This window comes from Pseudochaenichthys georgianus, chromosome 6 (assembly GCF_902827115.2).
Source record: "Pseudochaenichthys georgianus chromosome 6, fPseGeo1.2, whole genome shotgun sequence".
Taxonomy (NCBI): Eukaryota; Metazoa; Chordata; class Actinopteri; order Perciformes; family Channichthyidae; genus Pseudochaenichthys; species Pseudochaenichthys georgianus.
Window position 1 is genome coordinate 18381188 of NC_047508.1, and position 72089 is coordinate 18453276.

Sequence of the window (72089 nt, forward strand, 5' to 3'; positions counted from 1 at the left end):
GGAGCGCCTCCACATTTCGGGCCTGCTTGCACGCCTATCCGGATGCTCTGCTGGTCTGGGAAAATGGCACATATCGGGATTCTGCTGTGCCTGTTAACTGTTTTGGGACTATGAGAAGATCTCTAGTCATTCTGAGAAGGACTACTGGATTCAGGTCTGTTCTTGCCACCTGCAGTGGGCATCCCCTGCAAAGGTTCGGATGTGTTGCTCAAACAATTACCGGTTGCCTTGTCACAGTCAATCTGCTCGACAAAATATGTTTGTCTTTTTATTTTCCTGCGATGATGGTTCTTCAGGACTGCTTCTTAAGCTCTAATCACACTCTCGCAGACTTTTCCGGTGTTTCTAAATTAGATGACAATGTATGTGTGTCATTTAAGAGGAAAAGATGCCTGGTTTTTTTGTTGTTATTACTGTCAGGAAATGTACAACCTAACCCTGGTCCGCCCAGTAGTAATAGTCAGATCGCTACTCCTGCTGATTTAAAGCTAGGTCTGGGTTGGGTTTCATCCACTTGAATGTGCGCAGTCTGTAGGTATAAACTAGATTTTGTCCGTATCTGGGCAAAATCGACTGATGCTGACGTCATTGTTTTATCTGAAACATGGCTAAATAAGTCTATTTGTGGCCTCTGACATTGCCTTAAATGGTTTTAATGTGTATCGTACCGAGCGGCCTAATAAAGGTGGTGGCGTTGCAATTTATGTTAAGAATAAGTTTAGTGTAACCACATTAGTTTCCAAATCGATCAGTAAGTAATTTGAATTGTTAGCCTTAAATATAGAAGTGGCAAAGGGTCAACAGGTCATGGTGGTGGGCTGCTACAGACCCCCCTCAGCTGTCAAAGACTCCTTGTCTTCACTAGCAAATCTTTTATCACGACTAGACTACAAGGAAATAGTGCTACTTGGAGATTTTAACTAGGACTGGTTAACTGCAGTGTCAGAGGATTTTAAAAACCTTTGTATCTCTTTAAATGTTACTCAGATTGTGGACAGTCCTACTCGCCCAAATATTAAGTCCCCTAATAAATCCTCCCTAATTGATCTCATTTTAACTAATGTTCCCCATAAATATTCATCTGTGGGAGTATTTGCAAATGATCTGAGCGATCACTGTGTTGTAGCCACAATTAGGGACACTAAGGTTCAAAAGGTTAAACCTCGCATTATCATCAAGAGAGACATAAAACATTTTGTGGAGCAGGGTTTTGTGCATGATCTGTTTGATTTTGATTGGGGTCAAATCGATCTGTGTGCTGATGTTGAAACCGCATGGTCTTATTTTTATCTTGTTTTATGGAGATCATTGATAGACATGCACCCCTGCGTACATTTAGAGTAAAGGGACGAGACAATCCTTGGTTTTCTGCTGAGCTGTCTAGTCTCCTTCATGAGAGAAACAAGGCCTGGGCAAAGGCTAGGAAATCAGGCTCAGAGGTAGAATGGCTGCGTTTTAGGCAGCTCAGGAATAGCTTCACTTCAAATGTAAAAAGTGCAAAGTCGAAGTACTATTTGTCAGTTACCACAGAAAACCTAAATAATCCTAGGAAATTTTGGAAAGCAATAAAATCGATATCAACCGGTGAGATCCGTAATGAGCTACCTCCGTGCCTTACCACAGCATCTGGCCCTATATCGGACAGGGCCACTATGCTAAATTGCTTTAATGAGCATTTTGTGTCCTGCGGTTCTATGTTTGATTCTGTCACTAACTCTGCTTCTGTAAACACCACAATCTGTGACTCTGAACAACGTGGTCTGGAAAACCCTTTCAGTTTTACCCTTTTACTGTTGATGTTGTTCATGAAGCCTTTGAAGATTTGGATAAATGATTGGAAATGCTAAAAACCCCACTTAAATGGAGTAACATGGCAAAGTCATTACAACTATATCCACCTTCACCAGGTTTGATAAACACATTAATGGTTCAATGAACGTAATCAAAACATAATGTATTTTATTTGGAAAAGGGCCATTCTGCATAATGATTACCTTTACTTGTGGCCCTTTAAGTATATTTACAAGAACATCCAAATGAACATAACACAACTCCTATTCTTCCAGATGATACTGTTGGAGCTATATCTCTTTATATTATGTTGTAATACTTAAACATGTATTTTCTTGCTGTTTATTGTGTTTATTGTAAATGTATTCTTAGTTATTGTCATAAGTTAAAGTAGTTTATATGCTTTTATTTTGAAGGCATGTTTGGGCACTGGGTGATTAGAGCACCTGGTGTAATTGTATTGGACAAATGCCCCATACGTAATGGAGAATATAGCTAGAGCGATTACAAAAGTGGAGAGGTGGTCATATAACTGGGGATTCAAAATGTCATAAAGCAAATCATGCTACATGGTATTTACAAATAAACGCAAGATTGATGGCCAACAGCTAACACTATATGATCGTCCAATGACAAAGGTGAATGAGTTAAAATACCTAGGACTGTGGTTTGATAGCAAATATACATGGAAAATGCATGTTAATCAAGTGGAAACAAAATGCAAAAAAGTATTAAATGCATTGTGAGCTGTAGCTGGATGCAACTGGGGCGCAGACAAACAAGCATTAATAGACATTTACAGATAAATTATGAGGTCCACAATAGACTATGGTTGTATAGTGTATGGAGCAGCAGCAAAAACATTGCTTTTAAAAATGGATAGAATACAATATAAAGCATTGCGGCTGTGTATTGGAGCGATAAAGTCATCCCCTATCAATGCAGTTCTGATAGAAGCAGGAGAGACACCTCTGGAGATCAGAAGAGAGAAACTTGCTCTGTCATGGGTCAGGCAACAAGGAAGTGGAGAAGAAAATTTTACAAACAGAATACTACAGGATTGCTGGGAATATGCAAAGTTCCAGGGGCGTGGGTTTGGCTGGACGAGTAAGGAGAGAACGAAGGCATATGGAGTGGAGACCATCACGTTTGCCAAAGCAACCCCATTTCAAACCGGAGAGACGTGATGTAAGAATTACATATTTATTGTTTACACGTCATATGAATGAAATGATTGCCATGATAATACAACAGGAGAATGTAATGGTGTTTGGCGATTAGGCCCCGGTTTACAGGATAATCATTTAGGAGGAAAAGCACCGCTCCGATGAAATCCCCGGGGTCTAGACACTGGTGGTGGTGCTGAGTAGGTGAGACCGGTCTGAAGAGGGAAGGTTTAGCTTTGTCCTGGAGGAGACTGGAGGCGAGAGGCGTGGAGGCGGGTTGCGGTCATCTGCAAATGACAACTGACAGGGAGGAAGAGCAGGCATTTAAGGAATTTAGCATGTGCAGCCAATGGCTGCTGAAGGGTGACGCCCTCATATTTAATGAGGGGGGAAGGGAGCCATCGAGTGACGTGTAAGTGACTCGTGTTAGGTCTTCCTTATTGAACTTGCGCTAAGCTTCATTTAGCAGTGTTCCCCCATGGCTTTTCCCAGCAGAAGCTAATGTAGATGTGAGTATCGTAGAAAGGAAAAAAAGTGGCAAATAAATGAAGTGGGAATTAAAAGAAGTATTTCTGAACGAAAAGTATACAATTACCTCAACATTACACAGATGGTTCTAAGAACAAGGACGAGTGTGTTGGAGTTGGTATACATCCCAGACTTTAAAATGTCGATCTCAAAAAGAGCGTCTGATCATTTATCAGTGTACACAGCAGAAATGCTGGCAGTAATAATAGGATGACAGTGGGTTGAAGAGGTCAGACCAGACAGGGTGGTGATATGCACAGATTCATTGTCCATATTGAAAAGCATACAGTCAACAACAACTGTCAGAGAAGACATTCTCATATAACTGAATCATAGCCTGTTGAGACTCCACAGAGGCGGTAGATCTGCAGTTCTGCTGGGTGCCTGCACATGAGGGGGTAAAGGGAACGAGTGTGATGAATGAGCAAAAAGTGCACTACAAAAGGAATAACATTACCAGTTCAACTTGGAGAAGGAGAAGGAAAAGCAGTAATTAAGAAAAAAGGGATGGAGATCTGGCAGAAAAGGTGGGAGAAAGGCAAAGCGTATCATCAAGTGCAAAAGACAATTAATATTTATAAAGAAAGAAGCAGAAGGGAGGACATCATGATAGCTGGACTCAGACTGGATCACACAGCATTGAATGGTACGCTGTATGTCATGGGGGAAAGTGACAGTGACAAGTGTAGGAACTGTGGAGTTAAAGAAATGTAGAACATATCTTGTTACATTGTGACATCTATAAAGCTGAAAGAGAAAAACTAAAGGCTAAAGTTAGAGGCAGAGAGGGAATGGAGTGTGGTTGGTATTTTGGGAACAAAAGGAGAGGGAGTAAGAGCTACCAGAAAGGCACTGTTTACCTTTCTGAATGAAACTGGGGTAGGACAAATAATTGAAGATTAGATTAGAACAGATCATAGATTTTTATTTTGTTTCATTTATTTTATGTGTTTTTGTTGATTTATTATTTTTGTTGTTTAGATCATAGATATATACGTCCATGAGTTAAGAGATGGAATGATATGATGATTAACACTCATGTACAGTAGGTGGCGGTATGCACCTTTAAGTTGTTTGCAATTTTACCAGGGTTTTCTTTGAGGAACAAACCATAGAAAACCTGTATCATTACCCAGCGTAAGATTCGCTAACTGGTGCCTCAGCGACAGTGCTATTTTAAGTTAATGATCAGTTTTATTTCTATATGATTTTGGCCGCTACATATACCATAGGGTCTTGTTTGAAACCTTTCCCAGCATTGGAATAGGCCATGTTTTTATTGGCAACAGGAATGCATTTCTAAGAATTCCATTAAACAAATCATGTCACGCTGACCTAATACTTTTGTTCTTCAACTTTAGTAACATTTTAATGCAGGATTTGTACTTGTAACATACTATTCATACACTATGGTATTTCTACTTTTCTTCAGTACAAGATAAGAGTACTTCTTCCACCTTTGCTCATACATTTCAATGTATTTATTTACAGAAAACGCATACATTTGCGCGGAACCTAAATTGTGTGTCCTGTTTCCAGGTGGTCGTCTGAGGTCGGTGGAACTCTTGTCCGACACTATTTTGAATCCGTGTGGAAACAACCAGCTCGTCTCAGTTGGATCGTAACGCAGTGTAAACTGTTTATTTATCTGTCAATATAATAATCTTTTAGAGGTGTCGCTCTTCACGGACACTGTTACCAATACTGTATTACCATCAGCTCTGGGCTAGCATCGCAGCTAATGTTTCTCCAATAAGTTAATGACCATGTTAGGCTTTTTAACGCCACAAACTCGTAATGTTAAAGTATTTATCCAGGTGTTTATACCGACAACTCGACATATATGTTCTTCAGTTAACTGTCAGTCTGAGGAGTATGTCCGCAAGTTTATTTTAGAAAACACGGAGATAGCTGGACAGCAGAGTCTGACCCCACAAGTCAAACTGAGGCTGTTCACTCCTAACTGCAGATTCTGGAGGAGAAAGGCCCGAGCTCTGGCCTTTCGAAGATCCCTACTGGGCCATATACTGGCCAGGAGGACAGGCACTCTCAAGGTAATATTCTATCCAGGCCCATCAATGGCACAGTTGTATGTGCCTGAGTTACAGCGGTGGGAAGTAACTAAGTACAGTACTTGTACAATTTTGAGACACTTGTGCTTTACTTGATTATTTCAATGTTATATTTCTTTGTACTCCTACTCCACTACAATTCAGAGATAAATGGTGTACTTTTACTCCACTACATTTATTTAGTACTTTTTAGTTACTTTAAATATTTGGATTAATGATTTGAAATTAATCAACACTTAAATCAGACTTTAGTCCCACCTGGAGTAAATTCACAAGCTACCCTGCAGTATACAAAGTCATTAAACTACTAGCTGCACCTTTGTTGTGGAGCAACCTCTGAAGTTGGGGCCGGATGTCTTCGAGATATTCACAACACTATGTTAATACTTATTTAACTTTCAAAGAATCAACAGAGTCAAAAGAGTTCCAATAGAATAGAGTTTACTGAAAATTCAACAACGTACAGCAAACACGAGTCGGTCCTTGGAGTGACTGGCCTTTACAATGTTCAGGCTTCTTCATATTAATTTCTTACCAGTTGTTGTGCCTTTCTTTTGCGTAGGTGGGTCTCTGGTACCAGACACCAGGAGGGTCTCAGGCCCTCCTTCTTGACCTTGACATTCTCTATCACGTAGACACCATTGTTTCTTCCACCATCCTGAATTCCCCTACTCAATCATACTTTGTTTGATATTCTGGCCTAGGTCATTTTTAATGGTGTTTTGACCATGCTATCTTTATCTGCCAACTCCCTTCCTAACTAAACAGGTGCAAGGATTCCCAAAATGAGAATTTTCTACAGATGAACAGTTCAGTCAGACAACTCACGTGTTTCTTTAACATGTTTATTAGAAGCAGCATATAGTTGAGTTTGGCATCTAGGCTGGGGTCTTATCACTCCACAGATATACATAGCACGATGAGTGATGATTAAATAACTAACCCCCGAGCCTACAGGTGGAAGCTGGGGTGGTGGTGGGGCAGGCAAGCAGCAGCAACGTAGAAGTAGCTGCAGCAAGAGCAGCAGCAAGCAATGCATAGAGAGATATCTGGCAGGTTAAATAGAGCGGCATATTAAGGAGACTCTGTTTGGTTGGTTGTAGAGTGGCAAGGGGCGTTATGTATGAATGCATGAATGAAGTGCTCGAGTTGACTGCCTGACTATAGCTCGCAGGCTTCGTCCCATTTACCGTGTGCGTTTCTGAGCACGTATGCGTTCAATGATTAGGGTTGTTATATAATATGTCCCATACACACACAAAAATATATCTCACAACTTTACCAGCTCTGATAACACTTGCATAAATAATTATAATCAAAACATATCATATATATATTATTATGAAATGGACCAATCTGCATAATGAGTACATTTGTTACTTTAAGTATGCAGGACTTACTTGTAACAGAGAATCCCTATACTCTTGAGTACTTCCACTTTTACTTAAGTACAAGATCTGAGTACTTCTCCCACCTCTGCAGTTAAGTGTCATGCAGTGCCTCTTCTGTGCAGGTTTCTCCTGGATAACCCTGCGGTGTGTCAGGGGAAGACAGTTCTGGATCTGGGCAGCGGCTGTGGAGCCTCAGCCATCGCTGCAAAACTGAGTGGTGCTGCTCATGTTGTTGCAAATGACATTGACACTGGTATGTATGCTTAGCTGTCTCCGGAGGTTACATTCTTACAATACTTGTTATCTTCTAATATACAAAATGTAAAAGCACACAAGATTAAACAAGTGAATAATAAAATCAAAACTTAAAGGTGGGGTAGGTAAGTTTGGGAAACCGGCTCGAGATACACTTTTTGTTATATTCCATGGAATGCTCTTAACATCCCGATAGCAATGAATATCTGAAGTGCTTTGACAAAAATCTGTGGAAGCCGTAGTACTGTAAAAAGCACCACCAATTATCTGAGCCTGCAAAGTAACTGGATGGCCTACCTGCTGCCTGTCAGCCTTCCATCTGTGCACTAACTTATCTCGTGCCCTCATTGGTCATGTACGCATTTGTGTGTGTTGGAGGAGGGGCTCTGTAAGGAAGTGGCAGATTTTTTCCGGCTGTGTATTTCCAAATTCTAGCGCACTCGAGCTGGTTTCTCCAAAATTACCTACCCCACCTTTAAACAATGTATTAAATGAGAAAAAACACATAATTACATACAATAATTGCATCATGATGACTTAAACTGAATTATCCCTTTTCCAAAAAAAAGTCTTGAATTATAAAGTAATAACGCTCATGGAAATATAGTTCGAATCTATGCTGTCTCAGTGAGTCAGGTGTCAAGCCGATCCAGAAGACTCCTCTTTTCCTGTTCAAAGTTAGGAAACACAATTCATTTCCAGGTTGCACAAGGTAAAGAGTTCAACAGTTCACAGTGGTCAAAGTTGAGTTTCCTGGTAAGCAATTTCCAAGTAGTTCTTTATTTGATTACATCGAATTATAGCCACTTAAATACATTTTTTGATGACTGATAAAACTTCAGAGGGCAAGTATTTAATATCTTTAATTGAAGATGGTTCATCTTTAGGTCATAGACAACACATTCTTAAGTGTGATTTGGGCCACAGGGATCCTTATCTCAACATCTGGTGTTTACCCAGAGACAACATCACTTCCCAGACCTTGAAAAGCAAAAGACAACGGAGCAGTGACAACTATTTTCTTGCAGCTGTGGACAAACTGGTCTGGGAAACCATATGGTTGTGCTTTCAGTTTTATGACAGTCTGAGTTGGCCAGGTGCGAGCCATAACAAGATACTGCAAACCGTGAGCAACTGCCCACTGCAGTGTTTCCTAACTAGATAATAAATGTTTGGGTTCCCTAAAAGGCAGGGATTAGATAAAAAAAATCATAACTGTATTTAGTTTCAATTTTCCTTACATTAAGGTAACTGCTCTATTAAAGTAAGCCTACATTTCTTTCAGATGATTACTTGAAAACCTAAAAAGCGATGTAAGGTCTAATGTGGAATGTCTTAAAAACTAACAAGACTGCAGTCATAATAAGTAGGATTAAGAGTATTTTAAAGTAAAACAGCATGATTGAATAAATACAATACATTTAAAATGAATTCTTACTGGAAATCATGTTGATATAATCTTAAGGAAATAATCACAGCTGACTGTTTTGATGAGTTTGTTTTATCTCAAGATTTGCTTTTATTTTAAAACATCATTAATTTCAATCATGAACATGTTTATTTTTTGTGTATGCCAGATGTATGTGACATTTTAAAGGTTAGAGATACAGTTATGTTTTGACCTTTCGGAATTAAAACCGTTGTCAAAAACTAAAGTAATAACAGCAATCATTTAATATAATACCTGTGTTGTGGTCAGCCGGTGCAATAGAAGCTAAAATGTCTAATATGCCTGCTTGTGTTACAGTTGCAGCCGTTGCCACCCACATGAACTGTGAGTTGAACGGCCTGCCGCCGCCTGTTTGTCTGACCAACAACATGATCGGTTCGCAGCCCGAGGGCTTCGACCTAATCCTCCTGGGGGACATGTTCTACGACGAGGCCCTCGCCACCAGCCTTCACAGCTGGCTGGACCCGCTGCATCAAAACCCACGGCACCAAAGTCCTGATCGGGGATCCTGGAAGAGCCCAGTTCGAGGAACACAGCATCCGACGCCTCATGCATCAGCTGGCTGAGTTTGAGCTGCCCAAGTCTGTCAGAGAGGAGAACTACGGTCTGACCTGCAGCAGCGTTTGGTGCTACCGTCCTGAACTCTAAGGACCGGAGAGGATCCTCTGTGATTTGTGATGTCACATGTTCACACCTCCCAGTACCGTGTGAGGTGTTATGTGATTACTCTGTAGTAGTTTTATACAATCAGGGTCACTTTGTTGTCACTTGGAAATCTGTATGACCATCAGCATCTGAAAGATCTTGATGATTTAGCGTGTCACTGGTGACTTCCTCTACATTCTTGCAGAACACTTTGATATTCAGCAGGACAGACCAGCAGAAACTAAAATGAAAGGAAAGCCAATCTGATTTACGACAAGGGTTTACGATTATAATACTGATAAGGGACCAGACCCCAAGACGCAGTCCTGTCTCAAGAAAGAATAGGTACTGTTGGAAGTTTCACACCTTCAAACCCCCATTTCCACTGTTTTCTTTTCCTTTTGTCCTCATTTCCACATGTCCCTGAAAGTGATCCGTACTGACCGGCTTTGATGATGTGTATTTTACCGATTTACTTTACAAGGAGATATACAAATGCATGTGTAGACATATATACGCACCTATGTACTGGATAAGTGTTTGTCATTGTTAAAATGGTTGACATCTATTCGGTTATGTTATGATTTAATTCCTTTTAATTCAACTGATCAGGTTGTATTGAGTGATTGCTATGAAAACTGTGATACCGTTGTTTAGCTTACATAGTCTCACTTTTAAATATTTCATAATTAAGAATGGGAGAAAGCAACATCAACCTTTAGAAGTCTCTACAGATGGGTGGGTTATCTCTCACATCAGTGACTCTTGACTTCCTGTAGAGAACCTTATAGGACTGCCAGAAAGCCACAGTCGAAGCTCTTAGTTTTATCTTAGTTCCTGCTCTCATTAGGAGCGTTCACACCGGAGTACTTTTCCCGTTTAGTTCCGATAGTTCCTGGGATTTTGCGTTCACACCAAAAAGAGAACTTAGTTCATGAGAACTTTTACCCCTTTTTTGGTGCCTGCTAGAGAGGTGGTATTTTCCTGGGGAGAAAAAAGTTCCAATTTCTGATTGGCTGGGCGTACAACTCTGAAAAGTTTTGAGAAGCTGCCATTGTATTTGCTGGCATTAGCATTATTAGCATTAGCTCCGCGCACCAACAGAGAGAGAATAACTTATGGTAACACAAAAAAAAACATGGGAGAGGTGGAGTGATGAGGAGGTGTCCACGTTCTGGCGATTTACTCGAAAGCTGCTGGGAGTCCCAGCAGCTTCTAATGAAGCCAGTCCCTGGGGACTTCCGGACGGGGATTTCGGATGGCAGTATACGGCGTGAAGTTGTTTGCGGCCTGCCAGTAACGCAGCGTCCACACGGCGGCGTGCGTTGAAGCTTGCCGGTGAGCTTGTCTGAAACTCGACCAACAACCAATCACATGAATCTCCCGCCCCGGACACACAAGCACGCGGTTTGATTGGCTAGAGCTTGTACTGGCATATGATTTGATTGGCTGACGCTTCCGCCGAAGCTTCAAAAGTTGAACATTGCTCAACTTTTGAAGCGAGCAAAGCGAAGCAATGCCTTCACAATGCAGTTCGGCAAAGTGTGACGTCACCCCATTCACAGTGAATGGGCAGAAGCATTGAAGCTTCAATGCACGTCGCCGTGTGGACGGGCCGTAAACCGAAGCAGAAAAAGTGACGTCAGCGGCTTCATTTGCGTAATCTTCCCTCAGGGAACTAATTCCGGTGTGAACGCGATCTGCTCTTAGTTCCATGGGGGTACTAAGTGCTGGGAACTAAGTACGGCTACTTTTTTTTTACACGCCTATTTTCACTCTACACTCGTCGATCAGAGCGAGCGGAGCGCATTTTCGCGAGCAGAGCACAGTTTCTCATCCGCCTCACGGAGTGTGGAAAGTGAGGGGCAGGGCTGCCTCTCTTCCGTCGGCGTGGATAGGAGGTTTACCTGTGGTTTACCTGTGCACCTGTGCTGTTTTTCCCGGGAAGTCGCGGAGAGACGGAGCGGCTGCACGTTGTTGTTTGGGCCCCCTTTTTCCACCTGCCCAGTTGTGCTGTGGCGGGGACCTGCTTCCACTTGTCGTGTGCTGCTGTCCTGGCGAGATTTTACCCCGGGGGGCGTAACGGAGAGACCTGAGCGGCTTCGCGTTCGGGCTGCGGCCTGCTTTACACCTGCTGTAGCGGAGGCCTGTATCCACCTGCTCCACCTGTCGTGCTCTACGGTGCCGAGGACGTTTTACCACGGGGATATCGCTGAGAGACCGGAGCACCTCTACGCCTCGAGCTGGTCCTGCTTCGCCTATCCTGCTGTAGGCCTACTGAGGAGGTTCTGCACCGGGGATATTGCGGGGAGAACGGAGCGCCTCCACATTTCGGGCCTGCTTGCACGCCTATCCGGATGCTCTGCTGGTCTGGGAAAATGGCACATATCGGGATTCTGCTGTGCCTGTTAACTGTTTTGGACTATGAGAAGATCTCTAGTCATTCTGAGAAGACTACTGGATTCAGGTCTGTTCTGCCACCTGCAGTGGGCATCCCCTGCAAAGGTTCGGATGTGTTACACAAACAATTATCGGTTGCCTTGTCACAGACAATCTGCTCGACAAAATATGTTTGTCTTTTTTATTTTCCTGCGATGATGGTTCTTCAGGACTGCTTCTTAAGCTCTAATCACACTCTCGCAGACTTTTCCGGTGTTTCTAAATTAGATGACAATGTATGTGTGTCATTTAAGAGGAAAAGATGCCTGGTTTTTTTGTTGTTATTACTGTCAGGAAATGTACAACCTAACCCTGGTCCGCCCAGTAGTAATAGTCAGATCGCTACTCCTGCTGATTTTAAAGCTAGGTCTGGGTTGGGTTTCATCCACTTGAATGTGCGCAGTCTGTTAGGTAAACTAGATTTTGTCCGTATCTGGGCAAAATCGACTGATGCTGACGTCATTGTTTTATCTGAAACATGGCTAAATAAGTCTATTTTGGCCTCTGACATTGCCTTAAATGGTTTTAATGTGTATCGTACCGACCGGCCTAATAAAGGTGGTGGCGTTGCAATTTATGTTAAGAATAAGTTTAGTGTAACCACATTAGTTTCCAAATCGATCAGTAAGCAATTTGAATTGTTAGCCTTAAATATAGAAGTGGCAAAGGGTCAACAGGTCATGGTGGTGGGCTGCTACAGACCCCCCTCAGCTGTCAAAGACTCCTTGTCTTCACTAGCAAATCTTTTATCACGACTAGACTACAAGGAAATAGTGCTACTTGGAGATTTTAACTAGGACTGGTTAACTGCAGTGTCAGAGGATTTTAAAAACCTTTGTATCTCTTTAAATGTTACTCAGATTGTGGACAGTCCTACTCGCCCAAATATTAAGTCCCCTAATAAATCCTCCCTAATTGATCTCATTTTAACTAATGTTCCCCATAAATATTCATCTGTGGGAGTATTTGCAAATGATCTGAGTGATCACTGTGTTGTAGCCACAATTAGGGACACTAAGGTTCAAAAGGTTAAACCTCGCATTATCATCAAGAGAGACATAAAACATTTTGTGGAGCAGGGTTTTGTGCATGATCTGTTTGATTTTGATTGGGGTCAAATCGATCTGTGTGCTGATGTTGAAACCGCATGGTCTTATTTTTATCTTGTTTTATGGAGATCATTGATAGACATGCACCCCTGCGTACATTTAGAGTAAAGGGACGAGACAATCCTTGGTTTTCTGCTGAGCTGTCTAGTCTCCTTCATGAGAGAAACAAGGCCTGGGCAAAGGCTAGGAAATCAGGCTCAGAGGTAGAATGGCTGCGTTTTAGGCAGCTCAGGAATAGCTTCACTTCAAATGTAAAAAGTGCAAAGTCGAAGTACTATTTGTCAGTTACCACAGAAAACCTAAATAATCCTAGGAAATTTTGGAAAGCAATAAAATCGATATCAACCGGTGAGATCCGTAATGAGCTACCTCCGTGCCTTACCACAGCATCTGGCCCTATATCGGACAGGGCCACTATGCTAAATTGCTTTAATGAGCATTTTGTGTCCTGCGGTTCTATGTTTGATTCTGTCACTAACTCTGCTTCTGTAAACACCACAATCTGTGACTCTGAACAACGTGGTCTGGAAAACCCTTTCAGTTTTACCCCTTTTACTGTTGATGTTGTTCATGAAGCCTTATCTAAGCTAGATCCTAGGAAACCGGCTGGCCCGGACAACTTAGAACCTTTCTTTTTAAAGATAGCTGCAGACTTTATTGCTCCACCTCTTACTTCTCTTTTTAACCTCTCCCTCAGCACAAATACAATTCCAAAAGTATGGAAGTCTGCTTATGTCTTGCCTTTACTGAAAGGAGGGGAGGCAACTATTTTAAATAACTATAGGCCAATCTCTAAATTGTCAGTTCTGGCTAAGGTTCTTGAACGCCTAGTGAGTGAACAGGTAAAGGAGTTTTTATGTACAAATGACATCCTGTCTAAACATCAGTCAGGCTTCAGAAAGCAACATAGCACCATCACTGCCACGATGAAAGTGGTGAATGACATTACTAGTATTTTAGATAATAAGCAGAGTTGTGCAGCTCTGTTTATTGACCTTTCCAAAGCGTTTGACACCGTTGATCATCGCATTTTAAAGCAGAGGCTACTCAGTATTGGCCTATCCAGCCTTGCAGTGGGGTGGTTTGTGAACTACCTCTCTGAAAGGTCCCAATGTGTTCATTTTGATGGACTGTCTTCTGAGTGGTTAAACATTTCTAATGGTGTACCACAAGGTTCTGTTTTAGGACCACTTTTATTCTCCATATATATTAACAGCGTAGGTGATAATGTGAATGAAGCTACTTTACATTTTTATGCGGATGATACTGTGATGTATTGTGCAGGTCCCACCATTAAGGAGGCTGTTTTTAACACTATTCAGACTCAGTTCTCTGAATTAAAGCTTCTTTTAAATGTGTATAAAACCAAGGTAATGCTCTTTTCAAAAGCAAAAAAGACACCAGAGCCTGTTTTAGATATTGTAACTACGCAAGGAACACAACTTGAAGTTGTTGCCTGTTACAAATACCTTGGTATCTGGCTTGATGATTGTCTCTCTTTTAAACTTCATGTCAATAACCTGCTAAAAAAACGGAGGGTTAGGATAGGGTTCTTTTTCAGAAACAAGTCCTGTTTCTCGCTTGAGGCCAGGAAAAGGCTAGTCACTGTGACCTTTTTACCTGTGCTGGACTATGGGGATCTGGTCTATATGAATGCACCTGCCAATTGCCTGGTCAAGTTAGATGCTGCGTATCACAGTGCACTGAGATTTGTGACAAACTGTAAAGCATTAACCCATCACTGTACCCTGTATGCAAGGGCTGGTTTGCTTTCACTAACTGTACGGAGGCTCAGTCACTGGTACATTTTTATATACAAAGCCATGTTAGGGAAACTTCCATCTTATATCTGCTCCCTGATCTCACGGAAAATTGTAAGTGGCTACTGCCTGAGATCGAATGCTGTGGTTTTATTAAATGTGCCAACTGCTAGGACTGTCTTAGGGAAGACAGCTTTTAGATGCGCAGCTCCTCTGTCTTGGAATAGTCTGCAAATTAAATGGAAACTGAACAATCTGGTGCCACTAAATGTTTTTAAAGCTCGGTTGGATGCTAGTCAATCAGAAGCTATTGGTACCTGTTTATGTGAATAATTATGTAAATGATGCTGGATGATGTCCTTTTGTTGTTCTGTTTATGCTTTTATGTTTCATGTGGAACTACTTGAACAGGTCTCCCTTGGAAAAGAGATCAATGATCTCAATGGGATTTTATCTGTGTAAATAAAGGTTTGAAATGAAATGACGGCAAAGTACTTGGTGTGAAAGCCGCTATTATCCTGCTTTAGCCTCTTGGTCTTTTAACCATCTTCGGTCCAGCCCTCGTAATCAGCTGGTCATCTTCCTGTTTGAAACTAAACTGAGTTTTATAAAATGAACTTTACTTTTTTATGACTTCCTATAAAATAATTGATACGAAAATCTCAAGGGAAAACTGGCTGCTTCTAGTGCAGCAAATAATTCTGTCTTACTTATGGTTGAAGAAGCAGGGGAATGTGCCGGACAGAAGTGCCGGACAAGATACGTTTTATTACCCAGTTCTGTAGGTAACTACAGGACTCCTGACCACATTACCAGACTAATGAGGCACAATGTGTGTACACATAAGGTTAATGTTTGAAGAGACACGTGCCATTTCTATTGGCTGTGGACCCTAAACTTACCTATGTTGGCATATGTCACTTATGTGCCTCAGTTCACATGGCCTCTTTGTCGTCGGGAATAATATGTTTTGATACTATTAAAACATATGCCTATACAATCTACCTACCTCAATCGTTTGGGTACTTTTGTATATGAATTTTAACCTTTATAATCACTTGTATTTTTCGATTCTATGTTATACGAAGTATAAACAGGAGGGATATGTTAGAGAAAATGCAAGTTGTCTCCTCTTATGGGCCTAAATGCATTGATACTGTGGGTGTGTGTGACAAAGACAAGACATAGTTGTTGTCTCCTCAATCCTTCGAGGGGCAAAGAGCAACAACTGTGCGGAGGAAATACGTTTCCAGAGATGTTCCCGAAACCTGCTGATGCCAACTCGATTTACGACTTTGTTGCTATCTCCTAACTTTGGACTATATAAGCTTGATGTTTTTCCTGCTCCGTTGAGCAGCATACCTCATGTGTGTGAGTTGAACCATATCCTTTGTATGTGATTTAACTCTGCTCCGTCTTGCAAGCATAAATTAGTACCTGACTATTGATTCTCAACCCAGTGTCGAGTGATATTTTCCTAACAAATGGCGAATGTACGAATGGAGGGTTACACAATTAATATGGACAGTAAATCAGATGGTTGGCAAAAACTGAAAACTATAGTAGAAACAGCTGAAAGATGCAGGGAAGTATTTTTGGGAGATTAAACCTTAATCTAAGTATGAGGATTATCCATATAAAGGATGTTTGCATCCTTGATAAACTTCAAACACGTGTGATTTTTGGAAAGACAGAAAACAACAATTTATTCTCAGCGAGTTTGTTTATTTCTGGTAAAACAGTAAAAGACAAACAAATTGTACAAGAATTATGCAAACGACACTACTTCGCAGGTCTTGTTTCATATAAAAAAATATATATTTCTAAAATGTAAATAAAGTAGAAAAATATTGCTTTAAGTAGACAAGTATGAAAATATAAAGATGTAAGTTAAATAAAACCGAATGTCAAAAAGTTACGTTTTGCATAAAATATGTTTATCAGACTTGAGAGTTGAAGCCTTTCCGAGCAATGTAAACAAATGACAATATTATATGTAAACTGATGAGAACAGATGTGACACATATACAGCAGTTACATAATGGACAGATTAGTTGGAACACATTTAATACAAAACTGTCAACTTCAATTTCCTCAATATTGCCTTTGCAGTACAAAAACACAAAATAAATCATTTCTGTAAGTCTTTGCAAGACATTTTTCTCTTGAGGAATTTTGCAGACAGAAGACCATCTTTGACCTAAAAAGCTTGTCTACTTTCTGTCAAGTTATTTATCCACGGATGGCTGCATCTTGTCCTTGTATTTCTTCTGAAACACATGGAAGACGTTGTCGGTCTTGGGGGTGGGAGGTATTAACATATTCTTCTCTTCTGGATGTTGATACCATGTACCTTAGGAACAGTTGATTTATTACAATCAGGAAAACTGTGGCCTAAATCCCTGAATAATAATATTAAATGATGATGTGCTTTATTTGTAATACCTCTTGCCCTCTTGATAGTTTTGCTTGGGCTTTCGTCCTTTTCTTCAACGAGGTCCGAATTGCCTAGGGAAAAAAAGTATTTTTTTAAAACAAAATCACAACAGAATTCATTACCACTGATACACTGTAAAAGTTCAAGATTCATGAGTTTGGCTGTCAAACATATTAATGCATGTAAATATATGCAGCTTTTTATTTATTCTGCACACCAATGTCCACAAAGTGGCTTTTTTAAATATCGAATTGTTTTAATTAACAATGATATTTTCTTCATTGAATATGAATTTAGTGCCTCTCTTTTGAACATGCCCATCAGAACTCTGACTAGTGTGAAGGAAAGTTCTGATCAGCAATGTGAATGGAAGAAATAGAAGACTGGAGTCCACTTTACATCAAACACCGGAGTTTATTGAAGAGTTTCGGCCGGAGCATTGGCAAGATTTCCACACGACTTCCTCATGTAAATCCCAAGCCAACACTGCCATTTCAGAGCAGAACAGTGCAATTCTACACAGAGAATATAGGAGTGGCCTATATTCGCGCTCCTTCCATCATAATCGATATAACACATGTTTAGAGACAAAGAAAGTCTGTTAAAGTCATCTGCGCGCATGGTCCACACTCCCCCAAAGGAAGGCAGGACCTTTGACCTGTGCCCTGCTCTAAGTTGCAGGCAGGACACATAGGAAAACACTCAAATTCTCCCCTGTACAGATGTCATTAAAATATTCTCTAACAACTAGTACATTGCTATTCTGTCCTAACACAGGCAATTTGTTGCTAAATACTAATAAACCCCTTTTGCCATATCTTTTAACTTCCCGGGTGTGTATGACAAGTCCTAAAATCCCTCATATGATTACATAGTTAAATAAAAATGTTCATTGATAAGATTTATTTTGTTTTCTTTTTAGAATGGTGCTTAAATTGCTCAATACAATTATTTACCTGGAAGAGGATCATCGTTTTCCTTTCTGCCATTAGAGCCGTCTTTGAAGTCGAAGGTTTTGGGTAAGACACCGAACTTCAGGACATCGTTCTTCAGGTGAGGCATGACAGCACTGCTCTCATTTTCCTCTTGATCTGCAGGCTGGGAAAGTGTGGCGGTGCGTCTCTTGGTCTTCTCCCCTACACGTTGGGACCTCCTCTTCTTCAGACTCAGGCATGGCCTAGTTGTTCCACTCAAGATACTCGTTTCAGAGGAAACTGGCAGCTCCTCTGTGTTGGCGGGGTCAACCTTTTTTGCTTTCTTCAGACTTGGTCCGGACGAAGTGGCTAGAGTACACTTCTGCGTTTTGAGTTTGTGTCTGTGCTTCATTTTGGTTGGTGGGAAAGATATCCTTGATTTTTCACAAAGCCTTCGCTTTTCTGAATGTTTCCTTGCCAAGGCTTTCTCAGACTTTCTCTTCATGGGACTGAGTTTAATGGTGAGAACAATCGGAGGGTTTTGCACTGCAGCAGAAACAGCTTTGACAGATGACATGTGGCTCTTTCTGCTGCCCATCAACCCACAATTGTTTTCTGCTGATGAACCAAACAGTACCAGTTGAACAGTTTGAGCGTTAGAGGCTGATCGTTCGTTATCAGTTGCACAGATGAAAACCTTCTCATTTGAAGCGCCCTCAAGGACACGCTGAGATTCAAAAAAGGGTTTGCGTTTCTTAGATTTCTGGAAGAGTGGATACAAAACATTGTGCTGAGTCTCTTCTTTCCTACAAACAGCGTCATGTTTACCTCTACAAGTTGTCTTGAGAGAACTGGTCGCAGCTTGAGTTTGTCCGTCCTCAGTTTTCCAATGATAACTTTCAGTCTTACTTTGTTCGGTTTCTTTTTTTTTATTTCTTGCTAGTTCCAAATCCTTTTCCAGGTCTGGCATCAGTTTGGGAACTTCATTATCACTGCCCGACAGATGATCTGTGTTTTCACTTATAAGTATAACGCTAGACTCGCTACTATTTATGCTTAGCTGGGAAACATTATTTGGATCATTGTCAGCTTTCTCATTATCTTCAGGTAAGTCAATGGTGATTTCAAGTTCATTGCAAAGCTCAAGCAAATCAAGTGTCTCAACCCGATTGCCGACATTCTTGTCGCCCTCAGCGGGCTTCTTTCCTTCTGGGACAGAGTGGAATTTGCTGTCAGACCCGAACGCACACATTTGATCTTCCTTATGTACTGCAATCTCTTCCATATCAAGGGTTTGGTCAGGTATATCTTCATGATTTTTCATGCACTCGCATTTACTCAAAGAAGCAGGGTTTGACCCCCAAATTTGTTCCTTAAACCTCACAACGCAGCAAACCTGGTCTACTGGAGAGACTGACTTGTTCTCCAGTAATGTGTTACTCAATGTGGAAACTGTATCCGTAGGCAGCTCACCCTCCACAAGGCTTTTTGTGACTCTCTTTTGTTGATTGTGTGTGTCCATACTTGTTGGCAGCTTGCTTTGTAATTGCTCATAGATGACTTTGGCCTCTGCATGAGATAAAACTTGGATTTGAAAAGAGCAATGAGAGTCACTGGAATCGTCCATTTCTGTTCCATAAGGAGAAGCAGTACTTGTTGAATCGGCATCCACAGTTGAGTCTTGCTTTTCCTCACTCAATTCAATAATGCCAGGAATACTGTTGTCTATCTGGACCTGATCTAACTGGCTTTCACTCTCAAGACAATGCTTCAAAGACCATGGGAAGTCAAACTCTTTGTCAATCTCATCGAGCTGCTCATTGACATTCAACCATGATGATGTGTAGGGTGGGGCTGAATAAACTTCATTATATTTGAGGACATGGAAGCGTTTGAGTTGCTCACTAAAGCGTCTGTCTACTTGTAACAGTCTGACAGAGTCTGGCGTTACATCTTTGACATATTCATGAGTTTCCTTCATTATATCCGTGAACCAGTCTGGATTTCGCGTAGATACCATATCATTAAACATGTCAGTTTGCCTTTTGTTGTCAGAGTCTAATTTCGCAAACCCATATAACTCTGTATGTGCTTTTTCTTCATCTTGTATCAACTTAATTAATGCGTTTAGTGTCCATGGTATTGTTGGGATGGAGGAGAGGTCAAGATCTGTTGGCCTCTCGCTTTGGTCCTTTTCACTGCTTTGGCTTACAGGCACTTTGGAGGTTACAGATTTGTCCACGTTTAGTGCCAATGGATGGTCTACTTGCATGTTTAAAGGCGATTGAGATACTGTGTCATCAGCAAACAACTGTTTTTTAGACAAGTCATGAGTCTCAGCTGAAACTAAATATGATTCAAAGGTATCAGCCTTGTTTGCTGCTGAATGCGTGATTGCAGATTTGTCTACAGACAATTGACTGACCGTGGTAGAACTGGTCTGCTTGCTGGCATCCTGGTAGCTTTCCTGCGACAATGGCTGCACAACAGCAACAGCTCTTGTGCGTCCAGGAGAAGAGTGAATGGAGCTGGCATTTGCCTTGACTGACAAGACTTTCTCAACCCATTCACGAATTGCTGCTGATGATTGAGTCTTAATTTTCTGTGAAGAAATGCCTTCAGGCAACTGCTTCAGATGAGGCGCATCCCTTAAAGACACAACATTTTTCGGGGGGGGGACAGGCATAGGCTGCTATACTTCCATTTCCATCTTGTTTTGCATAAAAAAACTTTTGTGCAGTGCTTTGCTGAAGTTGGACATCTTGGTTGTGCTGTGGTGACATAGGAATGTGGTTGTTTGTAGGCAAAGAAAGTCCAGAATTGAATGGCAAATACATGGAGGCATTTGAGTTATAAGAATCATTAGATGTCACAGGTTGCATATAATTATTAGACTCTGCCATTCTGTCCTGGCTGACAGACTGCTTTCCTTCAATAGAGAAACTTGTATCCTCTTCACTGTGTAGAAATACCAGAAGTTCTGCGATTTTTTTCTTTTTTTGCGTTTCCTGAGGTGTAACAGCAGAATGTTGAAGGCTGGTCTCATGCTGCCTGCTATATGAATTTGGGTTAATGGTAGAGGTAGCCTCTTCCCCATTGTAATGTGTCGAGTATTGTTGAGTTTTCGGACTTCGGTTGGAAACATGCACATTCTGTAAACTTGAGCGTGAGTTTGTTGTCGTGCTGTCATTTCTGAATGACTTAGACGTGGCTGCATCATAACTTGGAGGGGGAATTGAAGGGGAGAAACCATGCTGAGCGGCATTTGGCCTGTGATTAGGGTTATAAGGGGCCGGTCTTCTGTGTACGGCAGCCGTATCAATCACCTCTACGTTTGGAGCCGGGGTAGCTGTTGTGTTGTATCTTGGAACAGGATATGTCGACGTTCCTTTATAGATGAAGTTATTCTGATCTCTAGAATTTTGGAGATCAGCTACAACATTACCATCCTGTGTCCTTTCTGGTTGATTCCCAGGAACTCTAGCTGATTGGTTCTGAAGATAAGACATGTCTTCCTGAGAGTATGTTGTTTTTGCTTTCATCATGTTGGGTTGACTTTGGATCAATGAATTCTGAGCATAGTTCTTATGAAAATCTTGCTGAAATCCATTCGAGGCCGGCAAACCAGGATTTCTTCTTTCAGTATTATCAGAGCGTTGCTGGTTGTTTCTCAACAACCTAAGCATATAGTTATTTTTCCCCCGACCTGACAGCTGATCCGAAACTGCCTGATGAGGAAGTGAGGTCTGCCGATTTGATGGTTGTCTGTTTGAGTAAACTCCATCATGATGGTTGTAATTAGCTCTCGGTGGTTGTTGGACTCCTGTGTTCGCCGTCATGTACTGGTTATTTGCAATCCTAGCTTGCGGATTCATCATCGTCTCGTGGCTCACCTGAGCCTGTGATGCCTGAGAAAGTTGTCCCACCGGCTGGTACTGGCAATTAATCCAAAAAGAAGACTGCATTTTTTATCATCTGTTGAAGTACCAGAGTGAAAACTGGTTTTCCTGAAAGAAGAAAAAAAAAACTATTAACATACCGAAAATATCACTCGACACCGGGTTGAGAATCAATAGTCAGGTACTAATTTATTCTTGCAAGAAGGAGCAGATTTAAGTCACATACAAAGGATATGGTTCAACTAACACACATGAGGTATGCTGCTCAAAGGAGCAGAAGATAACATCAAGCTTATATAGTCTAAAGCAGTGGTTCTCAAGTGGTCAGGCCTCGGGACCCACTTTTTCCTTAGTCAATAGATCGCGACCTGAAATTTTGAACCACTCAAATCTATTCAACAAAATATCGTGCAGTAAAATATGCTCTTTTCAGCATACATTATTAATTAAAGTGAAGTACAGTGCATATATCCCTTCACAGAACTAAAGTATGCTTTTAAAAAGGTTTAATGAGATGATGGAATCAAAGCTGAACTGTATAACATAAAAAGGCACACATGCTGAAAACCCAACCCCAGAAGGGGGGTCTGGGGGATTCTGGGGGAAAAGAATCTATTGCTACCAGACATATTTATAATATTTTATGCCATTGTTTGTTTTTCACTTAGTTCTGACAGCTTGCTGCTCCACTCAGAGAGAAGAGTAAAGAGGAGATCTGTGTGAATTACTTTAAATTGTGGGTAAGGGTAGATAGCCCCCATTGTTTTGTTACCTGTCAATCATCAAACCGGGGGTCATATTTCATTATGTGTTCATTTTTATCTGAAGTTGTACCCATGGATGTATAAAGAATAGTTCTACCGCAAAGTTATTCTCCGTGGGGACTTCCGGCAACAATCTTGATTCTGATTGGCCAGAAGACTTGGAAAAACATCAGCAAAGATATTTTATTGAGAAGATGATCACTATGTGACAGAAGTTTTCAAGACCGTTCATGGTCTCCGGTACTTCCAGTCCAACGCCTACTGCATGCACAGCGTTAGAAAAGCGGGCCCAAAATAAAAGTTTCACTTTTTTCACTCACACATCTGCGACCCACTTGAAAAACGGGTCCACGACCCACTCTTGGATCGCGACCCACCAGTTGAGAACCACTGGTCTAAAGTGAGGAGGTAAAAACAAAGTCGTAAATCGGGTTGGCATCAGCCGGTGTCGGGAAGGTGTCGGGACATCTCTGGAAAGTCACATACTTTCTTTGCACCACTGTTGCTCTTTGCCCCTCGAAGAAGTAAGGAGACAAAAAGTACGTGTCCTCTCATCTGTATCAACAACATGAATTATGCCCTGCCTTCTCCTATCTCAGGAGAGGCAGCTGCAAGGTCATACACCAACACACTCTCACTCCCTAAACATCCAGGAGCGACGCTTGGTCAGGGTCCCGTGGCGTCAACTGCACGCCACGGGACCGCTTCATAAACGGACGCAAAGAGCTTTCAACTGATTGCAATGTATTCCCATCGGCGGCGGTATTTGACGCTCATGGAAGCACCGCATCCGTTTATGTCGGCAGCTCTTAAAAGGCAATGTGAGCATCCATTCCCATTAGATAACGGAGAATTGTACACCCGGAAGTAAGTATTCTCCTTACTGTTGATGTATTTGACAGTGATATCTCCACTACTCATCAACTCAAAAACACCAGATTACCTTTTTTAATTAAACGACATTGATAGGTTTAAATTGTGTACAATGTTTTTGTTTTCTCTGAAATGTGGAGCGCCAAAGAGACTACACTACCCACAATCCCCAGCTATTATTGTGACGACGCCTGTCCGCTTTGCGACAAACCCCGTGATTAATCTTCAAGCTCTGGGATTGGATGTTGGAGTGGCAGTGCGCCAAGGTTACGCCGAGCGTCAAGCTCTTTGAAATGGAACGAAACCACGGCAGACTATTCAAAACTGGACTCGAACGCCCCCCCAGAAATACACATGCTGGCTATTGTGTTTCGCAACATGTTCTCTATGGCACGTCTCTACTGGGAATTGTTGTTTTAAAAAGACGTTTTCCCCAAAATTAGAAGTTGACAGTATTAAACTGTGTACAGCCCTGGCGGTTTAGGCGATAGGAAACAAATTGGTGTGTACAAATTTAAAACACGTAATTACTAAATGGGTGAAAATCGCTTGTATCCATAATGGGCAGCATTAATATATACCCGCATGACAGCTAATTGTTACTTTGTAATTCTACTCCACTACAATTCAGAGGTTAACCTGGTCAAGTTGGTGCTTGAGAATTTATTTATTTATTTATATATATATAAATATATATATATATTAGGGCTGTCAGTCGATTAAAATATTTAATCGCGATTAAAATATTTAATCGCATGATTGTCCATAGTTAATCGCAAATTAATCGCACATTTTTTATCTGTTCTAAATGTACCTTAGAGGAATATTTTCCAAGTTTGTAATACTCTTATCAACATATGAGTGGACAAATATGCTTTATGCTAATGTTTATTATCATTTGAACAATGACAAATATTGTCATGAATATTAAACACAACAACCTCTGAACATTACAAATATTCGCCTCAATTCAACCTGGAACCGCTCTCATACAATACAAATTGTGTGTGTGTGTGTGTGTGTGTGTGTGTGTGTGTGTGTGTGTGTGTGTGTGTGTGTGTGTGTGTGTGTGTGTGTGTGTGTGTGTGTGTGTGTGTGTGTGTGTGTGTGTGTGTGTGTGTGTGTGTGTGTGTGTGTGTGTGTGTGTGTGTGTGTGTGTGTGTGTGTGTGCAACTCAAGGCATATGCTCGAACGGGAGCTGCCTGGACGCTGCAATCATGTTGCTGCAATCATGAGTGTGCTGACTTCTCCTACAATGTCCCGCTGTCTGTCTGCCTGCATAAAGTCAAGTGCTCGGCGCAGTTGTGGCGGAATGTCGCTCCTCTGTTTTTATTTAAACAGCTCCTTACATCCGTTAGCGCAGCTAGCTAGCACCAGATGCTAACAACAACAACAATGCACGTAAGGTCTCTCTCGCTCGCTCGCTCAGGCCACACATACACACACCCTCCCGGTCCTCCCGATGGCGAGTCGGTGCCTGCCGGTGAGCGTGGAAGTGTGGTCTGCCACAAGCGGGCGGCAGATGGTATTTTAAACTCGATGCGCTCTGAAACTACGGGGCGGCCGAGGAAAAAAAATACACATGCATTAATCGAGTTAAAATAATTAGTGGCGTTAATTTTTTTTTCCGTTAACGCGTTATATATAGATAGATAGAGAGAGCGAGCGAGCGAGAGATAGAGAGAGAGAGATCTGTTTTCCAGCCTGAGTCTATTTAATGTGTTGTTTTGGTTGTGTGTGATTTAATTAGTTTTCAATAAAAAAAATGTTTTTATATATAATTTATATATTTGAATATTATTTCACATTTCATTTGCAATGTTGAATGTTCAATAAAAGGTTTTGTTTGGGAGGATGTACTTGAATTATTATTATCATTATGTCAGTGGTCTAAAATGGTCTTACAACGGTGCCGACAATATTATCGTTTATCGCAATCATTTCCGGGAATATTTATCATCCAACAAAATTAATGATCGTGACAGGCCTAGCTTCAAAGCATGACTGCCAACCAAGTAATGTAAAGCTCATACCCATGACTATTCTATAAGACTCAAGACTGTTCAATCAAGTGCAACAAGATAAGCTACATAAGACACTCTTAACAAAGTGCCATATACACCATATCTCAGGTCTATCTGACTATCCAAAAGCAAACAAACCTAAAACAAAAAAATCAAGACATGACACCTGTGACATATAGAGTTACTGTAAAAATGAGAAACAAACTTGTTTCACAGAATATGGAAGCAGTTATTTGGTTGCAATTAGTTTAATTTCTATTGTTTATTCTTTATAGTTGGCAAGAGTCACCCCTCCCCAAGATGCAGGATGCTCTGTTTTATGTCCTCTGTCTTAAGAAACAATAAACACAGTAAGTAGTTATCAACCATGCAGTTCAATGGTGGCTGTCAACATAAAAGCAAACAGAAATGTATTTTAACAATACTTTCTTAAACAAATAAACGCACTTGTCATGAAGCAGGTTTTCCACAATAAGGCTACATTATATAAATCAACAAATATGCTTTGTAATCGGCAGGAAAAGAGCCATCCCCTTCCTTTTATACCTACACATATACTTATGTTGTTTTTTGCACAACCATATTGACAAAGAAACTGCAAACAAACAATGCATACTATACTGCTCTCAAGGATAGTCCAAAAACTACATTGTGGGGAAACAATTGAGACGTGTATTACATTTCTTCACCCATAATGAAGTAAAACTGCACTTTTTTTACAGGTATGTTTTTTTAAAGTAAATTATACAGTATATATAGACATTTTATTCATTGGGATAAACCCCTTGAGATGCACCATCTCGTTTTCAAGGGGGTCCTGAGAAGTATGTCTGCGCAATGGTGTAAAGTAACTAAGTACATTTACTCAAGTGTACTCAAGTACAATTTTGAGATACTTCTACTCCACTACAAGCCAGAGGTAAAATGTGTACTTTTAAATTTCCTACATTTATTTAATACCTTTATTTACTTAGCAGTTTTCAATGAATGATGTGATAAACAACACTTAACTAAGACTTTAGTTAAACATTGAGTAAAATTCACAAGCTACCCTGCAGTATACTAAGTAATCAAAATGGCTGCACCTTTACCAGCTTTGATAATACCTTAATGCATCAATATTTATAATGAAAACATATCATATATTATTCTGAAATGGACCAATCTGCATAATGATTACTTTTGGTAACTTGTGTATATTTTGATGCCAACATTTTTATACTTTATTCAAGTAACATTTTGATTGCAGGAGTATTCCTACATGTTGGTACTTATTTTAATTAAAGGTCACCTATTATGCAACATCCACTTTTTCATGTGTTTTAAACATAAATATATGTGTCCCGTTTGTGTTAAGAGAGTCGGGAAGTTTCAAGAAAATATATTCTCTCTCTTTTTGTCCTGTCCGGAAATTAGCTGATCAGATTTTGGCCACTTTGTGATATCACAAATGTGGTTTTTTTGGGTTGTGCAACTATTAGCCAATAACCAACCAAGGTAACACCCGCCCACCTTATCAACTAAATCTCTTCCTCGTGCACCATTGTTGTTTTTTTTACCAAACACTCTGCAGAGGGGCGTGGGGAGTGGCAGCTCAATTGCATTTCATGATATATTTGGTATTTCGAGCCAAACACTTCAGGGACGTGTTTTGTATATATCTGAGACCTATATTGTTGAAAAAGAGTATAATGTGGGACGTTTCAGAAAAAAATGTGAGTAACACACACACCCCTGAGATCACACAGCTCCACACACTAAACTCCAGTCCGGTGTGTAAAATGTGGCTACAGCAAGGTGCCGGTCCTCTTTTGATAATTTCAGATCCTTTCTTAAACAACATAAACAAGAGGCGCCTCAGAGGGTCGCACAGTAAACTCCACCAGCATGCCTGCAGTCTCTACACACACAAATGACATACATCTATAAGCACAATCCTCACATACAACACCCTCACAAGTCGTATCAAGAGTCTTAATTTCAGTATAACTGAAAGGTTTCCTCACCATTGTATTATTATTTGTTAGTTGGTTCATCTCCACCAAATCCCTCAGATGATTCTATGGATAGCAAGGGGCACAAGCAGGGCCGTATCCACCATTGAGGTCACCGAGGTCCGGACCTCTGTAATTTTTTCAAGCTGTGTATAACAAAACTTGTGAAATAACTGCACTAAACGGGGTTCTTTCCATTTACTGACAATGGGGGCGCTGCATAACCGCGTGTTTCTGTTCATCAGGACATCATATGACCAGCAGATCCTGTGTGAACGCTCTACGTTAGTCAGTGGACGTCCGACAACATGCACACTAACTTATATTGCAGCTATAGGCTATACTTTGGTTTAAATTGTGTGAATAAACTAGCTAGAGAGCTAAAGTTAATTACATTCATCCAATGTCAGAAGGATTACCTTTTAACAAACGTTGTAATGATTTTATTTCATTTCAAGTTGAGTAAAACATTGAAGATATAACATTGTATTGTTTTCTTTTTACACTGGCTCAGATATAATGAAAAGAATACGTCAGTCGAAGCTCAGCTTTGGTAAGGAAGAGACAGGACAGGCAGAGAGAGAGAGAAAGTGATGGAAATCAGGGAGGAACTGCAGGTACAGTCACACAAAAGAATGTAGGCTTAATAACCCCATATATCCATCTATAACAATAGTCTTCATTTACAATAGGCATCATTTTTAAAACAACACACATCTATTGCAGTTATGATGTCATAATAACATACAATTGTATAAAACACAATTTGCTTACATCTTTGTTCTCTTTTGAGAATCAAACAAAACAGATTTAAATAAAAAAAATAATGCAAACTGTTAGAGAATTTCTTCTCTCTTCCTAAGTGTCAAATAATAATTCTTCCTTACTCCTAAGAAATTTAACATTTACTGTGTGTTTACATTTACGATCAGCCCTGCTCCTTATCTTCCGTAAGGAATGTGATAATGCAGTTGTATGTTGATACTAGGTTTTACAGCTTGACCTACAGGGCATAGGGAGGTTTTGCGAGTGTGAGAACGCTAGCTTCTAAGCTCCAGAGATGGGAGAGACATTTCCTGTAGCTCCACAGATGTTTACGCCTCCCCCAATATGCTGATTAACTCTCTGTAAACTAGTTAAAAGGTCTATCGAGAGATAGGCTGGGCAGAATTGACATGACAACCCACCCGTGCAGTCAGAACCTTTTGCTGCTGTGACTTGTGATATGAATTCTCCGGCCGTTGACTTTTAATAAACTACCAGTGTTTGACATCAAAGCTCCAACACTTCTCGTGTCTCTCTGAGTCCTGGCTCTCCATTGCTGCAGAAGTTTCCCTTACACAAACAAACAAGTGAAATGAACTAAATTGCTGAATTGCTTTTAATTCACTGACAGGAGCAACAACGCGGAGGAGCAAAAAGTGAACAACAAGGGAGAGATTGAACAAAGAGAAAGAGTAGAGGACAGAGAGAGTAATGAACAGGAAGAAGACAGAGAGACTAAAGAAGATGGAAGAGAGGGTGCCGGTTATGGAAAGGAGAGAGACATGGAAAAATGTTGACAATGTTTTGTGATCATTTTAGCCTCTTCTGCATGTCCAGATCATTAATAGTAACAATCAACTGATGCATTACACTTTCAAAAATAATTTATGCTGCAGCCCACTGACATGGTTTGAAATCAATATATTATCCAATTTGTGACCCCCCACTAGGGCTGTCCCGAATACCATTTTTGGGCTCCGGATATTCGGTAGTAATCAGCAGCGAATATTCGACCCGTGCAGGGGGCGCGTAGTAATCAGCAGCGAACCGCTTCAACACGTGTATTCACGGCATTCATTTTGTTATTCTACAGTATTGTTGTTTTATAGTTATTTGTTAATGTAACCCAATTTGTGTTCTTTGAAATTGAAAAGGATATCGCATTGTGTTTGTTACTTTCGTTGCAGTTGTATATGTCTTAAGTGTAATTTGGTTTGGCTTCCTATTTATGGACATGCTTTTATTTTGAAGGAGAGGTAGCACTGTTGACAGGAATTTGTTGTTGCTTTGGAAACAACGTGACGGAGATTAACGGAGAAAAGTAATATCTACATATAAAGACGGAGAAAGTAAACGATAACGTTTATGATTAAGTGTTAGCACCCCCCGAAGAGGCACAAGCTTTTACGTTTGATATTGGAGATTTCAATAAATTCAATTTGAAAAAGAAAACAAAACGAATATCCGAATAATTTAATTGAAACCCGAATAGTACTCCAACGAACGAATACAGCCCTACCCCCCACAGGACTTAAAAAGCACCTAACTAGATCGTGAAAATCCCCAAAATCTCGGGGGGGGTATACACCCGATCCCCCCTAGCATGTTTGGACCTCGGTATTTAGGAAATCCTGGATACGGCCCTGGGCAGAAGGTGTGAGCTGTACACTATACTCAGATATGAACTATACTGAACCCCCATGGTCTACTTAATATGGTGCATTGGATCAGAATTAGGGCTGTGGCGATACACTAATCTCACGATACGATACGATACATGATATTCAGCCAACGATACGATTCGATATACTTATATCATTTTCTGAAAGATTTTAAAGGGACAGTGGGATTTTGGTGACATCTTGTGAGTGTTCCATTGACTTGGATTGAATTAATTCAACTGAAAACTGAAAGCATCCATTATACAATATATGGCTCTGACAGAGAGTCTCCAGCTCGCTCGCTGGACAAAATGAATCAAAAGATGTGGTGAGAAAATTAGTTTCATTTATTGAAACAGTGCAAACTCTAGCTGTAAAGTGCAGTATCACAATGGACAATGAAAAGGTGCAGCAGGTGGCGGAACACGGGGGATTTGAATGGGACTTGTTAGAAATTAAAATCAATGTTTTGATGGCATAAAGTACCATAAACATACCGTCAGTTTAAATGCTGTTTTATACTGAAAAACCAGAAGTTGTTGTGCACAAACAGTTGTTGAGCTTTTATTCTGAAAATCCTTCATCTCCGGTTAGCATTTAGCATGTGGCTAATATACAATTTCCTATAGAGGTGAATTTAGTAGCGATATGACACGGAGTGTTGCACACCGAAACCTACTGATTTCAACATTACAACTATAGACGTCGAGATATTATTATTGCTGAATATTAAATGAAGGTACAGTTTATTTGAATACGTTTGTTTACAGACGTGGGTAGCATGAGACAACATTCGGAAGTACTGGAAATGATACCAGCCGTGAGGTATTTTTGGAGTATTGATTACAGCGTTTAAAATGTATTAAATGAAAAGTCATGAAAGAGATAAGGAGGAGAAAAGGCGTGTTTACTTATATATTTAATGTGCAATGTCTGAATCCTCTGTAATGCGCAACAAGGAACATTGGAGACGTGGAGGGCCGATCCCCAGCAGCGCCAACCGGCCCACAGGGAGGATTCAGCAGAGGATATTTAACAGCTGGAAAGGTGGAGCTCGCTCTCTTCCCTTCGCTCATCTTCTGCTTGTAACATTACCGCGCTTTTTATTAATTAAAGTATACATTTGAACATTCTCAGAGACTCAATTAGTCTCCTTTTTAAAGCTTCTGTCCTGGATGCGAGTATAACGAACACAGTTATCAGACTTAATGTATCGATACCCGCGGCTGAAATATCGATACTTTCTCGGAAAATTAAATATCGATATATATATCGCAAGATCGATTAAATTGCACAGCCCTAATCAGAATATGAATAATTTAGTTGATAATCTCACATATCACTGCTCAGACTCAACTCTCACTAGGCTTGTTTGAGACACATTGCAGCTCGCCTCGAAAGTAGACGAGAGTAGCCGATCGCAGCCGGGGGAGGTGTCAAAAAGCTTGTCTTGAGTCGGACAGCTCGGACTCGGAGTCAGCTTGACTGGCTGGGTTTGCAATGGCGGGAAATTGATTTAATCTTGCCATTTTAAATGATGTATTCAATAAATAAGGTTAAACCAAATCATTACATTACAATAGATTTTATTTTAATGATTTGGTTTAACTTAAAGAGAAACTTTATTGTTATTGCACATATTACAGGTACTGAGACAACGAAATGCAGTTTAGCTTCTAACCAGGTGCAACAAGCAGTGAAGTGGAAAGTAATGTACACAATCTACAGAATAACATATAGAATTAATTGAATGATGAATAAACAGTGGGGTATGAATACACTAGATATCAGCCTGTGAGCAGTATGAACAGTGTGTATGAATATGCTAAGATAACATAAAGTATGAAAACGGTAAGCAGTATAGTATAAAATATATAGATATTAAATTTCATGATGATAAACATTGTGGAACAATGATGAAAAATGGGAATGGATGTGGCGACGTAAAACTGACACAAAACAACAACACACTTTTGCCAGCCAATTGGAGAGTTTCATCAGCAGCACGTGGTAAAAACCACCAATGAGCGCTCAGCTCGAGATACCAGCGAGCCGTTTCCCCATCAAGCATTTCGCTTCCGCAGCTCGTGGAGAGCAACTGCGCCAACTCGCCTCGCTCTCAAGGCTGCGGGCGTCTTTGTCCCGCGAGATTTCACAGTCTCATGTGGGCGAGCCTCCAGAGCAAGTCGGACAAAATGACTAACCATCATGCAACGCACTAGCAAGACGTTGATCGCAACTGCGCTGGTCTTGCTTGTCTCAAACAAGCCTACTGTTTAATCGGAGCGGATCACAGTTTACCACAGCTGAAGACTTCTCCACGCTGCTTTCGGCTGTGCGTAAACAACGTGTGCTTCACTTGTAGGCTGAGGGTACACACAAGTCTCATATGGATTTAGATTCATATTAAGAACGATGTACAGTAATAAGTCTGGCAAAATAACTGGTTTAAATGATTTATTAAAGCTTGCAATGTTTTTGAACAGACAACCCAGGACACCTCAATTGTCATGTCCTACTCCTAGCTGTAAGCGTCCTGGTATCGGAATCGCAAACACAACCTCACACACTCGTACTGAATGTGCATCAAAGTGTTCCTATGGAGCCACATATACCAAAAGATGAATGTGAACGCTGAACGAATGGTTAATTATCATACTAGTCATTTTTAATTCTCAGTTATTCAGAATCAGAATTCCTTTATTAATCCCGCCGCGGGGAGGTTGCCAACGTTACAGATAAAGTGACAAAAAGCGGATAAAAGCCAAGCAATAATAAGTAGTTATTGCTGTTAAGTTTAAAAGCCCACATTGGAAATAAAAACACATCATAATTGCGTCACGGTATGGAGGACTGTGTGCAGATTAAATTAATGACAAATTATGAGTAGACTTTACTATATTACGTCGGTTGCTCGGGTCGAAAGAGCAAAACTGAAGTTAGTCAAATAAAGTTAAACAACAGCAACTTCTTTTTTGACATCATGCGGTTGTGGTAAACAATCTCACACAACACTTGGTAACTTACTTTATATTCCGCTGCCGAAGTCCAACTTCCGCTGTAACGATAGTAAGGTGCAGAAAATATCGCTACACGTTTTTTCTGGACGTTCATTCCTCCATCATACATCTGCGGTACATCCATGAGCAGAGGGCAAGGGTGTTCTTCGGGGAGTGGCGGACAGAGTCTAAAAAGGACACTCACATCAAGAAGTTTAGAGACCCTTCTATGTGTGACGTCACCTGCACGAGGAGGGCGTTCCCTGAGTCATGGGCGGGCCCAGGGCCGTATAATAGAATGTTCAATCGATCTATACGGCGCTGGGCGGTCCTAATGGAAGTGATTAGGCTTGTTTGAGATGAGCTGCGGCTCGCCTCGAAAGTAGATGAGAATAACCAATTGCAGCCGGCCGGGGGAGGTCTCAAAAAGCTCGCCTGATGTCGGACAGCTCGGAGTCGGCTTGACTCGGTTTGCAATGGCGGAAATTGCGTTGGCGTTCTTCGTTGCAGATGAAGTGGACGCAATCAGGGCCGGCCCTAGACATTTTGGTGCCCTAGGCGAGATTATGATGCGGTGCCCCCCCCCCCCCCCCCCAAGCAATAAACAATATAATATATAAAGAATAAATGAAAAATCTCTACAAAAAGACCAATACACTACAACAAACTGAATTTAATTGAATTTTTTTTTTAACATTTTCAAATAAAATGCTTCAATCTGGTGCACTTTGAGCAGAATTACTAGAGACTAGATCTAGGGGGTACAACTCTGAAACACCCATATGAAAAAGATCGGTTTACATTTTAATAATCAAATAAGTATGTGAACATAACGAACCAATAACCCATAGCCAATAACAAATAAATGTAACGTATTTTATTTTTGTTGTTCATTCATATCTTATTTTACATAGTTAACATTTATTTATTCATGCATTTTTCATGCAAATATTATTTTTAGTTCAGCCGGATAATATCCACATGTCTATCCTACTTTTACTATTTTTGAATCATAAATCTAATCGATAGATTTATGATCGGTAGATTTATGATTAGCATAAGTTCGTTCATGATGGCTCACTTCAGTGATAGTCATGACATCGTTGCGAAATTATTAACCGAGTCATTTTCAAGATTGAGTTACAATGATAAACTGGAGTGGCAAAGGATCAGCTGAATGACCCGCAAGTGCTTCATCCAAAAGGAGGATGGACTTTGTGTTTCAGTGATTTATCATCAAAGGTAGGCCTAAGTCATTTTCAATGTGGGCCTCTGTGCCGACTTCATTCATTTGTAATTGCTACTTGGCTGTGGGTGCCCTGTCATGATAGGTGTTTATGATGTTGTTTTGTGTGGTATTGATGCGTTTTGCACCCCGGACCACTGTTTTGATATTCCGCTGAAGTCTACGCTGAGACGTAATATCTCTTCTTTTTTTTCGAGGGATGGGGGGGGTCAGAGGGCCTAGGTATAAAAGTCACGGCTCGCCACTGACTGTCCTATAGTATACATTGGAATTATTTCAAACCTATTGTTATTTATACTAATAATTATAAAGGAGTGCCTTGGAAATATTTGTTTACAGAAATCTTTGGACTTTGGTCCTTTACCTCACTGAGCTGTAGTTATCAGCCTCAATCCAGCACCGATTCTCTCTCTCTCTCTCTCTCTCTCTCTCTCTCTCTCTCTCTCTCTCTCTCTCTCTCTCTCTCTCTCTCTCTCTCTCTCCCTCTCTCTCTCTCTCTCTCTCTCTTCCTCTCTCTCTCTCTCTCATCTCTCTCTTCTCGCTCTCTCTCTCTCTCTCTCTCTCTCTCTCTCTCTCTCTCTCTCTCTCTCTCTCTCTCTCTCTCATATTGTAGCGTGTCCAAGTTAATAGTTATGTCAGTTATCAGATGTGCATAGTTTAGTACATTTGTAAAGTTATTTAGGCAATGTTGTTGGTAGGGAGAGACCGCCCCTTCCAGGTGTGTGTGTGTGTGTGTGTGTGTGTGTGTGTGTGTGTGTGTGTGTGTGTGTGTGTGTGTGTGTGTGTGTGTGTGTGTGTGTGTGTGTGTGTGTGTGTGTGTGTGTGTGTGTGTGTGTGTGTGCGTTTTTGGTGTGTGTGCAGGGAGTACGAGACGGTAGGAGTTGTCTTCGAGTGAGGGGAAAAGTCATAATGAGTGTTATACTATTGATTGGTTCTGTAAAGCGTGGCTGTGGCCGTCACGTTTTCGACATTGAAGGCTCGAGTGATCTGTGATTTTGAATAGCGGTGAACGCGACAATATGAACAGGCTCGTGCTTGGCCCACTGGTATTGTTTGTTTATTTATTTTGAAAATTAACTAGCAACTGCTAAGCTACTGCAGCAAAAAAATCCTGGCGCCGCCCATGCCCACTTTCATCATTACGGCGTCCATCGTACAGTGCAAATTAAACGTGTAACCGAGGTGAAAAGGGTGTTACATTTACTTAATTATGAATGTTGTTACATGTAGGCCGAAAATTAGGATGAGCACCAACAGTCAAAAATGTTTTTTTCCCTCCCAGAACAAGGTAGGTAGGTATAGCGTACAACATTATTTTAGGTTATTGTAGTCAAGAAAGGAACACCCTGGGCTTCCTGCTGCGGCAGATGCAGGTTTGAATCCAGCCTGTGGATCCTGGGTGACACCGGGCCAAAAATATAATTAATCAATTGTATAGGTCTAGCCTCCCTATATCTGTGTGTGACATTTTTTCATCCTCATAAACAAAAAACTAATACTTCTGCAGTCTAGCTGCAGCTAAAAGCAACGGTCTTCTGTTAAAAAAAGGACACTGAATGTCTTCAATGAGGCATCACACACATGACTTAAGTCTGAACACAGCAGACAACAGGAGTATTTACAACAGCATTATAAAAACAAAAATACTGCATGTGGGTGCACACTTACATTCTCTGTCTTACTGTTACATGAATCCCATGAATGTATGAGATTAAGTTAGCTTCATTATATCTCTTGCTGCTTTCACACCAGCGCTTTTCAGTTTCTAGCTCCGAGCGGGCGCTTTTCTGGTTCAGCTCCGGTTTCCCTTTTCAGCTCTCGCTCTGTACACACCGCCCACTGGCGCCCCAGAGCTGCCCCTGCTGCGTCATGACGTCACCGTTTACATCTCTGATTTGCTCCCCAACGGCAGCCATTACGGCGCTCACAACAACAACAACAACTGCGTCGGGTCGATGATCGTGTTGCTTTTAATCACACGAAGCCAGAATAAATTGAATAACGACTTCTCCAACCTTATACTTTGCTCCAGAGTGCCGTGGTTCATTGTTTATTAATGTGTTTCTGCAGCATTTACCGACCGCTGCAGTATTGGCTGCTCTTCCACGGGAGTTTATTCTCCCGTTAGCTCCCGGTTAGCTCACACTGCAGCGGCCGCTCTAAAGTATTCAATGTCCGACTCACACAAGCAGCTGATGCATATCCCCAGTTCCCCTTAGTCTAAGTGAATGTGTGTCAGTCTGAATTGACACTGTTTGGTATCACAACGCTGAAAGTTTATGAAAGTTTCTCTGGTATAAAACGGGTGATGTTAGCATAGCAACCGAAGCTAAACTGACTACTTGCATCCGATAGCTCCAATAATACAAAACAACACGTCTGCCTCTCTCCACAATGATCGATAACAGTGAACGGATGGTCAAAGTAAGGTACAAATAAACAGAATCACACGAAGCCTGGTTAGTGTTGCCTGACTCTATAAAGTGTGTTTATAGGCACTACTGCTTGTAGGCAGGCATAACAGTGTTCAGGGGAGGTGGGTTTAGTTTCCTGCACGCCTCGACGTAAGAGAGACGTAAGCGACGTCGCCTCTTAGCTCCAAAGCTCTTGCCTCTGGACCGACAATTTTTTGGAGCTGGAAATTAAACGGATTCCGGAGCTAAAAGCCGGCGCCGCTGCGGTGTGAACAGGAAAACCCGGCGCTTTTCAGGCTCTAGCTCCGAGCCGGAGCTGAAAAGGCGCTGGTGTGAAAGGGGCATCTGTGATTAAGTGAATAATAAAGTTTCTATCAGGTCACTATCAGCCTGTCACTCTTATTAGTAGTTATTTTTCAGGGGGGGGGAACGGAGAGGAGACGGTGATCGCGGAAGCTTTCCTCCTGCTTTCACAAACTTTACACGCGTATTTATCAACTGAAAATAGCTAGACTGATTCAGAGCGGGTCATTCTGCCGTTGGTCCTGACTGGTGCTGTTGGATAAAGCAGACTGCTCCGTGTGTGGTGTCGCTGTGCCGCTGTCACATCTGCTCCTTGATCTCTGCGTCACGGACCAATTTTATATTTGTGTGACAGAAACAATTCTAAAATAAAAACACTTTATTGTCCGGCCGCGGCCGAAAAATCAAGAAGCAACGTTACTACGCTATAATCGATAATCGAGCGGCGAGCTACTGAAAAGCTGCCCGCGAGCTCGACGTGTTGGAGACCCCTGCTTTAGATGAAAATAAGGTGCCACTCCCCACGCCCATCTGTGAGATATTTCGTTTAAAAATAACACAATGGTGCTCTAGGAGGAGATTCAGGAGATAAGGTGTTTTTTTTTTACCTTGGTTGGTTATTCACTAATGGTTATTCAAGCCAAAAAATCGTTATGACATCATAAAGTGTCCAAAATCTGATGAGCTCATTTTCAGACAGACAGTTTTTATATAAATGGACAAAAAGTGAGTGAATCTTTTTTCCTGAAACTTTCAGAATCTCCACTAGTGGATTTTGGATAATAGTTCCAAGTGGATTTTGCTCAATAGGTCCCCTTTAAATGTATTGAAATATTTTACACTGGTGTGGTACTTCTTTTATTGCAGTATGTGATCTTTTTTATCCAGTCGTTGGCAACGATTATGCAGTGTGCAAAGCCCAGAGGAGCCACACCTCAGCCTGTAGATAGGTTGGCTCTTCCTCAGGAACTAACACTGGTGGCTTAAGTGTCCCTTAAGTGTGAGGACTCTTTCAAGTAAGTGCATCGATATTTAAATCAACTACATCTAAAGGCCCGGGACACACCAAGCAGATTTCGGCCATCGATAGATGTCTGGCCGTCGATGAGCGTCCTGTCGCCCTACTCAGATTGGTGTGTCCCGCACCGTCGTGTTTTTCGGCCGTGCCGACACCTTCCGCTCCCGATTGAACATGTTGAATCGGGAGCGGAGGCTGTCGGCAAAATAAATCACTCTGATTGGCTGTTCAGCTTAGCGAATCAGTGCATGAGAAGCGAAACGGAAGTGAGGTACGCGAACAAAAGCAGTACAGTACTTAAAGGGAACATATCATGCTATATTTGAACAATATATTGTACGGCCATTCCTATATAAAGTATATAAATATAGTTTTTTTTTCAAAATACCAAACAGATCCTGCATTTTAGCCATGCCTCATTTCGCTCTATTGGCTCTTTCTAGCGCTGTTTTTGCAGGGGGCTGATTCTGTGAGCTGCAGCTGACCATGCCCCCCTGCAGGAGAGGGGAGGTGCACTGAGATCAGCTGCTAGGCTGCAGCGGGGAGGAGAGGGGGAGAAAAAGAGATCCTCCGTCCTCTGTGTTTTATTCTTATAGAAGTAAGAAGAGTAGTAGTTGTAGCTCCCGAGCCAGCGCGTCTTGTTTGAATTATGCGAGTAAACACAGCTGGCAGCCGCGGTGAAACTCGAGCTATTAGAGCGAAGCGAATATTCGCATCGCGTCCGGTGTGAACGGACAATTAGACTAGAGTGATGCGATAGGAGCGTTTAGAGTGAAGCGAATATTCGCATCGCGTCCGGTGTGAACGTAGCATTGCATATGATTATATAGAGTCATTATTCATTTGTTTTAAAGCAGGAGGCGCAAACGCTTGCCTCAGGGATGGAGAAAAAGAGTGACATTACATTACATTGCATTTAGCTGACGCTTTTATCCAAAGCGACTTACAATAAGTGCGTTCAACCAACAAAATACAAACTTGAAGAAAACAGAATCATATAAGTACATCAGGCTTCATAGAGCAAAAACATTTCAAGTGCTACTCAACTGGCTTTAGATAAGCCAGTCCTTTATTAGTATATAAGTGCTTTGTTAATAGTGCTATCGCTCGAGGTGGAGTCGAAAGAGATGAGTTTTCAGTCTGCGCCGGAAGGTGTGTAAGCTATCTGCTGTCCTGATGTCAATGGGGAGCTCATTCCACCATTTTGGAGCCAGGATAGCAAACCCACGTGTTTTTGCTGATGGGAACTTGGGTCCCCTTTCGCAGCGATGGTGCAGCGATGCAGAGCGGAGTGCACGTGCTGGGGTGTACGGTTTAACCATCTCCTGGATGTAGGAAGGGCCAGATCCATTCGCAGCATGGTATGCAAGTACCATTGTCTTGAAGTGGATTCTAGCAGTTATCGGAAGCCAGTGAAGGCAGCGGAGGAGCGGCGTGGTGTGGGAGAATGTAGGAAGGTTGAAGACCAGGCGAGCAGCTGCATTCTGGATGAGCTGCGGAGGTCGGATGGCACATGCAGGTAGACCAGCCAGGAGGGAGTTGCAGTAGTCTATGCGTGAGATGACGAGAGCCTGGACCAGAACCTGCGTCGCTTTCTGGGTCAGCTGGGGACGCATCCTCCTGATGTTATAAAGCGTGTATCTGCAGCAGCGGGTTGTAGCAGCGATGTTTGCAGTGAAAGACAGGTTGTTATCTAGGGTCACACCCAGATTCCTTGCAGTCTGAGTCGGGGAAACAACAGAGGTGCCAATGTTGATTGTTAGGTCAAGAGTGGGACAATCCTTTCCCGGAAGGAAAAGCAGTTCAGTCTTGTCAAGGTTGAGCTTGAGGTGATGATCAGACATCCACTGAGAGATGTCAGCTAGACAAGCAGAGATGCGTGCGACGACCTGGGTCTCTGAGCAGAGAAAGGACAGAATTAATTGGGTGTCGTCAGCGTAGCAGTGGTATGAAAAACCATGCGGGCTAATGACTGATCCGAGCGAGTTTGTGTACAAGGAGAAGAGGAGGGGACCAAGAACAGAGCCCTGAGGGACCCCTGTAGTTAATTGACAAGGGTCGGACTCGGACCCTCTCCAAGTTACCCTGTAGGTACGGTCTTTGAGGTATGAGGTGAGGAGGGAAAGTGCAGAGCCTGAAACTCCAAGTTCTTGGAGAGTGCGAAGGAGGATCTGATGATTCACTGTGTTGAATGCAGCAGACAGGTCCAAAAGGATGATGATAGAGGAGAGGGAGGCTGCTTTAGCAGTGTGCAGTTCCTCAGTGACAGCAAGGAGGGCAGTTTCTGTGGAGTGACCTGCCTTGAAACCAGACTGGTGCAGATCCAGAAGGTTGTTCTGATGGAGATAACAGGAGAGTTGTTTAAAGACAGCGCGTTCAAGTGTTTTAGACAGGAACGGGAGTAGAGAGACAGGCCTGTAGTTTATAACATCAGACGGGTTGAGAGTGGGTTTCTTTTGGAGAGGGTTTACTCTTGCCTCCTTGAGACTGTTTGGAAAGTGACCAGAAGTTAGAGAAGTGTTGGTGAAATGGGTGAGAAACGGTAGAATATCAGGAGCGATAGTCTTAAGGAGGTTTGAAGGGATAGGGTCCAGAGGACAGGTGGTAGGGCGGGCAGAGGTAATGAGGGTAAGAACCTCACTTGGAGAGAGAGGGGAAAAGGAGGTCAGTGTGTGGGTGAAAGGAGGGTCTGGTGACCCAGCGGTGAGTAGAGGTGAGTCAGAAGAAGAAGAGCGAATATCATCAACCTTTTTTTCAAAGTAGTTAACAAAGTCGCTTGACAGAAGGGAGGAGGGGGATGGGGCTTTGGGGGGGGTCCAGGAGGGAGGAGGAGATGGAAAATAGTTTTTTGGGATTGGAATAGGAAGATTGGATCTTATCTTGAAAGAAAGTGATTTTTGCCTGAGAGATCGAAGCAGAGAAGGAGGAGAGGAGAGCCTGATAGGTTAGGAGGTCGTCACGGTGATTGGATTTCCACCATTTCCGCTCTGCTGCCCGAAGGACGGTTCTATTAGTACGCAGTGCATCATTTAGCCAGGGAGCAGGAGGGGACTGACGAGCCTGCCGAGATGTGAGAGGACAGAGAGAGTCCAGAGAGGATGAGAGAGTAGAGAGGAGAGTTTCTGCAGCAGAGTTTGGAGGCAGCAATTGGAACGAGTCAGAGGAAGGGAGGGCTGAGAGCACCGATGAGGCAAAGGTAGAGGGGGAGAGGGAACGAAGGTTACGGTGGACAGGTGCAGGATGAGAAGAGATTTGTTTGTTATGTTTGGAAAGGGGTAGAGAGAATGAAATGAAGAAGTGATCGGATGTGTGGAGCGGGTTTACAGAGAGGTTAGAAGTAGCGCAGTTCCTTGAGAATATGAGATCAAGGACATTGCCAGCTTCATGAGTTGGTGGGGATGGAGACAGTGAGAAAGCAAAGGCGGTTAACAGAGATGTTAGTTCGTCTATCTTCCCCGTCTGGAGGTTGAAGTCTCCGAGAAGTACAGCGGGAGGACCAGTTTCAGGGATGTGTGAGAGGAGATGATCTAATTCCTCCAAGAAGTCCCCCAAGGTGCCTGGTGGACGGTAGAGAACAACAATGGTTAATTGTATAGGATGGGTTACTGTGACGGCATGGAATTCAAAGGTGGAAGGAGTGAAGTTAGGTAGCTTGAAGAGGGAAAAGCTCCATTTGGGAGAGAGCAGGAGACCAGTGCCACCTCCTCTGCCAGTGGGTCTGGGTGTATGGGAGAAGGAATATGCTGTGGAGAGAGCTGCTGGGGTGGATGTGTTGGATGGAGTAATCCAGGTCTCAGTGAGAGCAAGGAAATCCAGAGACTGCAGGGAAGCGTAGCCAGAGATGAAGTCAGCCTTAGGAACAGCTGACTGGCAGTTCCACAGGCTGCCTGAAACTAGATGTTGGATGTCAGTGGAGCATGTGGGATAGACGAGAGCAGGCCGGTTATATCGATTACGAGATACACGGGGCCAGTGATAATTGTGAGAAGACACATAAACAGGAATGGAGAAAATACACATGATTATAGCATGAGGGGCTAAACAACCAAATCAAATAAAACACCAGCGACACTTATCTCAATTAAAGTAGGATTTGCCTCCTCTTTGCCTCCCTCGTGACTCCCGCAGGACTCTAATGTCTTTGCCAGTCTTTGACTCCCGCAGGACTCCAATGTCTTTGTCAATCTTTGACTCCCGCAGGACTCTAATGTCTGACGCTCCAGGAAAGTGCTACCTAAAATGGATACCTGATTGCTGAGTTCTCACAGCTGTGGGGCCACGTCCCTTTAATTAGTTAACTCTCTGCAGCTGGTGGCCCTCAAAAGGAAATCGAGACTGGCTTCCTCCTGACTTGTTATTGTCTTTTAAGTCAATTACATGAAACCCTAAGTTATAAAGTTATGAGTTTAACCCTTAATACAGTTACACCTACTCAATAAAGCTCTTAGTATTCTACAAATGTTTAAATCAAAGTTAACCCTAGCAGTCAGTTAATTCAGTTTTAAGGTTTTCAGTCAAATTACCTGTCCCAAGTTTCTGCCTGACAGATACTGTAGCGGTTTTGAGATTTAAAATCACAATTTCAGTCAGATCAACTACAGAGCATTGATACAGAGTACACACACTGAAACAGAGAAGTCTAAAAACAGAATGTTACTCACACAATTCTAGAAGTCTCCAGTTGCTTTCCTGTAAAAATCGAGTTGCACACTGTGACAGTGACAGCGGAGAATAAACAGAAGGGCAACCATGGCAACCATGCAAGGGAAGTCTTCTTCGCTGCTTTTGTGGCAGCCGTCTCCAGCGCTTTCGACCGGCAATGGCCGGCCGTGGCCCAACCTCTCATTCCCCTGATAGGTGGAGAATTGACCAATAAGCGGAGCACCCCTTTTATAGGAAATAATTCAAATCTGTATCAGTCTGTATCAGATCCGTTACAGCCCCTTTTTTAGAGATTTGGGTATGGAACAAAAGAGAGAGGGTTGTATTTTCTGACACTTGGTGACTTCCCTGACTTCCCTGACACACATATTCATGTATAAAAGATGTAAAAGAGTGCATTTTGCATGATTGGTCCCTTTAAGTAAATGTATTTTGTTACTGTCTACTGCTGTTCATTGTTCAAGATTGAAATGTAAATTTGCAAGACGGTTTCTGCCCCTCTATTCACATGTAGCCTTTCATACGTGATGGTTTCTTCATTCTCGAACTGTTGTGGAGCAGAAGTATAAAGTTGCAGGATTTGTCTCAAGTACCTCAAGATTGTACTTAAGTACAGTGCTTAAGTAAATGAGCTACAGTCTACCGCTGTTCATTGTTCATTTACCTATTGTGAGTCACCTCGGATAAAAGCATCCGATGGAAATGTAATGTTTGCAAGAAGTAGCCATTATTCAGAAGGGTGTTTCTGCCCCTCTATCACATGTAACCTTTCATACGTGAGGTTGGCTTCATTCTCCCATTATCCTCCAAAATCTGCCTACAGATGGAACGCTTCATTTCAGACAGTTTGAAACGCGAGGGCCGTGATTGGTACGGGATCTGCCCTCGCTCAAGGGAAAACCTCCAGCTCGACTTGAGACCTCCCCCGTGATAAATAAATGTAATTATTATGAAGCCAGCTGCAATGAATCTTTGATCCACCAGGGGGTTGTTATGGAAATCATAGACCCAGTCAATACTGTCGAGATTCACAAGTCAGAAAGATCAAAAATAAATGGTGAAACAGACAGAGTTGTCTTTCTGGTTATTTATTTGAAGCTTCAAATACAAAGACACAATACAAAGACACAGGTCTCACAGAGTATAGGATAGTCTGCAGGAGTGTGTGCAGTAGGAATAAAATAGCAAAGCTTATATACAGGAAAGGGCGGGAAGCTCAGAAATCTGTCTTCACACGGTCTCATATTGTTATTAGACACCTGTCCTTGAGCTGTAGATAGTATAACGGTTCTCAGAATAGGGAAGTTCTTGTGAGACTTTGTGTGAAGAGGAGTAGGCTACACAACATAGTCTGCCAAATCAGCTCTGTAGCCTTGAAGCGCTTGGGAATAAAAGAACAGCACATCTCAGGAAATGGTATAAGCATTTTAGACAATGTTTTGAGAAGCATTTAGTATAAGCATATAAGGTAAGATAAAAATGTCCACTACATTGTGCAGTGGGGTTCCACACTGGAGCTCATGTGAAATTAAGTCAGATACAGTACGCTGGATGTTCAGCGGAACTTTGTTAAGATTCATATGTCACGGATATCATACTCTGTGCTAAATAAGAGACATGTAATCATTTACAAAACATCACCATGTTGTTATTTAACAAAATAATGTTGTTTAGTCGAAAAAACGAACGGGAGGAAATGCAGCTCGGCTCTCGATTTTTAATCCTAATTTCATCATCTTCACCACGATCATTTATGTTTATGTTTGCCGAATTGACATGAAATCACTGACACATATGAATATGCTGTATTCAACTTCATTAAAACGTTATTAAACTCAGTAATTCACTAAAAATATTTATATTTGAATGGTGCCTCGTCGGCAGATCAGGTCATCAGGATCCCAACGCGTAGCAGAGGGATCTTGATCAGCTGAAGGGTGTTATTTTCCCCATAAGGAACAAGTCGCTGCAAATTATCCCGCTTATTACATCATGGCCACATTCTCAACAAAGTAACGACATGACTCCCAATATTAATTGAAATGCTTTTATGGATTTAGAAAATGTTTTTATTGATTTAAAAAATAGTTGTATTGATTTAAATTGACATGCATCCGCTATAAAAAATAGTCCGTTGTTACCGTTTGTAAACAGTCTGAATGAAACGGCAGCTCTCAGCTGTGTATTTACACAACTAATGGCCCATCAACCACAGCTCTCTCCCCCCCTCCCCCCTGATCTTTCTTCTCCAGCAGCTAAATTAACTGTAGGTTACTCTGATTGACAAGCTTACAGTTAGACACAACACTGTCATTGCAAGTGACCCTCGGTTAGTTGACTTTTATGTTCAACTGCTAAATTCGTTACTGATAAAAAAAAGGCTTCTACTGTAGCCTACCTAATTACCTTAACACTAGAACCGCCAGAGGTTCTACCTAATACCGTCAAATCCCGCTATTAGAATGCAATTTTTAACAACATAGGGTGCTACATAACACACATTCATGAAAAGTCACGGACTGGGAGACTTTAATATTTTATTGAAAAAATGTTACATTGCACACACACAACACACATCACACAAATTGACCCGCTTGGCGGTTATAGTGTTAAATAAACTCACTAATTAATGAAACCAGTTCAATACGCATTATTCTTATTCTTATCATTCTTTATGAGCGCAGAAATAGTCTTAAAATCAGATCTGTTTTTTAAATGAAATCTGACTGCAGGCAGTTAGCTCTGATCACCTATGATAAATGTGCCACACCTAATCGCTGGCCATTCAGCCACAGAGCTCCTTCTATACAAATCAAACTGTAGACGGTGTGAAAGCACCTATTGTTTTAAATAATGGTCGGAATGTGACCTGTGAGCCTTCTGAGGCTGCGGCCCCACGAGGACGAAAACGGCTAAATGCATAGGATTAACGCAAACGCAATCGCAAACGGCTTCCGTCCACATGCAATAATTATCCGGATAGTGTCTGCCCACACGAGACCGCTCCGTTTAGCTCCAACCGCTGGAGAAGCTGCAGTACATATGCAGGAGCCTCTACGTGGCGCTGTAACTTCCTCCACAAAAGCAGCGAAGAAGCATGGTTGTCATGGTTGCCCTTCTGTTTATTCTCCGCGGTGGGGGCAGAGGGAACCGGGCAGAGTTTTTCGCCAGTCAGCATGTATTAAAGTTGAAATCTTCCGGACAAAATTATAAAAGTGCCGGTCAAAGGTCTTCTTTGTTATTTATTGAGCTTTAAAACAAATGAATAACGACTCTATATAATATAATGATAAAATACACGGAGCCTCTCTTTTTCCTCCCTCTCTTCGGACAGCGCCAGTGTCTGTCTCATGCAGCAGCTCATCCAGTAATCAGTGACCCGGCCGACTGTAAAAATAAACATATTTATAACTAGTTTAGGGAGTTTGAGAGGTAATTAAAATAGCTAAGGGTGATGATCTGACTTGAAGTGTGTGTTTTGCTGCAGCGGGAGGAGCTTCAGGTGAGCAGAGCTGCGTGTCTCCGTCCTGTCAGATTAGACTTCACTCGCGAGAGAAAGATAAATAATCTGAATTCAGGGTGCAGTTTACTTTGACGTGGGGGTGAGCAGCAGAGGTGGGGAGAGGCGGGGCTATTGCCTCATCATTATTGCTGTAGATGTTGCACAAACAACTGTAGCATGGTCAATAGCGTCCGGAGCACGATAGCAACTCTGCGATCCGCCATTGTTGTTGTTGTTGGTGGCGAAACACTTCAGCACTGGCGCGGGGTAAGCGGAGGTGAGCAGAAGAGGTGGGGAGAGGCGGGGCTATTGCGCAATCACTATCAGTGATCTGAAAATGTCCGTATAGGGCGCACACACGGAGCTGTTTGACCCCCCAGAGAGTGGCGTATGCATTTCTATCCACCTTGGGACCCGTTGTCGTTTCCTCAGTTGTTTAGTGCCATATTCGGTCGTCCTCGTGTGGCTGAACGGTCTATATGACACTAAACAGTAACGCAAACAACCGAATTCGTCCTCGTGGGGCCGCAGCCTGAATTACCATGGGACAGCACATTCTAAACAAACATTTTCAATCAATAAAGTAACATCTTATCTTATCTTAAGAATATCTTCATATTAATAATAATAATAAATCATACAGTATGTGTCCGAAAGGGAGCAGGAGGAAGCAAACACAAAAATATACAAAAAATATACTGCATATTAAAGCAAACGATTGTAAAGGTAAAAGTATGAGCATAACAAATAAAGAAGTGTAATGTAAACATTTACATTATTATTATGATTATTTAATATATGAAGACTATATATTATTAAATTACAAGATTAGATATACTTTAGTTGATCTAAAATATTGACGTGTTCAAATGTTCTTCAAAACACAACTGAAAGTCCATGAAACTTGTCTTTCTGTATTTGTGAATGAAGCGCCATCTCCTGGTTAAAACCTGAAATTGAAAATCTGGCAACGCCCTCTTGGAAAATAGTGGGAGGGCTTAACATTCCTCGATACTGGGTTGCGTTCCGATAATCCAAAAATCAGCTCCTAAATTCTAACCCTATCTCCTATTCCTTGACCTCTGAGTGAAACGTCACGGGGTTAAGGGATAGTGGATAGGAGAATTCAAAACGACGTAGGATAAGAGACTGCGGTACTTTAGAGAATCCGAATGCACTTTCACTATCCGACGTGTTTATGATGCGCCAGCGGACGTCATGAATGTGCATCTGCTGCTGTGGGGAAACTATGGAAACTACAGTTTTCTATAGCGGACTACTGTAAACTCATCTAGAGACTCTGCACCGTGCTCTGATGCTGTTGTTTTATGCTTTATGAACGTGGACAACAGAGAAACATATTCTTCATGACCAAAGTTGGAATTGAAATAAAAAAGGAAAGTGAAACTTATGCTCGTCACCCTCTCCCTCCGGTCCACATTAATACAAATGATCCCAATACGTATGATTGTATGAACTATGAAAATATCTGAAAATCAACACAAATGTATTTATTATAAACGTTAGTCCTTAACATCTATCACTGTGTATATCACCATTCAAACATCTTTTAAAAGTTGAACAAACTCCAGCTCAGTAAACACTGTGAAATGTTGACTTTATTTGATCATTTCAGTCAAAACTAAAGTTCATATTTCTCTTTTTGATTATAATACTGATGAACGTTCAGAACAAAGCACTTTGGCAACTTACCACATACGTTTTAAAATGCTTAATAAGCACCGTAACGTTCATGATATAATTTCTCGGTCATAATCGGTTGTTTCCGTGAAGGGCCGACTGTTGAGTGATGGCAAATGCTGCGGCTGCAATGCATTGTGGGGCAGCATTTTCTCCTCTCCTTTCGTCAAGGGAGGTCCAGTGGTTCCTAAGCTAAAGGAGGTTATAAAGGAAGTTTGAAACCTCCTTTCCTTTCGTTTGGAGAATTGGAACGGCACTTAACATGGCTGCCACTGACGTACTTCTGGGTCATTTCACTTGGTTAGGAAGGTTCCTAAGCTAAATGGACTATTGGAACGCAACCCTGGTCTTAGGCAGGTCGTAGGCAGGAAGCTGTAAGCTGGAGTCTGAAATGAGGTGCTACATCTGTAGAAGTATTTTAATGTTGTAGCTATTCAAGATGGTCATTTAAAAATGTTTTTAAAATATACTGTTAGTAGTTAAACCAATAATAATGCTAGGGCTGCAACTGACAGTTATGTAGGCACAATTACATTTTTTCTTAACGCTGTGTGATTAACCCTCTGGAGTCGGTGGACGCGCCGGCGCGTCCAAGTGCGCATAATTTTACGTAATTAATCATATATTTTCGATTATAAGGAGTAGAAACATGATTCAGATATCCGCGGAATCGCCGGAAGGGTAGCTTTCCAGCAGTATCTCCTGTGAGACTGTAACCAGGGCACAACAGCCAATATGGCCGCTCAAAGCAGCTTGACTTTACACTGTGTGGGATTGGTGGATTCGTGTGTCCGTCAAGGAAATCTCAGCCGGCAGACATCATGGTCTGAAATGACCAATGGACATCGAGAAATCACTAAGGACCTACCCACCGAGTAAAAAAAACATAAACCACGTTTCTCCCATCAGTTTACGTCAGTGTGGAGAGAGAGAGAGAGAGAGAGAGAGACAGACAGAGAAAATGGCTAAAAAAAGTTGCCGACTTCACTCGAGATTTTTTTTCGCTAGCAGCAGTGAAGATAGAGCCTCAGATGTTCAGAACCTGAAGTCTTCGACTCTTCTGAAGAAGAAGAACACAAAGACAACAACAAGGATCCATTTGGACATGGGTAAGTGTAAATATTACAGTAATAGTGTACTGGCAATGTGTGGGGAATACCGCGAAAATGAACAATAGGTTTATTGATATATATTTGTTATCGATAGTCATGAACTTTTTCTTGGGACAAAATAGACTCCATTAGCAAACGTTTACTCTGTGTTAACGTTATTTTGGTGTGTAAAAATGAGATTACATGTGTAGATGATTAAATTAATCATTTATTCGTCCCACAACGGAGACATTTACAGTGACATGATTTTGCCATCGATTATTGTATCATACTGTTCTGTACAGATGAGACTTTGTCATAGATTTATTTATGTGTGCCTGTTATTATTTTACCGTCCTGTACAGATGACACTTTGTAATAAGATGTAGCATATGTATATGTGTGTCTGTGATTTTATACTGAATGTAAAGTAACTGGAAATACCTGTGCTGTGTGTGTGTGTGTGTGTGTGTGTGTGTGTGTGTGTGTGTGTGTGTGTGTGTGTGTGTGTGTGTGTGTGTGTGTGTGTGTGTGTGTGTGTGTGTGTGTGTGTGTGTGTGTGTGTGTGTGTGTGTGTGTGTGTGTGTGTGAGAGATCCTTTTCCAACCTCCCAAACTTTCTTTTTATGTGTGCATTTTTATTTGTGCTTGAGCAACATTTTACTTGAACTTTATTTCAATGAAATTAGTTGTAATTGTTGTCCTACATTTTTATTTGTTTTACAGAGATGTTTCACAGCTGTCTGGGCCTAGTGGCCCACAGGTGGCGTTTATCCAGCAGCCACAACATCCATCTGTGCCGGCCCCCAGGTCAAGATCTACTGTGGCTCAAGGGCCTTCACTAGAGCCATCACCACCAAGGACCAGCAGCCTCCACCTCCATCTGCGGCTGCCACCAGGTCAAGATACACCTCAGCACAAAGGCTCCACCACAGCCATCACCTTCAACCCAGCCAGCAAGGAGGTCTCGTGGAGGTCTCGTATAGCACTTGTACACCCCACCTACACAGCAGCCCATGCACCATCACCCCCACCTACACAGCAGCCAGACCCACTGTCTTGGAAGACAGACAAAGACCTTGACACTGTCTTGACATTTATAATGAATAGTTGGTTGAAAGTTCTGATGTTCAATATTGTAAATAGTTAGATTTTCCAGTTTCTTATATTTATATAAATAGTTGGTTGAAAAAAAAGGTTGAATGCTCAATTTGTATTTGTACACATCACATGAACCTTGGTATGTAATATGAAGTCATTATTCAGTCCTGATGTATTTCAGTCCCTGCTGTGGTGAAAGTAGAGTGATAAACACTTGTTTTACTCAAAATTCGAATACATTTTTTTTCATTTTAGACATGAATTACACATTTATATACAGTGTAATTCAAATATTTCACTGCTTTTGTGATCCTAAGACTTTGGTAACCAAATCTAAAACACCAAAACATTTCGATCACATGAGTAAATTTGTGTTTTCATAAGAGTTTTGAAGATTTTCTGAAAATCGGATGTAACATTTTAAGCTTTTGAGCTACTTATCTCATCAAACAGTGCTCTAAGGTGAGTAATTTGCATATATAGCAATACCAGAGATTGTCCTGAACATTTTGATATTTAACACATGGGGTGCCATGTGAGAAGAAACACATTTAAAAGGGGATTTAAGAAAACATCAAAAATTCGAGAAAATACCCTTAGACTCCAGAGGGTTAAAAGAATAAACATAAATAGCAGGATAGGCATACGTATTTGCTATATCTTGCCCCACTGAAAAGGCACTGCACCGATACTGTTAAAATATTGGCATAGTTCATCCCTGTGCTGCTTGGCTCGAGCTGTAGCATAGAGAGGTGAAGTCCCTCCCTTTCCGGTGGACCTCATGGGACCTTATTTCGTAAAAATTATGTATTGAAGTCAATGGCGAGAGAAAACTTATCTTTTGATCCCGTTTGAATTGTGCCATGAATTACACATATGTTTGTCAATCTTAAAAAATCATTTCCATGTAAAAAAGTCACTGTTTGTCGTAAAACTGTTGAAATATAAGACTGAAAAATACGCAACCAGAAAGACTACAAATCCCAGAGTCGCGTAAGTGATGTCATCATTATTTTCCTCCACTAAATATAAGAGATAGCTAAGATAACTTTAACAAGATGCCCGTTTGCTTTGTACCATGTTGTAATACCAGCAATGGATCTTGCTCATTCTTTCGCTTCCCGTCTGATGAAAGGACCAGGAGTGGCTGGATCAAGTTAGCTACCTAGCTAGTAGCTAGCACGTTAGTTAGCATTACAGCCTTAGCCTTGTCATTTTTATTAGCCTTAACATGAAGTAACACCCTTCTCTTGCGTTTCGGGTCAAAAGTGACCGAATGACTTTTGTTTCAATCATAAATATTGTGTTTTTCATCCAATTGCCTCAATACCTTATGTCAGGGTTGCCAACTCTCAGGCATCTGGCGTCACGCTTTCACTCTCAATCTCACGCTCTCACGCTGCCCAAACTATTCTCACGCCAAAAACAAAATGAACCGGCGATCGTTTTTGGTTGGTTATTTACAATGTTGAGTTGACAGCTGCTCAAGCTGTCGATCCGCCCCCACCACTCTTAACAATGTTAACAGACAGCAGAGCAGTGGGAGCCGGTTGGTCAATCCCCGACCCGTATTGCGCATGCGCAGATCTAAGATCCAGTAGAAATTATAAAAAGTAAAAGTCTGCTGCTTATTGTTCTACTAGGCCAAATCAAATCAAATCAAGTTTTATTTATATAACACATTTATAAGCGATTTTTCGTCGAGCCAAAGTGCTGTATGTAAGAGAAACTTCTGTTGCAATGGAAATCAGCACTCAGAGAGACACGGGAGGAGCAGGAATTCTGAATGTCAAACACTGGGATTTATTGAGAGATCCAACGGCCGGGAGCATTCACAAGACATTCACACAACTCGCATCATGTGAATTCCAAGTCAACACTAAAGGTTACACAGAAAACACAGCGCAAATCTACCCAGAGAATATAGGAGGCGCCTATATTCGCGCTCTTTCCATCCTAATCGATCGCACATGTTTAGAGACAAAGAAAGTCTGTTAAAGTCATCTGCGCAGTTGGCCACACTCCCCCAACAGGAAGGCAGGACCTTTGACCTGTGCCCTTGCTCTAAGTTGCAGGCAAGACACATGGGAAAACACTAAAATTCTCCCCTGCACAGATATCATTAAAATATTATCTAACACTGTACATATAATAAAATTAGCCTACAGTAGAGACACTTTATAGCAAATACAACAGCACAGATTGTTCAGATTATCAGTATGAGAAAAACGACACCCTCTATCCTTAGACCCTCACATCGTACAAGGAAAAACTTCCAGAGAAAACCCACAGTTTAAGGGGAAAATGGGAGAAACCTCAAGGAGAGCAACAGAGGAGGGATCCCTCTCCCAGGACGGACAGACATGCAATTGCCGTGTTTAAATCGAAGAGATAATACATTTTACAGCATATAGACCGAATGTTAGGAAATGCATGTGTCTGTAATAAGAAGATGAATCCACGAGGATGTCAGCTACAATCCTGTGGAAGCCATCAGGGAAGCAGCATGAAAAAGTTTTTTCAGGCCAAAATAGAGTCAAAGAGTATATGAGAGTGAGAGTGCGTTAATTAATATATTTGGCAGTTTGGAGTAAGTCTGTAGATTTGTTTGTGTGTGTGTTTCACGTATAGGCCTCTCATAATTAATTTTGTTGGATACATTTTCCCGGAAATTATTGCGATAAACGATAATATTGTCGGCACCGTTGTATGACCATTTTAGACCACTGACATCATGATAATATATAATAATAATAATAATTCAAGTACATCCTTTCAAACTACTAGTCACATCCTCATGTAAATGTAAATGTATTGAGGTCAGAAAAGTTATCGAGTTCATTTTTATTTATCGTAGGCCTACGATAAGTCAATTAATTGCTTATCGCGACAGGCACACAATAAAACAGTGGAAACAAACATGCGTTTGACTTTCATTAGTGAATGAAACTTTGTGCCCTTTATAGTCTGTGTCCAATATTGTGTATTTGTATTTATTGTATATATCCTATATATATGCTAAGGTCCCACTACTGACACGATAGCAGTCATTTAGTGCGCATATGTGTAATTAAACCCATGATATCAAAATCTCACTCCAGCCAGGTACCCAAAGTTGGCAACCCTGCCTTATGTTATCGTCCACACTAGGCCTCTAAACATATACACTTGATGATCACCACTTGCATTGAATGTTGAGTGATTTATTCAACAGTGAAACACCCATGATGTTTTCGGTCAGAATTGACCGCCATAGAATATGAATGGGTATGAGTCTATTATGTTCATCCTGCAGATGGAAAACTATGAGGGGCCGTGTAGGCCAAAATTCAAACTCACCTCGCACACACACTACTGAAAACATCTGGCCTTGCACACACACTACTGAAATACTCTCACGTTCACTACTGAACACCTCACACACACACTACTGAACACATCTGGCCTTGCACACACTCTACTGAAATACTCTCACATTCACTACTGAACACCTCACACACACACACTACTGAAAATTAAGCCTCACACACACACTATTGAAATCCTCTCACATTCACTACTGAACACCTCACACACATACTACTGACAATTAAGCCTCACACACACACTACTGAAAACATCTGGCCTTGCACACCCACTACTGAAATCCTCTCACATTCACTACTGAACACCTCACACACACACTACTGAAAATTAAGCCTCACACACACACACACACACACACACACACACACACACACACACACACACACACACACACACACACACACACACACACACACACACACACACACACACACACACACACACACACACACACACACACACACACACACACACACACACACACACACACACACACACACACACACACACACACACACACACACACACACACTACTGAAATCCTCTCACATTCACTACTGAACACCTCACACACACACTACTGAAAACATCTGGCCTTGCACACACACTACTGAAATCCTCTCACATTCACTACTGAACACCTCACACACACACTACTGAAAATTAAGCCTCACACACACACTACTGAAATCCTCTCACATTCACTACTGAACACCTCACACACACAATACTGAAAATTAACCTCACACACACACTCCTGAAAAACATTTTACTGAAAGGTTCTCAGTAGGGAATGTGCATGTGTTTCACCTATGTGTGTGTGAGGGGATTCTTGCTGTAACTGAAGTCATTATAATGTAACGGAAGTAATTCTAATGTAACGGAAGTCAGTGGTCTCTTTGCTAGCCCCGTTAGCTTCATTAGCTCCAGGCTGCTACTCCGAAGTGTTTGTTGTGCTGATGCCTGGTGGAGTATTCTTCAATGAAATATCGCACTTATCTTATGGCTCTGCGGTTCAAACAGACCGTCCATGAATGCAGTTTATTCGGTAAGTGAAATTCAAGCACTTTATTTCTTACTTGTCTTTTTATTCAGCTAACAAGCGAGACGAAGCTACATCTGTGCTAACGATGCTATCCGTAGCATACAAGTTAAAACATAATAGAGAAGTGTAAGACATTAAGAAGGATTATACTGTAAAACATAAGGCTTCTCGTGAGGTTGGTAAAATAAGGTCATGCTTGTACATTAGTTAGTTTGCTAGTTAGGTAACTGTATGCATTGTTAATTTAAAATAGCTATGCTCGACGATGCAGACAGCTAGCGTCACATTAGTGTTGAAGAGCAGAGTACTGTATGAGATTAACCTCACGATAAGATCTGTGTATCTGAAAAATATGAATCTCACATTTCCAGTTGGTTCCAGAAATAACGTTAACGTAGATATTGCAATATGGTTTGTTGAGCTGGAGTTGATTATTGAAGCTTACTGGTTAACGTTCATCATATTAAACGAACGAACCCAAACGTTGTTGTTTTTATTAATATTATTACCAATACTTACTTAGCATTTTATTATCATTACACTGGAGAAACCGACTTATTGTGGCAGCAGAACATGAACATGTAACTTAATGCCTGCATTTGAGGACGAAAAATAGCTCAGTCAATGCTTTAGGGACAAGGAATTGATTTGTTTAAATATTAGATATGACGTTATGTGTGCTTCTGTGACAATGAAGCTTATTCATTGCATTACATTTATTGAAGATGTTTGTCTTTTACCCTTACGTGTGTGTTACAAATGAATGTGAATATGGCATAGGACAAATATTTAAATTGACTGTCTCATGAAAAACGATTCTAAAATAAAAAGGACCACAACTATACAATAATACACAATCCAACTGATAAGATACAGTAAGGGCTTTGATATCCAGCACTTTCTTTAAGGATAACAAAAAGATTATCACATGACATTTGCATGTAAAAAAGTCTGTGACCAACACATTGTTACTTTACATATATATATATATATATATATATATATTTTTTTTTTTGTTTAAAGTTTCCAGGTGATGCAGACAGACCAGAGGATGCTGACCACGAGAGACAGACCTATTCCTAACATCAGTGAACTTCAGCATGGACTCAAAAGGTACAAAGAATCGAGAAATGTTCTGGTTTAAATAGATAAAGTAACAACTATAATCAGCTTTCACATTTCAATGTATTTAAGGCAATTATTATTTTACATTGTGAGAATTGCTACCATTTGTCTGTAAAAGACGTGGTAAAAGTGGTTCTTGCAGTGAGACAACCGAGCAGTTGAATATTATTTAATAAGATATTTTAATGTTGATTAACTGCAGACTGTTCATTCATAAATCTGATTATCTTTGTAGTACAAAGTGATGAATTAAAAAAACACATTAACATTTAAAAAATACGTTATTTCTACAGCCGCTAAATAAACAAACGTTTCATAAATAACACACTTGCTCTGCAATAATGTCATGTTTCTTTTCATTTCTGTTAGGAAAGGACATACCTGACATACTGCCTCACCGTTTTCTCAGAGGGGCAAGAAGAAAATGAAAAGCTGATTTCAGATTAAAGACCAATACAGGACATTCACTAAGAAACTACACTTTTATTGTGAACACAAAGTCAAACAGGACCATCATTTGTTTGTGACAGCTGAGCCCAGTATGGGCTCACAGATGCAGTTAGGTGGTTTCTTCATCAGACCTGGTCCTCCTCCATCAGGCCACGTCCTCATCCCAGAGAAAGACCTCTCCACCTCAGTCCTCTCCAGCCAAACCCACAGACAGGACATCCGTCATACTGAGGGTTCTCCCAAAGTCTATGCACGCTGTCTCAATTGATCCACACTGTGAATATGAGGGGGAAATGTGTGTCATAAATGCTTTAGACCAGGGGTTCCCAAACTTTTTCAGCATGTGACCCAAAACAGAAATGTTGTGGTCCTAAGGGACCCAAGCTCAAATAATTTCATGATTTTCCATAATATCTACAGTTATAAACAAAAAATGCAACACACCATGAATTTAAAATGAAAATATTTATTTAATTATAAAAGTGCATCGCAGCAATTAGGTTTCTCACCATAACAACCTTCCCTTTGAGCTTGCCCAGAAAAAACAAGGATCAAAGCAGAAAGACGAAACATGGGAAGTGCATTCAAGTATATACAGTACAAATCAAATTTAAATTATACAATTATCAAAAGTGCAATATTAAGTTTGTCACTAGCTCAAAAACTATGTACACACCATTTTAAACTATTTTAAAAGAACAAACATGTTGTAAACAGAAAGGGACAAAACACTAACTATAGGAAGTGCAGTAGACAGTACATCACAGGTGAAACCACATTTAAATTATCAGAAGTGCAACATTAAGTTTGTCACGGGATCAACAACTATGTACACACAAACACTTTTAAATGAACAGAGCTGTTGTAAAACACAGAGACAAAGAAACTCCAACACTTGGCAACTGATTAACTTTTTTTGTGTGGAGGCTGACTTGATAGGATGCCCTCGCCCTTCTGTTCCCTTTGAATGCCTGAAAATAACAGAGAAGATATTATCGTTAACATTGCTGGGTTATTGGGTGATTTTAAACACCAGACGGCGTACGCATACCCAATGTGGACCTGGCAACCGCATTTATAGCGCATTACATTAGTTACTTGTTAGACGCTTTTATCCAAAGCGATTTACATACTCAATACTGTGGGGAATCCCCACAGAGGGATTTTGACAGGGTTGTTGCACAAAAGATCCTAGCGCGCACAGAAGAAATCTGAGAGCAGACATTTCACGAGCGCACAGAAACAGCCTGAGTGGAGAAGGTTTGAAGCTGGAACACAGGAAATCTGTAAGCAGCAATATATCTGAGTGCAAGCAGTTTGAGCAGAAGCAGAGCAAGTCTAAGCGCAAGCAGGCACTATTTGAGTGCGAGGACAGGGTTTGAGGGAAAGAAATACATATTCTGAACATGAAATCAATAAAGTATGCTCTCAAATTTAAAGACCACGCTCTTGAATAAAGATAGGGAATAACCCCCATATGTATTGTGCATCACACTGCAGCAGTCACGTCCGTGCGGCTGATACTTTCTCTCGCTTTCCTTCTCATACTGCCTGTCACTTTCCCTCTAATCTTCCTGTGGTTATTGTTTCTCTGTTTTTCTCCCGGCCGTTTTAAAAACATTTCAGGCAAGTAAAAGTTGAAACACCGCTCTCTGCCGCTGCAGAATGTAGTGGACTCGCGGGAGCGAGTAGAGGACGCGCGAGAGCGCGCAGCTGGCGGTCCGCTCCGGGGCTCAGTCTGCATTTCATCCAACTTTGCATTAAAGAAACAATTTCACAACAGACACTGACAAGCTCACAAACACACAAAACAAATGATTAAAATTAATGACTTACTTTTCCGCCGTCAAAACACTGCTTCTTGAAAGACTCAAATTCTTCGATTTGTCCCGATGCAGAGGATGTTTTGTTTGGAGATGTCGGTCCAATTTATTCATTTTCAAGCTTTTGTTACTGAGCACCTCTCCACATAAAACACACTGAGGTCGCTCCTCTCCATTTCTAACAGCTTTTGTGAAGCCAACGTTTAAAAACTGCTCTTTGTATCGTCTTTTTGCCATCATGTACGATCGGGATTAATCAACAGACAATAAACAGACGGCGCGAAAACTTTCGCGGGGGACGCGTCAGAGCTGATACAAATACAATCTTTTATTTTTAGTTTATTTGTGTTTAGAAAATTAAATCATTCAATATACAATGCTATATTGCATAATTTCATTTTCAAAATAAAATAAAACAATTATAAAAATGTTTTATTTGCAACGCAGCCATCAGCTCTGACGCTGTGTGTGCGTGAAGCAATGCATTTAACTGGCGACCCAATCAAAACGGGTCCGCGACCCATTGTGGGTCGTGACCCTGAGTTTGGGAAATGCTGCTTTAGACAATAAGAAATATGAAGTTAACTGTAAGGAATGGCTCATTCTTTTTTAAATAGACAAAACTATTACTGTATTTCAATATCTCATGTCTGAAAGTTTAATTTAAAAGAAGAAGAGGCCCCAAAAATAAAGATTGGTATATCAATAAATGTAGTTGATTTTGTCTTTTTAATTGTTTAAAGTAGATAGAACTGGTACTTAAGAGTTTGAATACAGTCTGGTAGCGGAGGAGGCACACAGGTAAGAGCATATAGCTACCATCACATGTAACTAAGCTTGACTTGAATTTATTAAAAGTATAATTAAGTAACAGCAACAAATCAATAACAAATCGTGCAAAAATGTGAATCTTTGCTGGGTCCACTGTTGAATTTACCACATTGTATGTTTTAGAAACCTTAAGGCATTTATAGATTTGTATGCAAGTAATATCCCAAAACTCAATAAATACCGTAGATTATTATTGAAAGTTATGCTGAATAGTTTCATGTTCACTTACCTTAAGCAACGTAAAACGTGCAGACCGGGGGGAATACAAATACTTGTATTTCTCTTTTTTGGTTCCGCGGAGCCCATTTTCTGTAGTATTATTATCCTTACAAAGAGAAAACAAGAGGGAACAACCCTTATTTAGGTTTTTTTAAAAGTGACAATATCAGCTTGCATTCATCCAACAAAAATACGACACAGGGTATTGTCTAATTGCTGGTTGTCTTGTGTTTTTATGGGATTTGGATAACGGATTTATTCTATAAAAGATTTGTAATGGTTTTCACTTAATACTGTTATAAAGTCGGCTGCGGACAGCCGGGCTGTAGTAAATAGTGCAGCAGATCTACACAGCTAGCTCGCTAGTTAGCATTATTAACGTCAGCTATTTATATACATTTTCAAGTTCTGCTTGAAAGCAAGTTCCTGCAAACTGTTCAAACAAACGCTTCAACTTGTACCATTTATAATCTGTATGTTTGAATATGGGTCTTAAATCGGCGTGACGTTGAAGCAGCTGCAGTTCCTTTAAGCATAACGTTAGCATTTTGCTTCTGGAAACTAGATTTATGATTTGAAAATTATAAAAGTAGGGTAGACATGTGGATATTATCCGGCTGAACAAAACGTGACCCGTCTCTTAAATGTGTCTCAACCACAGACCTTATTTCCAGCTATTTTCAAACCATATTGCAATATCTACGTCAACGTTATTTCTGGAACCAACTGGAAATGTGAGATTCATATTTTTCAGATACACAGATCTTATAGTGAGGTTAATCTCATACAGTACTCTGCTCTTCAACACTAATGTGACGCTAGCTGTCTGCATCGTCGACGTCGAGCATAGCTATTTTAAATTAACAATAACAATGCATACAGTTACCTAACTAGCAAGCTAACTAATGTACAAGCATGACCTTATTTTACCAACCTCACCGAGAAGCCTTATGTTTTACAGTATAATCCTTCTTAATGTTTTACACTTCTCTATTATGTTTTAACTTGTATGCTACGGATAGCATCGTTAGCACAGATGTAGCTTCGTCTCGCTTGTTAGCTGAATAAAAAGACAAGTAAGAAATAAAGTGCTTGAATTTCACTTACCGAATAAACTGCATTCATGGACGGTCTGTTTGAACCGCAGAGCCCTAAGATAAGTGCGATATTTCAATGAAGAATACTCCACCAGGCATCAGCACAACAAACACTTCGGAGTAGCAGCCTGGAGCTAATGAAGCTAACGGGGCTAGCAAAGAGACCACTGACTTCCGTTACATTAGAATGACTTCCATTACATTAGAATGACTTCCGTTACAGCAAGAATCCCCTCACACACACATAGGTGAAACACATGCACATTCCCTACTGAGAACCTTTCAGTAAAATGTTTTTCAGGAGTGTGTGTGTGAGGTTAATTTTCAGTATTGTGTGTGTGAGGTGTTCAGTAGTGAATGTGAGAGGATTTCAGTAGTGTGTGTGTGAGGCTTAATTTTCAGTAGTGTGTGTGTGAGGTGTTCAGTAGTGAATGTGAGAGTATTTCAGTAGTGTGTGTGCAATGCCAGATGTGTTCAGTAGTGTGTGTGTGAGGTGTTCAGTAGTGAACGTGAGAGTATTTCAGTAGTGTGTGTGCAAGGCCAGATGTTTTCAGTAGTGTGTGTGTGAGGTGAGTTTGAATTTTGGCCTACACGGCCCATCATAAAAACATCTATATACACACACACACACACACACACACACACACACACACACACACACACACACACACACACACACACACACACACACACACACACACTGGACTGGAAAAGCTGGACTTTAAAATTTTACTTTCACACATCCTTATCCCCTGAAATATACTCCTAAACTGAGTGACAAAGGACAAAAAAGACTTCTCCCCTCCCCCACACTCACTCACAGTCAATCCACAGGATGTATTGATGTTATATCTCTCACAGGCTCCGCCCTATACTGGACTCTATGGGTACTCTCTTACCCCGCAAGCAGAGCCCTAGAGATATGGCTCTGCCCGCAAGCATTCTCCCACTAACGGAGCGTCCATACTACAGCTCCAAAAATAGCTTGGAGCTGGGCGTGTCTGGAGCTTGGGGATTTTATTCAAGCAACACGGCCAACAACCAATCACATGAATCTCCCGCCCCCGACATACAAAGCAAAAACCCCCGGGGATTTTATGCGAGCAATATATATATAAACTCCCCAAACAGGCGAAAACCTACCAGTTTCCCCCACTGTCTCTGCCACCTCCCTCCATGCCTGGTTCCTCCGGTCTGTATCCCGGTAGGTGAAGAGGGTCTGGTCATACAAAACCGGGTGATTCGCTACGGCGATAGTTAGTTTCTCCTCCGACTTTTTTTGAAATATAGAAATGAACGGCGGGATATCTCTCCCAGCTTAGACGCGGTTTGATTGGCTAGCGCTTCAGCTGTCAGATTTTGGGAAACAGGATTTGATTGGCTGGCGCTGGCTACTCCGGCGTCCAGGGACGCCTGAGACGCCTCGCTCTGCTACCCACAATTCAGTTCGGTGAAAAAGCGCGGCTACGTGACGTCACCCCATTGAAAGTGAATGGGCAGCTTGGAGCAGCTTGGAGCTTTCGACGCTGTCGACGCTGTAGTGTAGACGGGCCGTGAGACTTCTATAGACGTAGCCGGCCCTGGGCGCAATAGTATGAAGCTGCAGCGTCGGAGACAGCAGTTATAGAACCGCAGTTACAGGACCGCACACACAGGTCCCGCGTCACGACCGCACACACAGGTCCCGCGTGACAGGGTCCCGCGTGACGGGGTCCCGCGTGACGGGGCCCCGCGTGACGGCGCCACATGACGGAGCACGTGACGGTGACGGACCACGTGACGGTGACGGACCACGTGACGGTCAACGCACGTTCACATGAATGTTTATATATTCTGTTAATTTAGTTGAGAATTTCAAAAATATAGTCTTTTATATGTATATTAAACAACACTGTTAATTTAGTTTTGGGTATGTTTATAATTCTCGTTTCATTATTATTCAAAAGAAAACAACACTGTTAAACACTGTTCCTTCTACAGTATCATAATTCTCGTTTCATTATTATTCAAAAGAAAACAACACTGTTAAACACTGTTCCTTCTACAGTATCATAATTCTCGTTTCATTATTATTATTAATAAATCAAAGGTGTCTTCGAAGAGGTGCTAGATTGCTGAAAAACAACTGTTAGTGTGTTCATGCACCAGCCTGCAAAAGATAAACAAGCAGTTTGACCGAGAGGCATTTCAGTTCAGAATACATTTTTATTTATTTTTATTGCGGGGTCTGCTGTTTCTTCACTGGGGGTGAGGCGGGGTCTGCTGTTCCCTCTCGAGGGAGATAACCTGTCATGGCACTCTGAATATTGGCTGAAGGGTTCCCTCCAGCAAGCTTCTGGCCTCCAGAGTCCAGAAGGCAAACCTTTGGCCATGCCTTTGAAACAATAAGAACAAGACGTCAACTAAAGTATTGCATAGGGAAAGGCTAAGGCATGGTGCACAATTGATATGCATTAATAATCTCAACAATAACTGACTAAAACACCTCATGCAATATTACAAAACATGTCAAAATGATGACACTGTCTGATAAACGGTAAACAGGCAGTCAGCACAGTAAAGATTATTTACAATGAATTCAAATTGTAATACAATGACTATTAAAGAAGCATTTACTATGAAGACAGAACTTAGGCTACTGCTGATTTAATGTAGTGGACATATTGACATGCTTTTGTCATCCGTTGAAGTTTAATTAATTAGCTGACTATAATTAATCATTAGGGTTGGGAAGTTTACTTTTTTTAAATGTAGTAGGTTACAGATGAGTAATTACCCTGTTAAAAATTTAATAAGTAATGTAACTTGACTATGTAACTATTTGTATTGAAATTCTAATGTTAATTATGGTTATTTTATGTTTTTTGTGAGTCACTTTGGATAAAAGCCTCTGTCAAATAACATAACCATAACATACAGTTTCATTAAACAAATAAACAAAATGGTTAACAGTTGGTTTTGCAGCGAGTCATCATAGGCTAACAGATTACATTTAGCACTTGTTGCTTGTATGGCTGTTCAATACAGCAGAATAGTTGTTAACTTTACTCACACTCTTAATGTAATTAGTGATTCAATTACTCAACTATGACACCTAGTTGGGCTTGCCAAAATCCCGCTAGTTTTATTAAACAAATGATCAAATATGCTAACGAAGCTAATGCTTTTGGTAATGCTTTTGCCGAAAGCTATAGCTAACGAATAGTTGTTTTTAGAGACTTTAATACGGTTAGAAGCTATCATAAGCAAACAGATGTTTGTTTGTATTGCCTTAACACTATCATAGTTAATGTTAGCTAATCACACTTCATTTCAAGACAAAAACAAAAGAACAAACAAAACAACAAAGAAAACTGTAAAAGCACTTCACATTCCTCACATTCTCTGCGTTGACGTTCACATTCATGTGAACGTGCTCCGTCACGTGCCGCCGTGACGCGGGACCTGTGTGTGCGGTTCTACAAGTGCGGTCCTGTAACGGAGTGTCCACACTACAGCTTCAAAAAAAGCTTGGAGCTGGGCGTGTCTGGAGCTTGGGGATTTTATTCAAGCAACACGACCAACAACCAATCACATGAATCTCCCACCCCCGACATACAAAGCAAAAAACCCCAGGGATTTTATGGGAGCAATATATATATAAACTCCCCAAACAGGCGAAAACCTACCAGTTTCACCCACTGTCTCTGCCACCTCCTTCCATGCCTGGTTCCTCCGGTTTGTATCCCGGTAGGTGAAGAGGGTCTGGTCATACAAAACCGGGTGATTCGCTACGGCGATAGTTAGTTTCTCCTCCAACTTTTTTTGAAATATAGAAATGAACGGCGGGATATCTCTCCCAGCTTAGACGCGGTTTGATTGGCTACGGCTTGAGCTGTCAGATTTTCCGAAACGGGACTTGACTGGCTGGCGCTGGCTACTCCGGCGTCTCTGGCGGAGACGGACCGCTCTGCTACCCACAATTCAGTTCGGCGAAAAAGCGAGGCAACGTGACGTCACCCCATTCAAAGTGAATGGGCAGATTGGAGTTGTCGACGCTGTCGACGCTGTAGTGTGGACGGGCCGTAACTGCTGTCTCCGACGCTGCAGCTTCATGCTACTCCCTGGGCGGGCCTACCTGAATGTGCGCGCATCACACCGTATAAAAGGAGGCCTCGCCTCCTGACTATCATCCTTTTCTCTTCAGCAGCGGAAGTGATTCCACGAGAGACTGAGACGTTTGAAAGAAGAAGAAAGAGTTATCATACCTCCAGGGAGTCGCCACTGCTAGAGACCCGGGCCTGTCCTTCGTGCCCTGGTTGAAATAGCAGGCGCCGATCCCCACCACCTTGCTTCGAGTGGTTGGGGGACCAGGATATGGCTGAGGCGGTGCCATTCACGTTCGCCATTCACGTTCGCCATTCCTTCCGGGTCTGGCGTCCATGGAAGTCCACCGCCCAGGGCTGTACTCTCCCTGGATGATGATCGTGGCGGCGGATGTGTGGGCTACTCACTTATTGCGAGAGATGCCCCCGCCTCACCAGGTCAGAGCGATTATTGGGCCGCAAGGCCCAATAAGTAGCTTGGTCCACGGGCCTTGCCCCAGGCCCGGTTCCCCCAGGCCCGGTTCCCCCAGGGACCGGTGCTCGGTGGCTTCACGTGATATAGGGTCGCCCCTACTTCATCACAGGCCGCCACCGCTGCCCGCCGTGTGATGTCCCTGGGATATCACGCCGCGTGGCACTTTCCAAAGAGGATCGTGTTGATCTCCTGGGAGCCCCCGTGTTTACGGAAGGGCTCTTTGGATCGATCTCCTTGCTCACGGGATGAGGATTCGTTGCAGCGTAGCTGCTTCTTGCCCATTCCCAGAGGAAGAAACACTGTCCTAAACTCCCCGCCCCTGCTGTAAACCCCAGTATAGGGAGCCAGCAGGTGGGCGTGTGCACGTGAGTGGAATAAACCGAGTGCTGTCAAAGCACTGTGCGGGTTCAAGAGACGCTATTGCCGGCGTGCTGTTGACAGAAAACACACCTTGCCTAGTATAATGGCTCCGATTAATGCATTTCACCGTTGCAATGGGAAATACAGCGTTAATACGTGCTCGCGCGGCCCTCGTGAGAGTGGCCGCGGTGCGTTCAGGGACCCCCGCAGGAGAACGGTGGTTTACGTTTGTAAACTCTAGTTCTGGAGTGAGGTGTGTCAACCCAGTCTCACGGCATTTCGTGTTCACCAACACGATTTTTAATCTATTGATTCGTGTTCACCATCACGATTTGCCCCTTTTTTTCGTGTTGCACAGCACGATTTTAAAAGCAATGTATTTCTACTGGTAACGTGTTTCGTGCCTGCAGGCTGCAGCACGTCTTTTTCTCCGGTCGGGTCGTGGAAGACCGGAAGCTGTGTGGTTCATAAAAACATGTTCTTACTCAATATCAAGCCACAATTCCATAACCTCGGGCTTTTTTGGTGTCCGTCAGGAACTGAATTTCAAAATAAAAATAACCGGAAACAGACGTAGGCCTGTAAGGGACATTTCGAGCATCATTGCGATTGTCAACACTTCTGAGTTTAGGATGGCCGAAAACACTACACTACCCATAATCCCCAGCTATCGTTTAGGACTACAGTTCCCGTAAGGTTACAGAGCGTCAAACAGCTGTGTGAAATGGAACGAAACCACGCCAGATTATCCAAAACTAGAATCGAACACCCCCCCAGAACTACACATGCTGGCTATTGTGTTTCGCAAAATGTTCTATGGGACGTCTCTACTGAACGTTTTCGTTTTTCCCACAATTAGAAGTTGCCATTATTAAACACATTGGTGTTATCAAATGTAAAACATATAATTAATAAATGGGTGAAAATCACTTGTGTCCATAATGCGCAGCATTAATATATACCCACATGACAGCTCATTGCTACTTTGTAATTCTACTCCACTACAATTCAGAGGTTAACCTGGTATTTTTACTCCACTGCATTTATTTGAGTTACTTTGCAGATTCTGATTAATTATGTGAAATATAAACAACCTTAAATCAGACTTTAGTTACACCTGAGTAAAATTCAGGTATGGTGATTGTCAAGTGCCAACAATCAGGAGAGATATTTGATAGTTGGTGCTTGAGAAGACTAAACATGTATCTGCAATTGACATGAATGGAAACGAGTAATAAAGTATATTCATTACTCGTTATTCTCTACTAATAGTTAATTAAAGACTGTATATTATGGCTATTTTGCACATCCCTTTCAAGATTTTCAAAGGTTTATTGACATATCATACACAACTACGGTGTAGTTATGCAATGAATGAAAAACTTGGGTCACAGGTTCCTCAACAGTGCATTACAAGACATCTATCAATATGTGTGTACCTCCACCATTAAACTGTCATATTCTGCACATTTCTTATTCTATCTACATACATAAGAGTATAATTAATGTGTATAATATCAGTTAAAATAAGTGCTTCAACATAGTTAACATTGCAGGAAAGCAATATATTAGACGTTAATTACTTTGTCAGGCTTAATATTTAATATTTAAAGGAATGGTATGCTCATGACACTCATTTTTTAAAAATTATCATCCGATAAAACAGACCAGTCTCTGCCAGTCTCTCTCTCTTTTTTTTTTTAATCCGATGACATTATCAGTGATTTTAAACTGATTATATACCGAAATAACATCAACACTGTGGGCGCCGCCATTTCCCGGACGTGACGTAATCCATGCGTTTGGTTTTCGAAGACACGTTGATCTCCATGTTATTTACTGTAGTTTCTCTATTCAAATATGCCTCACTGTATCGCGAAATATTGCCATAATTCGGGTAGGAACAATCCACGGAATGCTCGGTTCCATCTGTTGCCAAAAGGTAAGCATAAGAAGTACATTCGGAGGCAGTGGCTAGCGAAATGTGGCCGGCCCGAACCGAGAGATTTACAGGCTCATGTATGCAGCGAACATTTCACATTTCCAGACGACTACTCTGAGAGTATGATCAAACATAACATGGGATTTAAAGAACAAGAGATGCAGGAGATGCAGTACCATCGGTCTTTCTGGTGTCATCACCGACCAGGACACCAGTTCGGCCAGTAGAGAAATCGCCCTCTGCAAGTGTGAAGCGACGGAGGAGCAGAAGTAGTGCTCGGAGTAAGAATAAGGTATGTTATAGCGCATTTCCATTGCAGCGGCTAGCCCCGTTTTAACGTCCAGGCCAGGACAGTTTTTGGTGGCCTTTCCATATAGCGTAGTACCGGCTAGTGTGTATTTCCCCCCAGTTTTTCCGGCCCCATAAAATCGTGATTCTATGGCCAGGGACAACGAAGCTGAGTATGCTAAACTAGAGAGGGGATCGCTAGCAAGGGTGGTACTACATGCATACATATAGTATCTTATATCATCTTCCCATTATACACACATGCATTTCCAAACATTTGGACTACCTATGTTGCAAATTTATTATCTTTTCAATTTATACACGGCATCTATTGCACGTCTGTCCGTCCTGGGAGAGGGATCCCTCCTCTGTTGCTCTCCCTGAGGTTTCTCCCATGTTCCCTTTAAACTGTGGGTTTTCTTCGGAAGTTTTTCCTTGTACGATGTGAGGGTCTTAGGACAGAGGGTGTCGTATTGTCATACTGATATGTATGGCTGAATTCCCCCATCCAATCTCTTCACATTGGTCAAAACGTGTTCCTCTGCTGACGAGTCCGAACTGAAATACCCCATCATGTTTCCGTGTGTTGACAAAGTGAACGCATGGATGACGTCACGACCATCACGTGACTACTGAAAATGGCAAACATGGCGGCGGCCAGACGGAATATACAGGTCTTGATAAAAAAGAGCTATAAAATCATTATTTACCGGGGAATATCGCTGATTTCTTCAGGGTATGGTTTAAACATAACGTTTCACTAAATACTGAAGTTTTGATTGATTATCTAATGAGTGGACCATTCCTTTAATGTTTAAATAAAGGTTAATCCGTTTTTCTGTTTTGCACCTCCTCCTATTAATATCTGTGTACATCCTGCACTAAACTGTTTTATTGTAGAGATCACTTATAGTATCTTCTTGATTTTGTATATTCGATATTTCTATATTTATACTTTCCCCCTATGAAAGTATGTACTCTTAATATTTTTTTAATCAAATATAACACATACAAACAATAATTCAATAACGTGCGTTAACCACTAGGAGGTGCACACAAGGTGCACACAGCCATAATAACTTTGTATTATTAGTGTGTATGTACAACATCTGAAGATGTATAGTTTTATGCATGCTTTCACATCATTTTACAGCATATTGCTATACTATTTCAGACTCAGTATTTACATTCTTACATTCAAAGAAAATCAGTAATATCTTTGAAAACTACAGTCCTTGTATATCAGCTGTGCACCTTTATGGTGTAAATATAACCTATCTATGAATTAGATCAAATGTAAAAGTCAGCCGAATTAGTGTTGATACTGCAAGGAGACGTATTGTGTGAAGAGAAATTGAAGATGTTGTTTAATTGTTGATATATTTATGATCCACGTCAAGTATTCAGTTTCGGCGCCATTTCTTCCAGTTTTTCCAAAGGTCTTCTCATCAGGGCTCTCTAAATAAATAACTACGGCAGATCTGTAGTATGTAATGCAGCCGAACCGTGTATTACAATGCCGTTATGTGATGACTTTCAAAGAGAAAAGCAAGAGCACTCGGAATTAAGTATTATTTTATACTTTTAAAATGTTTTCCGGATTTCATATAATATAAACACCAAATCCCAGCATGCATTGCGGCTAACACATCCAATCAGTGAGCTTAAAACCATAGCTGAGGATCTTGGGTAATCGCTCGAAATGCCTACCTCTGTTTCCTGTTATATTTATTTTGAAATTCAGTTCCTGACGGACGCCAAAAAAGCCCGAGATTATGGAATTAAACCAATAAATAAAAGCAAGGATAATTGTATGTTATTGGTGAGTAAATAACAGTGTGTTATTTTGAAAAGAATAACAAATTAGAAGGAAAAAAATATTTAAAAAAATACAGATTTCAGTATCCTGAGGCTCTGAGCCCCATTTATTTTCCTCACAGACGACAACAAAAGTCCGAAATTATACGATTTAAAATAAAAGCAATAACTGTGGCTTGATATTGAGTAAGAACATGTTTTTATGAACCACACAGCTTCCGGTCTTCCACGACCCGACCGGAGAAAAAGATGTGCTGCAGTCTGCAGGCAGGAAACACATTACCAGTAGAAATACATTGATTTTAAAATCGTGCTGTGCAACACGAAAAAAAGGGGCAAATCGTGATGGTGAACACGAATCAATAGATTAAAAATCGTGATGGTGAACACGAAATGCCGTGAGACTGGGTTGGGTGTGTGTGTGTGGGAAAAATGCATTCAGTAAAGACTATTGCATTTATCCCAGAGTAAGAGTCATTTCTCTCCACAATTCCACTTTCCCCCATAATGTCCGTTTCAAAGAGACAGCTTTGTGACGGCGCTCGCGGCCCCCCTCCCCCGAGGGCGGGCCACGGTGCGTTCAAAGATCTCAGTAGAGAGGTGAGACGAAGGGAGAGGTGCAGGCACGGAGATCCCGTGCCCGCGGCGCCCTCCACCTCTTCGGCCCACCCCGTGGAACCGGCGTGCCGGTGTTGTGTCACATTATGCCTCCCCGTCATGAAATGCCCCCCTTGTCACGGGAACGCGCATTTCTAAATGATACGTTTACGCCTTTAAATGACACGTTTACACCATAGGTTTACACCTTAAAAAGATGTTTAAAACGAAAAGTAAACGTTCAGGGTTTTTATTAATGGTAATATTCAGACTGTGAGTTGTTTAGTGGTAGCTCATAGTCTGATTCTTATGGTTTAACTTTCGCTCCGTATTTGAGATGTCGAAATTCATTCGTCACTTCCTTTTCAATGGAAGAGTTATAACATTCCCACTCTTTTCCTATATAACTTCTGCTTTTCAGTTTTTGTTTTTTTAAATCTTTTTTTTATCATTATTGTTACGTCCTGTCTGTATACACGTGCTTTAAAATGTATTGTTTAATTTTACATAGTGTTATGGAAATCTAGGACCCAACACGGCTGGAGAGTACAAGTCAAAGTGATCAAAACAAATAAATGGTGAAACGAGCAGAGCTGTCTTTTGGGTTATTTATTTGAAGCTTCAAATACATAGGATACAATAAAAATAGACACAGGTCTGACAGAGTATAGAATAGTCTGCCAGAGTGTGCGCAGTACAATGAAAAAGCAGAAGTTATATAGGAAAAGAGTGGGAATGTTATAACTCTTGTGTTCACACGGTCACATTGTTATTAGACACCTTCTGGCCTTGAGCTGCAGATAGCATAACGGTTCTCAGAGTAGGGAAGTTCTTGTGTGACTGTGTATGAGTCTCCCAGTAGCCAAAGCAGCTGTGGCCTTGAAGCGCCTAGAAGAAAAAGAAAACAGCACATGACATTTATGAGAAGCATTTGGTTTAAGCATATAAGGATATAATAAAAATGTCCACTACAATAGTTGTCATCTAATAATCAAAATATATGTTTACAAATGTTACATAGTCTTTGTCAGCATATTATTATATACGCTATGCGCATTTTATGACAGGCCAAACAATAGTTGTATTGGTTGAAATGACAGTGGGTTAATGATGGTCCCTTCGGGGCATTATGTGCATCCAGGGCACAAGTACGGTTGATCCACTGGAGGCCTTTGTACACATTGGTGGTGGTACCACCGCTGACAAATGTCACAGCAAATCTGAGAAAACAATAAATACTTGTTATGTAAGGTATGCATTATGTTTTTTTTTATGATAATAGAATATCTCTAATGTATTTCCCACTAACATTCTAACCATTCCTTCAATTATCGAAATCTTTCAAAAACATAAATGTTGTGTTATGAGAAAGAAATGCATTTTCAACAAAAATGTATGGAAAAACAAGCAAAAAATTAATCCTTTATCAGTTAATGCTGAAGATGCCAAATATAGTAGCAATTACCAACGCAAATAATGTTGATAAAGTCTGGAAACATATTTCTGCTAATTTTCTTTATTTGTGTGCAATGTGCAATAGGAAATTACCCAATGTTCTTCATCCTGCTCTTCCATCCCGCAGTAACAGCAAAGCCTGCTTAGATCATCTGTTGAGACAAAACGTAATCAATATCTTCAGATAAACCACATTGCAGATTTGGGGTCAAGGTGACCCATTCCAATTTTTGACTAAAAGGTCAATTATATAAGGACACATTTGTTGTGGTCTTTTATTATTTTGTGTGAAGAAAAGGCAAAACACACACAAACACGTAGATGTTCTAAATGATTAAATCTGAGCACAGAGGAGCCATCTGCTCCTCCTTTCACTCTCCTTACCCTCTGTAGAATGGGAACCTGCACAATGTCATTACAAAACATCCAAAACTTCTTTCGCACTGTACGCATCAATTTAAGTTTGGTTCTCATGGTTCTTTTGTTGTTCATCACATGTATTAGCTTTACAGCTTTGATTATAATAAGTTCAAGGTAAAAATTAACTGAGGATATCAGTTAAAAGTAATACACACCAATGAGCACATTGAAAGGAGGAAGATGAGGAAATCTCACATCTTAAATAAACCGCAGAATTGAAAGGGTGTGTTAGAGTGTGACGTGTGTAGCCTATATGAAATTGCAGTTGAAGATGCCTGCCTGCGATGCTTCATATGTTATCTGTTTGGAGTTGAGATACACAATATACTGTATGTAGTGACTATTTACCCTAATCTATACTTAAGCCACTGTGTTGCTTTTAAAACCCTGATAATGTCCCTGGTCAATATTAACCCAACAGTACCAATGGTCCAAGCAATGATACAATACAACAATTTGTATGGCACATTATTAATATACTAGGTTATTGATGCATACTTATGAGATACAATTAATAAAAGTAACTACATGAAGTCATTGACAATGTTGAGAAAAGGTAACAAACCAGATTCTCTGAGGAGAGAAGTAGCAATGTCCAGCCTCAGCTCGTGCATTGCCTTCTGGGAGCTTTCAAACTCAATTGCCTCCCCCAGTAAAATCTTCTCTGCAAACTGAAGAGAACTCTGATTAGTATATGGACTGCATGGTCTATGATTTCAC

General features: G+C 41.3%; 2 protein-coding genes across 3 annotated transcripts; one reads left to right on the forward strand and one right to left on the reverse strand.

Annotated features, from left to right (window-relative positions):
* The first annotated feature begins 5036 nt into the window (after window positions 1-5036).
* On the forward strand, window positions 5037-14601 carry LOC117448263 (electron transfer flavoprotein beta subunit lysine methyltransferase-like). Its single transcript, XM_034085470.2, is given in 5 exon segments — window positions 5037-5461; window positions 5463-5539; window positions 7071-7201; window positions 8951-9117; window positions 9119-14601. Coding segments are annotated over 5 exon segments (774 nt in total). The 5' UTR covers window positions 5037-5245; the 3' UTR covers window positions 9302-14601.
* Window positions 14602-16310: 1709 nt separating this feature from the next.
* Window positions 16311-42597, reverse strand: LOC117448171 (uncharacterized). 2 transcript variants are annotated; one of them, XM_034085332.1, is made up of 4 exons: window positions 42579-42597; window positions 18000-21964; window positions 17052-17114; window positions 16311-16959 (listed from the first exon to the last, which is right to left on the reverse strand). In XM_034085332.1, the coding sequence occupies exons 2-4, from the start codon at window positions 20641-20643 to the stop codon at window positions 16835-16837; spliced, it is 2832 nt and encodes a 943-aa protein (XP_033941223.1). In that variant the 5' UTR covers window positions 20644-21964; window positions 42579-42597; the 3' UTR covers window positions 16311-16834. The 2 variants fall into 2 exon arrangements, with proteins under 2 accessions (XP_033941223.1, XP_033941222.1); XM_034085331.2 differs by lacking the exon at window positions 42579-42597 and adding an exon at window positions 32965-33196.
* Window positions 42598-72089: the final 29492 nt, after the last annotated feature.

Bases quoted from the DNA above. Each gene is read 5' to 3' on its own strand.
- LOC117448171 (XM_034085332.1), bottom strand. From the start codon at position 20,643: ATGCCTGTCCCCCCCCCGAAAAATGTTGTGTCTTTAAGGGATGCGCCT. The intron at 17,115-17,999 runs GTAAATAATTGT...TTTTTTCCCTAG, and splicing joins AAACGATGATCCTCTTCCAG to GCAATTCGGACCTCGTTGAA. The intron at 16,960-17,051 runs GTATTACAAATA...ACTGTTCCTAAG, and splicing joins AACTATCAAGAGGGCAAGAG to GTACATGGTATCAACATCCA.